Consider the following 72089-nt stretch of genomic DNA (forward strand, 5'->3'; position numbering starts at 1 on the left):
TTAACGTGATATTGACGTTATTAGTAATTTATTAAGATGAACTAAGTCGATTTTTTCTATATGACCAAAAAGATAATATAAAAAGAAAAAAAATATTAAGTATATAAATTGACATGACATTAGTATTAGAGATATTATTGAATACTAATAAATAATTAAAAGTACAATTCGTCTATTTGTAATGATTGAATTGCCACTCATACAGATTTTTCTTCTATAATTTTTTATCTGCAGTCATAAGCAGATGTCTTTCAGAAGTAAGAATTTGGTCTGAATTTGGTTTTTTAAATTAAACAAATGTATCTTAAATAAAGAAATATAAGGAGTGTATGGTATAGTTCTCCTTCCTCTTAGGGGATTAAATACAGTATATATAATTATATCTTGGTACAAAAAATGAATTAGGGGATTACATATTTCCCTTCTCATCTTGTGCACTAGCACAAAAATAAAAATTTCTATTAACTTTTACACCAGTTAATGAGAAACCAATGTAAAATATATATATATATATATATATTTTTGATACACCGGTGTCTAAAGTTAAAAATTAAAAATTCAATTTTTGCACTGTAGAATCCAGACTGTCAATTTTTTTCCAAAAAAAATTAGGTAAAGAAATCATCTCGATACTATCCAGATCATATATTATAGCTACACAGGAAATATACAATACTTACTACACGCACAAACACATGTCTATACGCACACATACACAAATGAATACAAACTGTTTTTCAGATTAAGAAGCTCGGATGAAATATCTCAATTCTCAAATGAAATTTCAAAACATATTTACAAGTCATTTCTAACATATTTCACCAATATCAAAGAAAACCTTAAAACTCATTAACTCTGTCTTAAAATTTAATAAGTCCTCAACTTTGTCCCTATTAAATATACATACTATAATAACATATTTTTCTCTTTTTAATATTCAATTGAGGGTAAAAGAAAAAATTTGTTATGAAAATTTAATAACATGACTTGTAAATAAGACAAAAAAAATCCTTCTCTCCCTATGTATTGGAGCAAAGAGAGTATGTAACAAGTAACAACTTTTAACGTTAAACTGCAACAAATTAGCATGTACCTTATCCACAAAAATCTTTTCAATTGTAGTATTCAGGTCATCTTCCCAGCACCATTTCTCTCCCTCATCTCCTTCTTCAATGTTGACTTTCTGCAAGTTTAGTGTGCTTTGGATTTTCTCACAGAAATTTTTTGACTTAGAGCAGTTGCTCACTATTAGAATATTGAAATGGTAACAGCCACTAGTATTGATGAATATTCTTGATACATAATAGTGAACCATTCACAATAGTATAAATAGAGTGCCAGAATGAGTGAATGGTGCTACAAGTGAGAAGAAAAAGATACACGTAGCCCTAGGAATATTTTAGAATAAGGAAAATTGATAAAAACAAAAACAAGCTGTACAATGAAAATAAGAAATGGGCCTAATGTGATTGGGCTTAGCATATCTTAGCCTTTTTACTCTAACAGCCCCCGTTAAGTTGAACGTAGGGGATTAACAATGGGGCTTAAGTGCATAGCAAAACGAGGAGCAGGCAAAGGCTTAGTGAAGAGATAAGCTAATGATCAGTCTTGAGAAGATAAAAAGGTGATGCTGAGAGTCTTGGCAGCAACTCTTTCTTTGACAAAATGAAAATCCAACTCAATGTGTTTGGTTCTGGTATGCATAACTGAATTGGCAGATAAATAAGTAGCGCTAATATTGTCACAACAAGGAGTGGGAGCAGTGGACAAAAAAATACCCAATTCCTTAAGGAGAGACTGAAGCCAGATTAATTCACAGTTAGCTAAAGCTAAAGAATGATATTTTGCCTCTGTAGAGGATCTAGCCATAGTTTGTTGTTTTCGAGCAAACCAAGAAATGAGGTTCTGACCAAAGAAAACACAAAAACCACCAGTAGATCTTCTATCATCAGGACAGCCAGCCCAATCAACATCAGAGAAGGCAATAAGAGAAGATGAAGGTGACTTGCGTATTGAAAGACCATAATCAACAATATATTTTAAACAACACAATATGCGTTTAACAGCAGTTCAGTGAGTATCTTTAGGTGAGTGCAAAAATTGACAGACTTTGTTAACAGCATAAGATATATCTGGCCGAGTAAAAGAAAGATATTGTAGACTACCCACAACACTTCTATAAAGAGTAATGTTAGAAAAACTATTGCCATCATGGATAGATAACTTAGTGCCAAAAACCATGGGGGTACGCATAGGCTTACAATGTAGCATATTGGTCTTTTAGAGCAAATCAAATATATATTTATGTTGAGACAGAAAAAGACCTTAAGATGTATAAGTAGCCTCTATACCAAGAAAAAAATGTAAATCACCCATATTTTTGACAGGGAAAAACTTGCCCATAAGAGAGATGAAATTTGATATGGATGAAGAATCAGACCCAGTGATCAATATATCATCAACATAAACCAAAATATAAATAGCTGAAGTAGCAGTCTTCCAAATAAACAAAGATGAATTAGACTTAGATGGAGTAAAACCAAGTTGAGTCAAGCAATCATGTAGATGAGAAAACCAAGCAATTGGAGCTTGCTTTAAGGCATAAATGGACCAATTAAGCTTGCAAACATAGTGAGGATATTATGGATGATGACAACCAGGAGGTTGTTTCATGTAAATTTCCTCCTCAAGAAAACTATGAAGAAAAGCATTTCGAATATCAATTTGTTTAATAGGCTAACCACCAGTGACAGCCAAGGATAATATTAGCCGAATTATTGTAGGTTTAATTACAAGAGAAAAAGTGTCATGAAAATCAATACCTTGTGTTTGATGAAAACCCTTAGCAACCAATCTCACCTTGTACTTATATAGCGTTCCATTGGGATGAAATTTCTAGCAAAAGACCTATTTACAGCCAATAATCGATCACCTGGATGATGGGGGAATAAGAACCCATGTCTAAGTGGAATGAAGAGCATGAAGCTCAGTGTTCATAGCATCACGCCATTCAAGAATTTTGAGAGCAGATGCGGTAAAGGTGGGTGTATTGAGATTCAAGTTGATTGTGGTAAATTATTTAGGCTTAAGGGAGTGGGTTTGAGCACGTGTGACCATACGAGGAGGAGTGAAAGGAGGAGCAGGCGACGGAGTAGACACGACAGTGATAGAGGGAGACACAAATGGTAATGAGAGAGAATAAGAAGGAGACGAGGCTGAAAAAGGGTTGGGAGAATCCAAAACAGAGTTGGATCGGGTAGGGGAAGAAATGAATCTAGTAAGTGGACCGAGAATGAGAAGAAGACTGATGAGAATTGGGCTAAGAAGTGAGATTAGGTAACATAGTATAGGAAGGATTTGGGCCAGAAAAATTTAAAGAAAATAATTGTGGAGCAAGGAAAATGGTTTCATCAAAAATAACATCTCGAGAGATATACATATGACTTGTCTTAAGGTTAAAGCAATAGTACCCACAATAATTATTGGTATAGCCTAAGAAAATACAAAGCACAGAACGAGGCTCCAACTTGTGATGGACGTAAGGCCGTAAATTAGGCCAACAAGCACAACCAAAAATCTTAAGGAAGGAGTAATTAGGAGAATGATGAAATAATAATTGATATAGAGACTTGTATTTAAGAGTTGGTGAAGGAAAATGATTGATGAGATAAACAATAGAAGAAAATACATGGACCCATAATTTTTGAGGAAGAGAAGCCTGTGTTAAAAGAGCGAGACCACATTTAGTGATATGACAATGCTTTCGTTCAACAGTACCATTTTAAGCATGAGAGTAAGGACAGGAAATGCAATGAATAATGCCATGTGATTGAAGAATAGAATGTAAGGCTTTAAATTCACCACCTCCATCTATTTGAAGAAATTTTATTTTAGTCTGGAAAAGATTTTCAACTTATGTTTTGAATAATTGAAAAACAAAGGTAACATCAGATTTTAAGCGAAGTGGATAAAACCAAGTATATTTGGTGAAGTCATCAATAAAGGAAACATAATATCGATAACCTTTAGAAGACAAAATAGGGGATGGACCCCATGTATCTGAAAAAACAAGAAACAAAGGGGTAAGGGAATGATGAGAAGAAATGGGATGAGGCAGTACATGGTTTTTAGATATATTACAAGCAGAACATGATGAAGACAATGCAGAAGTGGAGTAAGGAAGAGAATATTTTACTAAAATGTGCTGAGCAGTCCTAAAAGCTGGATGACCAAGTCTAGCATGCCATTGATCTTTAGATGCTTTAACTCCAAGACAAGCAGTAGGAGCAATTCGAGAAGGGTAGAGATAATTATTTATTAGCCCGTGAAAGAGAAGTTTCTTGGTGCGCATGTCCTTAATAAGAAAATGAGAAGGATAAAATTAAAAATAAACATTATTGTCATAATAGAAATGATAAACAGAGACAAGATTTTTGTTAGAAGAAGGAACATAAAGTAAATCAGATAAGAAAAAATTACAAGAAGTAGAGAATTTGTGTGCTCTATGATGAGCTATGGGAAGAGTGGAACCATCAGTGGTATGGACTTGGTCACGACCTTTGTATGGTTCAAACTGGAGGTTGAGGTTAGAGAGATCATTAGTTATATGATTGGTTGCTCCAATGTCAAAATACCAAGCATCATCGGGAGCAACAGTACTATAGTTGTAATGAGCGTCAACAAGAGAAGGAGGAGGTGGAGCTTGATAAGAGTGATCAAATCTGTGATAACACATGTGCACAGTATGGCCATATCATTCACACAAATGACAGTACAGGTCAGAATAAGAGGAACGTCCACCACAACCTCCGCAACCAAAGCGACCCTTACCTCCAAGATTAGTATGACCACCTCTGCCACGTCCCCTAAAGTACTAACCAGTATTTGGTGGAGGGAAGGTATTAATAGATTGAGGCCTAGTATTAAAATTAATAGATATATTGGATAAAACAATTGAAACAGAAGTGTTTTTAGATAGACGAGCTTCTTGCATAAGCAAATAGCTAAGCACATCTTCAGGGGTTAAAGTAAGAGCTCGTGTGGTTATAAAGGAAACAATAGAGTCATAATCAGAATCAAGACCATTCAACAAATATGTAATAAAATCAGTGTCATCAACAGGTTTTCCAACAGTGTTCAAAGCTTCAGAGAGGAGCATAGCACGTTTAAAGTAATCATTAATGGAATCACTGCCCTTTTTTAAGTTAGTAATCTGATTATGGAGATGAAGAAAATGAGTTTGATTCCTTTGAGTAAATAATCATTCAAGATCAAGCCACATGGAATGTGCTATCTTATGCTTAATAACTTGTCCAATCAAGGATTCAGAAAGTGAAGAAATGATTACTAAAAGAGCCAATTGATCCAAATGAAACCATTTTAAATATTCAAGATTAGGGGAGCCAAAAGTTGTCAACTCAGGAGGAGGTGAATATGAGCCATCCAAAAGAGAAAATAGCTACTGGCTGTTTAAGTGAGGCCCCATTTACACCTTCCAGACAGCATAATTTTCCTGAGTAAGTTTGATAGAAATAAAATGAGAAGGAGAAGAAGAAAATAAAGAAGGAGAAACTAATAGTGGCTGAGACGGAGCATTAGAGCTATCAGAGTCATGTGAGGCTAATGAAGCCATAATAATTTTCATGGCTCTGATACCATGTTAGAGTATTGACATGGTAACAACCACTAGTATTGATGAATATTCTTGATACATAACAGTGAACCATTCATAGCAGTATAAATATAATGCAAGAATGAGTGAACGGTGCTACATGTGAGAAGAAAAAGATACACGTAGCCCTAGGAATATTCTAGAATAAGGAAAATTGATAAAAATAGAAACAATCTGTACAATGAAAACAAGAAATGGGCCTAATGTAATTGGGCTTAGCATATCTGAGCTTTTTTACTCTAACACTCACTATCAATTTTTCAAGGGATGGAAACCCGAAGACAAGTTTATCCTTGGAATTGTAGAAACTTGTGAGGTCTCTTAGAGACTCAAATTTTAAAATTTTCAATTTGCCAAAAACAATCTTTTCTTTTGTGTCTTCTGCATTCCCTTCCACCGTGACAATTTCCTCCATTATTTCACATTCAGCAACCTTCAATACAGTCAATTTCACCAAGGATTTTGCAGTAGACAATGACATTAAATTCTTTAATTTGCCACAATTCCAAACTTTTAGATATGTCAAGTACTTGAATGACATGGGGGAAGGCAATAAGTTTCTCAAATGATCACAATAAAAAATGTATAGCCGCTTAACCCTTTGAAACATGGGGTCATTTTTGAAGCTTATATTATGTAGAAGATATGAATTTGACAATCTCAATTCTTTAGGATGGAATATAGTTCCAAATTTCTAAAGTGAAATAAGGCTTCCATTAGCCACCACCTCTTTGATAGTAGAATTCCATAATTGTAAGGATTCTAAATTAGAACTCTCTTGAGAAAACTAAAAGAGAATTTCAAAATCACTCAATTTATCAAGACAAAGATGTTTTATATTGCGCATTTGATCAAGATTACTTCCAATAAAGTCCTGCAACCACTTCCCTTCCTTTGGGCCCAACACTAGAACTTCCAAGTTGGATAACACCTAAAGGTCAAATTAGAAGAAAAGGAGAACTTTAGAAGAAGACAACTATTTAAGCCATACCAAGTGTGCTTGTAGTAACTAGTAAGGTTCAGTTAGCTTGAAGAAAATCTTCAAGTTCATTAAATTGCATATTTTTAAATCATGATATTTATAAAGGACAGCCATTTAAGCTATAATAAGTAATCAAGTTCTAGCATTTTGTGAAAAATCTTAAGTTCACACATTTGTAATTTTGTGCAATCATGATTCAAAACAAATAAAATGACACAAGTGTCTTTAAAGAAGACCTCAAGTAAAGCTGAGAGCATTGGTTTCAATTCTAAATTTCCTATTTCCTTGTCAAATGCTTCCAACTTGTTACAATGATACAGACCCAATTTACTCAACACTTGGAAATCTATACTATGTGTTCTCTGGTAGAAGCTTATGAGTTTTGGTAGACCAAACAATCCCAGCTGGGTTAGCTTAGGAAACCCAAACATGAAGTTGCTTTTATTTAATGCATCATCATTGGTTACAATTTCCTTTGTCCCTATATAATCATTTATGTGAATGCCCACCAATTTTATAAGATCAGTAGGCGACAGAAAGTGGGAAAAGATTTTCTAGGCTAGGGCAACTCGTCAAAGAAACGTCTTGCAAATTTTTTAAATTAAGAATTCCTTGAGGATCTCTGTTCCATACATGCTTCAATTCTGGTAGATCTTCCAATTGAAGATTGCACAAGTTTATTTCATTCCTCCCTCTAATTTGAGGTGCAAGTTGAAGGTTAAATATCTCTTTGACCAACTCACAATCAATAACCTCCAAGCTACTAAGATTATGAAACTTTCCTACCATGTATTGAGGGAAAATGATGACAAGTTTATCACAATCTTTGATGATCATAGATTCTAAATAGTGAAAGGAATCTAGGCCTTCAACTTCTTCATACTGGTGATTTCAATTTTCTTCAATTAAGGAAAGACATCAAACTCCTATACATAGACAAAATTAATCATAATTTAATCAAAATTATAAAAGAAAATAATTCCTCATTTTATGTCTAATCAAATCCAATGCAACCGCATACCTTGCTTGCTTCATTTTTGTTGATGTCTTCTGTAGCAAGAATATCTATTATCAAATCACACCTACTTATAAAAAGGCTTTGCAATTTCATCAAGCTCTTAGCCATTGATGATGAAACTAAATATTTCAAGCTACCATAGTCCTTCACAATCAAATTTGTCAAATTTTGAAAGTTACCCCATACCTCCTTGACATCAATCGAAGACAACTCCAAGCTCTCTAGGTTGGGAAGTGAAACCTACTAACAGAAAATTTATTGTAAATTTCATATTCACAAGAGAGTAAGATTTTAAAAGCTAAGCCAACTTCTTTGATTTCACAATAAACTAAAAATGATTTAACAAGCAATCATAGAAAGGTATAGAGAAATATAATTGTTTAGAGTTCATAGAATATACCTTTGTATTAAAGAGCGGATGACAAACAACAGTAGCTTCCATTTGAGATCTTGGAACAATCTTGTCATTAGCATAAAAACAAGCCAATACTGGTAAGGATTGCATTATCAAAGTGCACAATTGAGGAAATGCAATGCTATCATCATTTGCATTGTTGTTAGTAGTATTCTCTTCTCTTTCCACAACAACAACATCCTCCAAAAAATCACATTCAGAAACTTCAACTGTCTCAAGATTTGTGAGAAATGTAACCATGTGAGAAGAGAAGACACTTTTCAATCGAGCACAAATTTTGACCTTGATAGTTTTTAAATAGTGAAAAGCATCATTGAGTTAATACTAGACAATATTAGTACCCTCAACTCACCCATTCTGTGAAAAAGTTTGTATGGTACTTTCAAGCAAGGTTCTTTGCTATTAAGATGGAAGACTTTGAGTCTAGGGCAATTTATATATTCTAGAATATCATCAATGATATCACAATGGTGTAAAGAGATAGTGGTGTACCTTTCAAATGTATCATTATTAGGCCACTCATCCACTTTACTGTATCTTAGGCTAAAAGCATTTTTCTCCTTGGGGGCTATTAATAGAGCCGAATCATTGATCATATCATGCATGGTGACATGATCAGAAGAACTAACATTCAATAACAAACTAGAGTCTTTTAACTCACCGATCACCATATTTGTTCTATCTTGAGCTTCTTTTATTGTATTAACTCCTTGAAATATGCTTAAACCAATGCAATATTTTACCAAATCCATTATCAATGGATCCTCACCCATTTGAGCGTAAAGTAAGAAAATAGACTTGAGCTCTTCTCTTTTCAAATTATTGTAACTTAACCTTATACAAATCTCCACTGGCTTTAGCACTCTAGCCAATTCTTGCTTTTCTATTTGCTATAATGCATTCTCCCAAACATATTGTTTTATTATTCTTTAAAGCCTTTCCAATTGTTACTAATGCCACTGGCAACTTTGCATACTTATTGGCAATTTTAGCTAATAATGATTCTAACTCATCAAAATCTCCATCAACTATTCTTGCTACCTTGTTGAACAATTTTTCCGCATCCTTTTCTTCCAAGACTTTGACAGAGAAGATTGAGCTTTCCTTCACATCCATTGCCTTAACAATACCTCTTTGATTTGAGATGTTAGCAAAATCTTACACCTTTTAAAACCGCCAGGACGCTTTTCTGTTTTTAGCATACTTTGACCAGAATCATGCATATCTTTGATTATCACCTGGCTGATAGCATCATCATTAGATGGAATTCCCAACATGTTGAGGTCAAGTCCTGCCCAAAGATCATCAAGGATTACCAAAAACTCTCCCTTTCTCCTTCTTTAACCTTTATAGCAAATGGCCTAGTCTTCCAATCCCACTCTGGTCATTAAAACTCAAGCCCAACATGTCTGCAATTTCTTGTTGAATCTTTCTTACATCAGGAGTGATTGTTATACATGCCATAACCACCACATCAAACAGCTTTTGTGTTATGGCTTTCCTTCCAACTGCTTTAGCTAAAGTGGTTTTGCCAACACCACCTTGCCTTAAGATACCGATCATGTTATTTGTGGGATCTTTCAGAGCATCCATAACACCCTCCACAATGGCATCTCTTGAACTAAATGATTCATAATCACTATCAGAGAGAGCATTAAATTTTTTTTTTATACAAAATGATTTATAAAAAATATAGCATGAATTTCATTTACCATGTGATTACTGTAAGTACAACAGTAATCACCAGACCCAAAAATCCAGCTAAAGAAATCCAGCTCAATTTAATAATCCAAAAGGTACCTCTAATTAGACCCAGAAAAATTTCATTTACCATGTGATTACTGTAAGTACAACAGTAATCACCAGACCCAAAAATCTAGCTAAAGAAATCCAGCTCAATTTAATAATCCAAAAGGTACCTCTAATCAGACCCAGAAAAATTTATTAGAGGGAAAAATATTTTATACTAAAAAAAATATTAATATTTTTTAAAAATATGATTCTAAATATAGTTAAAATAATATATAAATAAATTATATGAGAAGTTCAAAAATATATATTGGTTTCACCTGTATCATAAATTTATTTTTATAATAATATAAAAATAAATATTTTTTAATATATATGTTTAATAATTTTAAAAATAATATGGGGCAACTTATTTTTTTATGACGTAATTGCAATTTTAAAAGGAGGCAAATGCAATTTTAAGTTTCAAGTAAATGAAAATATTTTTATCTCTTTCTTCAACGTAGGTACGTTACCTTTGGTCAAAAAAACGTAGGTACGCTACGTCCCTCCTCTCACTTACCATGTGCTCCTTCCTTGTTGAAACCCATCCTACATCTCACATACTCAATTAATCTTGCTTTCTTTTTATTAAAATTTTATACTCCATTTTTCCAATCTACCAAAAGTCCTTTCAAAATGTGGAAACCTCTAACCAAAATAACTTTTAGAACGGTAACGACATATGAGATTAAAATTCTAATATTTAAAAAATTCAATTAAGAATCAAGTTTTTAACTAACTTTTGGAAATATTACGGAATAAAAGTTCCATATTTGTTTTGAGTAAATACTGAATTCATTCATAAACTAAGTCAGAGAAACTAGACACTTGCAGTCCTTCCTTAACTAATTCATGTTTCCTTAAAAAAAAAAAATAGTGTGAAACGGAAGGTTATTATGAAGCATGAATGGTGGTTGTGGTTTAGTCCTCCTTGCAGCGGAGATAGATATCACCATGACTTTGAATGGTAATGACAGTTGAAATTAAAATTCCAAAATTTAAAAATTTCAATTAAGAGAATCAAGTTTTTTTAACCAATCTATTTAGGAACACCACAATTACCAATTGTTGGTTACATATAAACTGGTTCAATTTTTTTATGAAAAAAAATCGTATTGTAAATCAATACAAGTTAACTAAAAAAAATTTAAAAGTAAGATGGAATTAGAATAGAGCAAAGAGAAAATCATTCTCTTAAAATTTAGCAATCATTTTTACATTGTACATAAAATTTAAATGGATGAACACATGATCTCATACAACATCGTCTCATGTCCAGTGGGCCAAAATCTAGTTGAAATTAAAATTCGAAAATTTAAAAATTTTAATTTAGAGGATCAAGTTTTTTTAATTAATTTTTTCGAAAATAGAGTAAAATGCTCATATCTAATTTGACCTGAAACACACTAACTTTTTTTTAAAAAAATAGAAACTAAGTCGGAAGAACTAGACATTTAAGATAACAAGATATGGAACAGGAAACATTATTTATTTTATAAAAAAAAATAACCTTGCTTTGGGAGAGAATGGTGGTTTGTTCCGACTCGCTGATCTTGAGGCCTTGATCTTGAAGCTGCAGCAGAGGAGCGAAGACTTAATATAAAAGAATCTATCAATATTTATTTTAAAAAAATTGAATTGATTAGTTTTGCTAGTATTGAAAATATCTATTTACAAAACTGAATTTGTATTCCCACTTTTTGTTTTTAAAAACTATTTTATAAATCAATTGTTTAAAAATTATTTTTCAAAACAAAATAAGATAAAAAACCTGTTTGATTATGTTCTTTGAAAACAATTTTAAAATTTAAAAATCATTAGATAATAACATGAGTTGGCGACTAATAGCAGAGCATGGATAACAAATTATTTTGATTGACATATCTTGCACATAAGGATAGCTGAGTCGGGATTCTTCAAGCTATCTTTTGTTAACAATGTCTTACATTTTTTATTTTAAAAAAATATTTTTCCACCATAAATAGAACTAGTAATTTGGGCCAAATCTAATGAGTCAGTCCGAACTCGCTCGCCCGAAAAATTTAGAACCGAACCAAAAAAATAATATTTTTTAACGTTTGGGCCTATTCGGGTCCCGAATAGGTTTAAGAAAAATTCAGACCAAACTTGGTCGAGTTCAGACTTAGCCTAAATACTTGAATAAAAAATAAATTTTTTAAAAAATATATAATATAAAAAATATTAATTAATTATTTAAGTTTATGACATTTTATACTAAATACATATGTTTGAGTATATTATTATAGTTATTTTTTTAAAATATTAATTTTTTGTTATTTTTTTTTAATCAATGAGATTCTCAAAATAATATTCAAATATATTTTAATATTAATTTTTATATTTTAAGACCCAATTTTTTTTAAAAAAAAGTTTTGAGTCCTATAAATCATTTGCATACCCAAAAATATATTTTATATTTTTTATAAAATAAGATAATTAATTTTAAAGTAAAAAATTAAAATAATTTTAAAAATAAAATTCGGGTATGTACGAGTTACAGGCTCTACTACTAGATAAGATAATAAATAGACTAATATTCTTGGATAATTATTTGGTTATCATCCCAAACTAGTTAAAAATTAAGAATAAATTAAAGTAAATACCCCTTATATGTAGGGGTTAAACAATATAAAAAATTAAGAAAAAATAATTTTTTAAAAAATATTATTTTACTCATAATTAAATGATTTTATTTTATAATAATAATGATGGCTATTTTTCTCATATTCTTAAAATAAAAAGTATAGTTTATCCAAATTTATTAAAAACTTTGAACTAATCGGGACAATCACTTTACTCGACAGTATGTTGTTTAGGGCACCATCCGACTTGTTCTAATTCAAACCAAGTGTCAACTAATAGACTTGTTTATGAAGTCTTTCCGTTCTCGCCATTTTCAATTTCTGGTAGACAAACTCAAGTTACTTTCTTTTAACCATCTTGAGTTTGAGTGAGTATGTTCTCTAGAATATTCTAAGAATATTTTACTATTTACTATGCCATTATTAAAAGATATTATTTGATATGATATTGTTGTGGTCATGATTAGGTTGTCTCTTCCTCCCTATATATATTGTACTATTCATAATAGTAATAGACATAGTATTTTTCAATCTTCTTTGGTCTTTAATTTCTCTTATCTCTAATCCTATTTGTTATTAGATAGTGGTATAGAAACTGAATGGGAAAAAAGTTACTTTGGTTATTTCTTTAATCTAAAATGCTAGTACAAGGAAAACAAGATCCTATTTTTACTGCTATAAGTCTTAAACTGAAAATAGGGAAATAAATGGCAGGTTATAAAGGGTTACAAATGCATTTTATTTGTGTTAAGGGTGGTGTTACAACATATGTATGTTTCTTCCATTACTGCACTGTTGTTATTCTTTTCAGCCTCCTCGAATTAGACAGAACTCGCCCTTGAGTCAAAGTTGGCATCAGCATTGGGTTGTTTAGGAAAATGCCCTTTCCTCAAATATATCTAAACCAAATCTCCCATACTAAAGATTTGTTGCTTCCAGTGTTTGTCTCACTATGACTTGAGTTTGGAATTTGCTTATGAATTCTTTCACGAAACTTGGTCATACAACTTTTTGACTTCCTTTGCCCTTTGATCTACATCAAACTATATTGCTATATTGCTGCTTATCAAGTGAAAGGGTCAAATCTAGTAGACTAAGGGGACGAGTGCCATAAACAACTTCAAATGGGCACTTTCCAATTGCTTGGTTGACAGAATTATTATAGGCAAATTCAACTTGAGATAGAATAAGGTCCCATTGCTTCAAGTTCTTTCGCACAAAATTATGAAGAAGATTGCCAAGAACTCTGTCGATAGCTTCTTCTGTTTGATCATCCGTTTAAGGATGACTAGCTTTGCTAAATTAGAGCTTAGTCCCCATCTTCTTCCATAACATTCGCTAAAAGTGAATGAAAAACTTAACATCATGATCAAAAGTGATAGTCTTGGGAATGCCATGGAGATATACAATCTCTTTAAAGAACAGATCTACTACATAAACAACATCATTTGTCTTTTGGCATGGGATTAAGTAGGCCATCTTTGAAAATCAATCCACGACTACTATGCTACCTCTAAGTTTGTGGTAAATGAAGGACAAAATCCATGTTCACATCTTCCCGTAGTGCTTCTGGAAATACCAATGGCATGTATAGTCTTGTATTTTGACTCTTGACTTTAGCCAAATGACATATTCTACATCGTTGCATATGCCGGTTAACATCTCATTCAAGCCTCAACCAATAAAAATTCTTCTTAACTAAATCAACTATTTTGTCTCTACCAAAATGACCAGCTAGTAAGCTTCCCAAATTATGGCCTCTCTCAAAGAACCCTGTGGAATGCATAAGATTTGCCTCAGAATAAAAACTCATTATGTCTATAAAACTAACAGAAAGATTGATTTACAATTGCTTCCCACAACATACAAAAATTAAGATCATCCTAATATAGCTCTTTGACAAGTTCAAACCCAATAACTTTAGCCTACATTATTGTGAGCAACACATGTCGAGGGCTAAAAGCATTAGCTATAGAGTTTAAAGTTCTAACCTTATGCTTAATAAGGAATGGATAAGACTATAAGAGTTTACTCCAACAGGCATGCTTGCGACTAATCTTCTACTGAGAATTCAAATGCTTTAGAGCCTCATGATCAGAAAAGAGTATAAACTTTTTATTTAGGAGATAGTGACTCTAATGTTAGAGAGCTCGAACAATGACATAAAGTTCTTTGTCATAGGTAGAATACCTAAACTTAGCATCATTGAGCTTCTCACTAAAAAAGATAATGGGATGGCCCTCCTGGCTTAAGATGGCACCAATGTTGGTGTTGAAAGCATCACAACTAACTTCAAACACTTGGTCAAAATTAGGAAGGGCTAAGACAGGAGCTTTGATCAACTTCTCCTTAAGCTCCTCAAACTTTTCTGAGCTGGCTCTATCCACTAAAATTTATGTCCTTTGGTGCCATCTGTAAGTGGTGTAATAATAAAGCTAAAATTACGGATGAACCTCTTGTAGGAAGAAACTAATACGTAGAAGCTTTGAACTTTCTGAATAGATCTTGAAATTGATCAGCTATCAATGGCTATAACTTTGCTTGGTTCAACTCAAACACCCTTTGTAGTAATGATGTAACCTAAGAACACAACTTCATTGGTGAGAAAAGTGTACTTCCTAAGATTAGCATAAAGCTTCTATTCTCACAAGGCTTGTAAGGCTTGCCTTAAGTGCTCTAAGTGTTTTCCTGACTCTTACTGTAAATAAGAATGTTATCAAAGTAAACAACAACAAATTTTCCAATAAAGGGTCTCAATACCTGATTCATCAGGCACATAAATCTGCTAGGGGCATTTGTCAACCCAAAAGACATCACATTCCACTCATACAAGCCATCTCTGGTCTTGAAAGCAATCTTCTACTCATCTCCTGGCCAAATTCTAATTTGGTGGTATCCACGACCAAGGTCCATTTTGAAAAAGGTAGTGGCATCATGCAATTGGTATAATATATCATCAAGCTAGGGTATTAAAAACTAATACTTGATAGTGATCTTGTTTATAGCTTGGTGATAAATGCACATTCTCCAACTCCTAACCTTCTTAAGTACTAGAAGAATAGGTACAGTATAAGGGCTGACACTTTCTCAAACCAACCTTTTTTTCAATAGCTATTCAACTTACCATTGGACTTTGACATGTTCCTGAGGACTCATCTTGTAAGCAAGCTTATTAGGAATGACTACTCTTAAAACAAAGTCAATGGCATACTATATGTCTCTCATGGGTGGCAACCTTGGTGGTATCTCATTAGATATCACATATAGAAATTCAGACAATAAAGGCATGACTCCGGCGGATTGGTAGACTCATCGTTTACCTCAAGCACTAGAATGAGACTTATCATTTGGACTTTGAATTTTGTCACCTTGAACTCCTCTTTGATAATCAAAGTCCCTAATGGCTTAGATTCCCTCGAAGATTGGCTAATCTTACTGGGTAGTAGAGGCGCTAATGTGAACTTGACACCATCCTTCATGAAAGAATAGGTGTTGCACGGACATTATGCATAGTATGTCAATCATATTGCCATGGTCTCCCCAAAAGAAGGTGGCACGCATCTATAAGAACAACATCGCACAAAACCTCATCACAATACTTGTTCCCAATGTAATGAGGCATTGTTTATAAAATTTTACCTCATCCCCTTATTAAGTTAGTGAAGCTTGTAACGATGTGGATGGTCGTGCGTTAACAAATTCAATTTCTCCACCATTATTTAGTCATACCTTACATTTCCTTGGACTGTGCAATGAGTGTAAAAAATGTTGCATCATAGCCATGATTCTTCCTTAACTATAGTTGTATGTAGATTTTGTCTAATCATTAATGCTTCGCCCTAATATGTAGGCATAACCTCTTCATTATATAATAAATCAGTTCTATACAACTTAAGTCTCCTCCTCATCTTTTTTAGGTGCTTCATACACTTGCCCTTCCCTAATGGTGACGACTCCCCAGGTAGGACAATTCACAATAATATGGCCAAATCCTTGGCATTTAAAGCATTTAGGTGCTTTAAAGCCAGATTCCTTAGCAACATTTGGTGGTGGTTTGCATAAAGCACTAGATTGTAGCTTGTTTGAGAGGCTAGATTGCTGAAACTCTGCCTTGCAGGCATCTAAATAACCCCAGAGGAAGAAGGCTGGGAAGATAATCTCTTGGGCATTTGATTTTCTACACAGATGGCTAGACGGATGATGTCATCCAAGGTCCAATACTGCTAAAGTTGGACTAGACAGCTAATGTCAGCATTTAGGCCTACAAGGTACCGAACTGGATGACTGATGTCACAATTTTTTTTAGAAATAACTATGTGCGTGTTCGGTTTTTGTTTGCCATATTTGGCCACATTAAAAAAAAAACTCCCACCACAGTGATAAATCAATAAACTTGTATACTAACAAAATAAATTGGGAAAATTTTTTGCCAGAAGCTAAGTATTTTTTTTTTGTTATCATTTGTAGAAACAAATTAGTCAACAAGGGAAAAACACAACTTCTTTGTGGGGTCTTAATCAAACCCTTATGGGTCCCTTGATTTTGGATTTTAATCCTCTGAATTTTGCTTTCTGAAGTTTGGTGAAGTTGGAAGCATCACAACTGTTGCTTACATCATGCCACAAAATTCTGCCACTACTGCAATATTAACGGTAATGGCACTGCAATTAAATTTGTTGAGACTGAACCCATAATAATGACTTCTGGGCAATTAAATTTATTTTATTTGAAGATGTTGGGAGAACGTAGATTTCCACTAAAGATCTTTATATCATTATCTTTACAATTGGTCGATGCCTTCCCACTTCCTTTTGGATAGTTTAAATCATCATTATCCATTATTCATTCTAATATAATTATGCAAACATCAAGTACCTATAACTACTCGAAATAATGAAAATGTATTTCTCTTTTAAAAAGTATGTACTAGTTTGTTGGCAAAACGCTTAAAAGCCAAACTTCACAAGTTCATATATTTCATCATTTAATTTCATGCTTTAGCAATGAGACAAGCCATTCATATTCGACTGTGTAAATTTTGTATAGCAAAAGAAACATAATCGGTTTAAATTTCGTCAACCCAGCATTCAAATTAAGATTTGTTAACAATTTAATCAAGAAGAAGAAAATTGAACGCCTTTCATTGATGAAACAACAAACCCCAAACTACTTTGAGATGAAAACAATGAGGTCAAGATCCCTAAATCTTCAATTTATTTGGCTCCATTTGACAGTAACTCTAGAAAATTAAAGGAGTCCAATTTCATTACCGGAAAATCGGGGCTTGCAATATTTATTATAACCTAATTATAATCATTTCTCGACGTCAATCAGCTTTTTTTTTTCATGATGATAAATTTTTATCTAGAGATACATGATATTTTACATCTAATAAATTCATTTTATTTCATAATTCATCCCCTTTCTTATTCCATTTTATTTTGTAAGCTATAAATAGAACTACTAGACTCTGCTTCCCCCAAATTTCCAACAATGGATTTCCATAAAAGAAATGGAAACATCAACAGCTTCTTCGATAAATAGCTACATTGCATTCATGGGTTACTTAGTCAGGCCCAAGGATCTTTTTTTTTTTTGTGGGAAAAAAAAATAAAAAAATGACAATAAAATCTTTCTAAATTATATAAATAACAGTTTGTTCTCTTGAGATGTATAATTTCAATGAAGTCCCTAAAGGCCTCTTTGTTAATAAATTTTAAAGTAAAAAGATTATTTTACCCTTACTGAAAATAATAAGTCCCATTCACAATTTTTGTTCTGCAATTAGTAAAAGTTAAATAAGAAATCATAACTTAAGAAATAACACTTTTGTTATGTGAATTGCAAGAATTGTAGAAAAAATAATAATTTATCAAATGTAATTTTTATTATTCAAAAATAAATTCTCAAAATAACAAACCTTATTCACAATTTTTGTTTAAAGAATCACAACTTTTATTCAAATAATCACAAGAATTGAATAAGAAATCACAACTTATCAATAAAGATAACATGATCTTTTCAATTTAAAATTTATTGACAAAGAAGTTCTCAAAAACTTCAGTGAAATTATAACATTTTAAGGAATCAGATTATTATTTGTAAGAATTTTATTGTTATTTTTTGAAAGAACAACGAGTCATATTCACATGTTGCAATAAAATTGAGAAAAGCTCTGTCTCTTACTCAAAAATGGTTCACAGGTTGCAATAAAATTGAGAAAAGCTCTGTCTCTTACTCAAAAATGGTTAATATCTGAATGTGCAATTAATAATATCATTAATATTAATGGATTAATTTTTATGAATTTGATGCATTTGACATATGAATTATATATTATTAAATTGATATTTCTAACATGGGTTTTGATTTGATCATTTTATAACTTTGAATTTTAACTGAATGTTGAGCGATGCAAGGTACTATTGTTGAATGAAAATTTCAAATAATTTAGATTGGTCATATTTGAAACAAGATGGAATGGTTTTTATAATGAACCCAAAACACTATTAACAAGTTTTCAACTAACATTATTGTGTTAGTTATATCGAGTAGAAAAAACCTAGTCTTCCACAATGTAGCAAACTAGGAGAAGTATCACATAAAAAAAATGATTGTATTAGCCCTGATAAATCAACCAGTTTAATAATGCATCTACTTGTTTGGATAATCGAGACTATGTTGGATCTCTCTTTCAACTAATACCCTGTTTGCCTCTGTTCTTTGAAACTAAAAACAGAGCTAAACCCAGAAAAATATCACAAGACTCACGCTCATTGGTGTGCAAAGCAAATGATGCATGACCAGTGTAGTGATTAAGAGAAGAAGTCATCCATGAACTCTCATACAAAAATCTTAAAAAGCGCACGCATTCTCTGACAAGTGTTCATTTCCAAATCAAAGTCACTCAAACAATTTGTCCAAAATTCCTTCTGATTCAAATATATAGGTCGCCGCCTCAAATTGGAATTCAATGAAGTTTTTATTATCTGAATATTTTACAACTTACAATCGGCAAATAAGACACCACACACAAACTTAGTCTTCAATTTCTACATCATCAACCCAAGGAAAACCACATGGACGGTTCCAATCTCCCTCAACCTACATAATTTCAAAGAATAATAATACACATACTAGTTAGAAATTTTATTTTGAACTGTTATTTCATTTCTAATCAACACTACTGTAGCCAGTATCACTTACTACTTACTTTAAAGCAGCGTGTGACTGAGGAGCAAAACCAAAATAAGCTTGTCTTGTAAATGATGATTTCCTGAAATTATCATTTAAAGTAAATAGTAAGCTTCAGCATCGTTAAGCCAGCAAAGATAATTAAGTCTCAAGTTGCTCCTCCTGAGATTGTTTCGTACCCGGCAACAATTTCTACTAGTTGTTCACAATTTTTAACTTCTAGTTCTCCGAGGCTTTCAAGTTTGCCTTGGGCCATTGATGCTGGAAACAAGCTTTTAAGGCTACTGCACCCCTCAATATACACTTTCTGCAAACATTGGAAGCTGAGAATTTCCTTAGGATCCTCGTTCCAAACATGTTCCAGATTGGGCAATTGGTCCAACGCCAATCTTTCCAGTGCAAAGGAGAAACGCGTGGACATGGGACCCACATCAAATATTGCCTCGACAGCGTTGCAATCCATTACTGTTAACCAGAAGGGGACCAAATGAGAGGGAATCGCATGAATCAAAGATTGGCAACCATCCACTGTTAGATTCGTCAAGTTACAGAAGCCTCTATCTGGGACTGGCACAACACACTGCCATACTTCCAGTAGCTCCGGGTTATCTCAAAGCTCCAAATATGATATATGTTGTGCACAGTTTGCATGCTGCACAAGCAAAACAATTGAAGCAGTGGAAGTCGACTATCAGTGTAATATGTATATGATTTCTATGAGGTCAATTTTGAACATCAACAAATAGCAATATGAGTGAGAGAGATGAAATTACTTTCTAAGCACTTGAGTGACTTTGATCATTATATAATGGCTAATGCCTAATATTATATACAAGTTAATAAACTTTTTTCTTTGCTCAAATTCCTTTTCAAATACAGGCTCTTTTTTAAAAATATATATATATATATTTGAGATTTTTTTAAAAAAATATTTTTCTATTATGGAAAAAAAAAAAAGCAAAGATAAGATAAAAGAAAAGGAGGGTCTTTTTTAACCGAAAAGCAAGGACTTCATTAGAAAATCCTTTCCGTCATAATCCCATTGATAATTTGGTCACAAATTATTTTTAATTTTATTATATGTTTCATAACATATATTTATATATAATTTATTATTATGCTATAAATAAATAATTTAATAATTATAATTTATTATTTTAAATTATTTAAATATTAATAATAATTTAAATTGTATACTTGACTATTGTTGTTGTTTTGATACCATACATAATTATTGTTATATAACAAAAAATAGTTTTCAAGAAATAATTTTAAAATATAAAATATTATATATTATAAAAATTATAAAACAATATATAATAATAATAATAAAATATTTTCTCAATTTAATATTAAATTTCCTATCACAAACAATTTTTTAAAAATATAATAGAATAGAAATAATTATTATATAAAAAAGTAATTTATCATATTGATAACTAAAAACAATGTTAAATAAATAATATATTTATTGATATGCATGCGTGTGTATTTGCGCGTGTGAGGTTAAATATTATATATTTAATTTATTAATTAAAATTTAAAAATTTTATTCAGCTTTACTGGCAAAAATGTTGAACGTAAAGGCCTTACAAAAGTGTTGTTATTGTCAATAATATTCTATAAGTAATTATATATTTGGAAAATAGTATTATCTTTTAATATAGTTCAGCATTTAATTGGAGTATTAGTTTCTTTTGTTAACATTTCTAAAAATAAATTAAGATCATCAATATTAGAATTATCATTAAAATTTTAAGAATTTTTAAAGATTAATACAAAAAATGTTCAATTCATCCTCATTCAAAGCTTTAAATTTTTAGCAAAAATATATAATTAATGTTAATGCTTAATGAGAGAAATAATAATTACTTAAATAGGATATAAATAGACATTTTTTGAAGTTTAAGGCAATGCGCCTTAATCCCCTGATGGCATGAAGTTTTCTTAAGCTTCAAAGGTTTAGCTTATCTTATATGCTTTTGGCCAAAAAAAAAAAAAGAACTTATCTTATACGGTAAAAAAAAAAAAAAAAAATTGGCAGCTATACCTTAGGCCTTGAGTAAGAGGGAGAGACTAGAGAGAATATTTTGATCAAATGGTAGAAATAACAGGTGGAGAGTGATTTAGGAAAATTGCTGAAAAATCTGTTAATAGAAATTTTATTGCACTCAAGGGCTCGAAATCTTTTAAAGGACCAAGGTCCTTTAAAGTGTATATGTGAATGGGAAGGAAATGAGCAAAATCCAACGTTGTCTTCCTCTGCGAATATCTTCTTCATCGACCCACCTGGCCTCCTCTTCTAATCTGTCTTCTCATCATAAAGCGGCTTTTTCTTCTTCTCCAACATCGCCAACAAAACGTGGTGAGTTTCTCTTCTTTATTTTTTTTTTATGATCTTTTTACTGTAAATCTAAACCGTTTAAATTAAATTTATATTTTTAAAAATTATTAAATTTAAATTTTAAAATCTAATTTAACAGTTTAGATCTATATTGATTTTTTCTTTTTTCTGTTGCAAAGGAAAAAATCCAACTCCTAACACAACCCCTCCTACTATTCTCCATCACTTCTTTTTCTTCATCCATAGTTTCATCATTAGTTGGGGAAAATTTTAGAAAACATAACAAAGAGGTCCTAAAAGAGTCAATTAATTTGAGTTAGGTCTCAAATGCTAAATTTCAAGAATTTGCAACTCAATCTCTTAATTTTGCAATTCTATTATGATAAATTTGCAACTTGTACTCTCAATTTTAACAAAAAAAATAATTTTTTATTCTTCAACTATGTTAAAATTTAAAAAATAAGCTGCAAATTCATCACAATGCAATTACAAAATTGAGAAATTGAGTTGTAAATTTTTAAAGTTTGACATTTAAAATTTAGCTTTAATTAATTAATTCTTTTCGGACCTCTTTGTCATTCTCCCAAACTTTGAAGGTTTCAAATTCATTATTATGAGCCAAGGGCCTATGTAAATGCAGGCTAAAGTTTTTTTGGGAATGGTCATGAACCTTCACCTGCCAAAATAATCGATGATCATCCTAAAACAATCTTAATTAATGTGGCTATCATCTTAAAACTCTTCTATTATACATACGATTCCTTTGATGATCACTTGATTTGTTTTCTTTGTGGCAAGATTGTCATTCATTGGCAACTTTTCTATTTGTGTCAAGTGGAAAACTAATATGAACATTACAAGTCAGCAAGAATTCTTAACAGAACCTATCACCAAAGACCCCAAAAACCCCACTTAGTGTCGACATTTTTCAAAACCTCTGTAGTGGGGGGAAAAAGATAAGCAGAACCTAGATCTTATAATCAGTCATCATCAAAAATTACAAACAAAACAAATTGGAGAAACTCTCATCACAAGGAACACATAATTATTGGCCCTTTACAAATTGGAATCATACCCAATCGCCATCCCTTGTTTGCTTCCTTGTCTTTTCTATCATGACATCTTCATTGTTTACCAGCACCTTCATCCTCCTTTAACTAAAGGGCAATTTCATCATTTTCTACACTATTAATTTGTTGAATGGGGACTTTTGAGCAATTTCCCCTTTTTTGATAATAGAAAGTTAAAAACCATAATTTTTCGCTAATTATCAAATAAGTTGGGAAAATTTTTTTGTTGGAGGTTAAGTTTTTTTTTTTTTTGAAAATCATTTGTAGAGACAAATTAGTCAACACGGGAAAAACACTACTTCTTTGTGGGGTCTTGATCAGATCCTTATGGGATCCCTTTTCCCCCTCGTAGGCTTCAATTCTCCACAGAAAAAGGTGACTATGAAAGATGAAACTTCAAACAAAGATGGTGGTCTAACTTGCCTTCTCCCTCACAAGTTCATATATTTCGTCATTTTCATGCTTTAGGTCAGACACGCCATTCGTAAAATCTTTTGGTAATAATTAGATATTAATTTCATGCTAAAATTTATTTCCTAGTTGACTGTATAAAGTTTGTATAGCAAAAGAAATATAATTAAAGAAACATGAAACTTTTAACCTTTTAAATTTGTCTCAGTTATCAATTTAAAAGGTGTCATTTAAATGGAAGGTGGGTGGTACCAAGAAAAATGGTTAAAAGAAAACGTATCATTTAAATGGAAGGTGGTTAATGCTTAAATAATAACTGACGGATATTTCAAATATCAATCATTTATTTTATTATAATATATGACTAGTCTATAAACACCAGTCATGTAAAGCTCTAAATTCTGGAAAATCTTTTAATTAAAATTAACACCTATCATTTATGGGAATAATGTTATATGACGGGTGTGGAACATTTCAATTTCTAGCATTTTAAAATATTAAAAAAATTATACTTTACAAGACAGATGTTTCATTTATGGGGAAAACGTTATATGATGGGTCTAGAAACACCCGTTATATAATGTTTTAATTTTTAGCATTTTAAAGTATTAAAAAAAATATATGCTTTATATGATGAGTGTTTGAAATGCCTGTTATATAAAGTCATTCACACATGTGATGGGCATAGCAAAATAAAAGACAGGCATTCAAATGTTTGTTATTTATTTGTGTTTAAATAATTAGATTTTCTTTCATTTTTTAGATTTGTGCCTGATAGTCTTCCTCTTATCTCTTCTTCACTTGCATACAAAATCACAAGAGAACTCACAAAGTCCCTTCATTATTGCCATCCTCAACCACCATCCACTGCTCCATCATGATTCCATCGCCATCATTCACCATCGTCGTGATTTTGTCATTGCATTTCAACCTTTTTTCATCCAAGGTGATTTTTTTTTTATGTTTTCTACGTTTTTTTTTCAATGTCCTTTTTTTTCTTGGTCATGATAATGATTTATTAATTGTTTTTAAATTTTTTATTGATTGATTTTACTTGTTTAACATTTTATTCATTGTTGCTTGATTTTGGTGTTGTGTCTTGTTAAAAATTGATAATATTTAATGTGTTCTTAAATTGAAAATGCTAATAGAGCTTATGGAAAGCCTTAGAATGATTATGAGGATAAAAACGGGTAATCAAAATATATATTCATAATGACTATTTTTTTATGAATTTTGAACAAATTATTTGAATAATTTTTAATTTAAAGTATATCCCTTATTTGATTTGGGTAGTTTTATTGTTAGAAACTATATATTAAAATGTACTAGTATACTAAATTTCATGACAAATGAAGTTGATTTGAGTGACCAAAATTGACTTGCATTTTCTTTAAAAATCATAGTTATTTTGTAAAGATTTTGACATTTGATAATGAATGATATCTTCTTGACATGAGATTGCTAATGTAGGGTATGAGTAACTTTGGAATGATCAATGAGACCCAAAAAAAAAAATTATTGGAATTGATGTTTATGGTGTTTTTCTTTTTTCTTTGTTTTCTAATTAATTTTGTGAGATAATTTTATAATTTAAATTTTATGTCTTATTTGATTGGGATAATTTTATTGTTGAAAGCTATATATTAAAATGTAATAGTGAGCCAAATTATATGATAATTAGAGTTGATTTGAGTAATTATAATTTACTTTTGATTACTTTGAAAATGCTATTTTGTGAATTTTGTTGCTGTTAGGATTGTGTATAGTTAAATTTGGTTTGTTGGTGGAAGCATAACTAGTATTTAGAGTTTTACTAGTTTTTATTACTTGATATTAGTTGGTAAATTAGTTTACTTTGAAAAACTCTATACATTGATTACTTGATGGATTATAATAGGATATTTGTTTTCATTTTGTATTGATTATAGGGAAAATGACAATTAGCGACCTTGTAAGAATATTAATGATAATTACATACCTTAAATTATTGAAATCCTAATAACAAACCATGGTCCTTACTTTCAATAATTGTCTTTCATTAATTTGTTTGAGATTCACAACAGACTTCAATAAATTCCCGACTATACAAAGATTTCTAACTATCTTTTGTCAAATTTCCAAAAGATAGCAAAAAATTATAAGTAATTGGCTTGTAATTCACAACAGGCTTTTGTAAATTTTAATTGAAGTTACAAATAATCCCAAATACATTTACTAAATTTTTCAAATAATTTATCTATATATTGAAAGAAAAAAAGCATAAATAATTAGCTTGCAATTTACAACTGATCTTGTAAATTTTTAATTAATGTTACAAATAATCTTAAGTATATTTATTTACTTAATTTTTTAAGTGGTTTATCTGTATATTGACAGCAAAAAATTGATACTTTCAACTAACTTATAAATTTTCAAATGATGTTACAAATAGTTCTAAGCGTAGTTAGCATATTTCGCAATTAAGTATTCACATTTTTTTATTACAAGTAAGGACTATGCTCTTTTATAAGGATTTCAATATTCCCAACTAAGTATTCACGTATTTTTATTACAAGTAAGGACTATGCTCTTTTATAAGCATTTCAATAATTTAATGTCTGTAATTCATTGATGTTCTTACAAGGTCCCTAATTATCATTTCTCTTTGATCATAACCCAATTCAATTGGTATTCATACATAGAAATGTTCAATTTGTTGTTCAGTTATTATTTTTTATAGCTGTTATCAGAGGCTGTTATAAATAACAATCTTCTTTACAAAAAAAATGATGATTATTTACTTAACTGTTCTTTATTCTTATCAATAAATGATAGCTATTTAATTTACTCATTATTTATACTTTAGTACCAAAATTTCTAAAGAATAAATGATGGATAAATTAAATGCCTATCATTTATTGTGACTATAAATGATGGATAATTAATTTACCTGCTATTCATGGTGAGAATAAATGACTTACAAAAGGGATAAAAAAATATACTTTTAAATGACGGGTTATCTAATTATCATTTATACATAGGAATAAATGATGGGGAAAGATTGAGTAATATTTTTTAAGAATTCTTTATTTTTTTAGGAGAAAAGAAAATTGAGTCATATTCGCTTACTCAAACAGTTAATATCTAAATGTGCACTTAATATATCATTATATCATTAATATCAATGGATAAAATTTTGTGAAAATGCTTATTTAATTTGATGCACTTGACTTATGAATTATATATTATTAAATTGATATTTCTGACAAAGTATTTGGTTTTGACTTTTGACATTGTCATTTTATAACTTCAATTTTTGTTTGAAATCAAAATTAAATGAACGTTGACCGATGCAAGATACTATTGTTGATAAAAAAATTTGAGATAATTTAGATTAATCATATTTAAAACAAGATGGAAAGGTCTTTATAATAGACTCAAAACACTATCAAGTTTAGCAAACATGATTATGAATCATATATTTAGAATTAATCTATCACAATATAAGAACTAAGGTTTAAATCACCATTAAGAGAAGTATTGCGTTAAAAAAACATGGTTGTATTAGCTTTAATAAATTAGTACAAGTTTGGTTTTGTAGGATCTCTCCTTCAACTTGTCTACCTCTGTTCTTTGAAACTAAAAACAAAGCTAAACCTAGAAAAATATCGCAAGACTCTCGCTCATCGGTGTGTAAATTAAGCAAATGATGCATGATCAGTGAAGAGATCTAAGAGAGGAAATCATCCATGAACTCTCATCCAAAAATATCTTAAAAAGCGCACACATTCTCAACTGACAAGCGTTCGTTTTCTTATCAATGTCATTCAAACAATTTGTCCAGAGTTCCTTCTGATTCAAATATAAAGGTCACCACCTCAAATTGGAATTCAGTAAGTTTTCATCTCTGAATATTTTACAACTTACAATCTGGAACTGAGAATCCACACAAACCTAGTCTTCAATTTCTACATCATCAACCCAAGGAAAATGACAAGGACGATTCCAATCTCCCTCAACCTGCATAACTTCAAAGAGTAATAATATATACACTAATCAAAGATTTTATTTTGAGTTATTATTTTTCTCTAGCTAATCAACAATACATACAGTAGCTAGCATCACTTACTGTATTTACTTTAAAGCGGTGTGACTGAGAAGCAGAACCAAAATAAGCTTGTCTTGTAAAAGATGATTTCCTGAAACAATAAACACAAACAAAGTAAGCAACACAGCTCCCTAGTCTTTTCCATTTGCATCCCAAATATCTTCTACTATAGACGTTATAACTCTGTGCGTGGATATAGTCAACTATGTTGCATTATAGCCCCACATTGAACTAATAAACGATGTTAAGTTTGGCTCAAATCATGAAAACAAAGGGACATTTAATAGGTCACTTTAAGATTGAAGGCAATAGAAAGAGAGCTAGAGAGAGAGAGAGTATAAACAACTATCTGCGTAAACATGACCATTAATGATTATGCATTACTAAAGTAGAAGTAGACATTAATTATATACCTACCGATAACAGTGCAAAATTTCTCATTTGTAATAACTCATCAGGCTGCCTTCTTGAAGGCCTTCTCCAGCATAGCTCTAAGATTATTATCCAAAAGATAATCAATAGTCACATTATCCGGTGCATATATATCAGCATGAGAGAAACCTTCATCTGAGAGCAGTCGAATATTGAAACTTGTTCCAAGGAAGGGAATTTCAAATTGCAAGTCCCCGGGTAAAAGCTATCAAGTCTTGGAAGATCGCTGATAAACAATTCTTTGAGATTCTCAAATGTTATCACGTCTTGACCCGATTCATCTCCTTTAGCAACTATTTGTTGCATTGATTCACAATTCCATACGGACAACTTTTTGAGTAGAGATAACTTTTTGCAGTTGAAGATGTGAACAAATATACTAATCTATCACATTTCGTTATAGTCAGACCCCTTAGCTTTGTGACAAAGAACTCAATTTTAAGGTCTTTAGTTGTGAAAAGAACACAACAAAATAGCCATCCAGATCAGAACTTTTAGAGGTGAATAACTCTTTGAAGTTACTACGAGACAATCCAAGCTCTTCTAAATGGGGCAACGATTCCTTCTGGAAAAATCCAAATGGAAATTCATGTGAATCATCAATAAAGAATTTCAATTTGAGAGATTTCACTCTCTGAAGAAGCTTTGCCTGGAATGGAGATTGCCAAATTTGCATGATGTGTTTCTTGCTGAGTGACAATTGCTTTAGGTTGGGAAAAACCTAGAATCAACAAAGTCATTTTTAGAATATGGCGATAATAAGGGGTTAAATTTAAAATATTTAACTACCTCAAAATAGAACTCTGTAGTATATTTGTAATCTAGCTGACAAGTGAATTTAAAATTATTGTATCAAGGTGATTGATGTAGATCATGATTATTGAAGATATTTTAAAAAATGTGATAATAGCAAAATTACCTTTTCTAATGTGAGATAGTGGCTTTTGTGTCTTTTGCAAAATAATCTTGACCTAATGGTGGGAAATTCTTCAGCTGACCACATTGATAGACAAGTAATTTTTCTAACTTGGGCCATTCCAAATTGTCTATTGATGGATGGATGCACTTGAGCTTTGGCAATGTATGGAGTTTCAGCATGGTTAGGCCAGCAAAGATAATTGAGTTTGAAGTTGCTCCTCCTGAGATTGTTTCATACCCGGCAACAATTTCTACTAATTGTTCACAATTTTTCACTTTTAGTTCCCTGAGGCTTTCAAGTTTGCCCTGGGCCATTGATGCTGGAAACAAGCTTTTGAGGCCACTGCACCCATCAATACACACTTCCTGCAAACATTGGAAGCTGATAATTTCCTTAGGATCCTCGTTCCAAACATGTTCCAGATTGGGTAATTGTTCCAACGTCAATGTTTCCAGTGCAAAGGAGAAAGGCGTGGACATGGGACCCACATCAACTATTGCCTTGACAGCATTGCAATCTCGTACTGTTAACCATTTCAAGCTACAGAGGAAGGGGACCAAGTGAGAGGGAATCGCATGTGTCAAAGATTGGCAACCATGCACTGTCAGATCCGTCAAGTTACAAAAGCCTCTCTATCTGGGACTGGCACAACACACTGCCATACTTCCAGTAGCTCCGGGTTATCTCAAAGCTCCAGATATTCGTCTTGTGCACGGTTTGCAAGCTGCACAAGCAAAACAATTGAAGCAGTGGAAGTCGACTATTAGTGTAATATGTATATGATTTCTAAAAGGTTTGTTTTGGACATCAACAAATAGCAATATGAGTGAGAGATGAAATTACTTTCTAAGCACTTGAATGACTTGAATCATTATATAATGGCTAATGCCTAATATTATATACAAGTTAATAAACATTTTCTTTTGTTCAAATTCCTTTTGAAATACAGACTCTTTTCTTAAAAAAAATATAGAATTCAGATTTTTTTAAAAAAAAATATTTTTCTATTATGGAAAAAACCAAAGATAAGGTGAAAGAAAAGGAGGGTCTTTTTTAACCAAAAAGCAACGACTTCGTGAGATTTCCGTTCAGCACTCTACTTATTCAAATACCTTAAATAAAAGTATTACATATCAGTTAAAATTAACATTCAAAATACATTATGATTAAAAAAGCCAAAGATCATAAAATTTCAATGAAATTAAATTAAAATGGTAAAAAATTATAAGTATCATGACTGGGAATTTTTAAAAAACATTAAATAGTTATGGAAATCATATAATGATAATTTAATGTATTAATTGGACCTTATATTTTTAGTTTTAAACTTTAATCGATGTGTTGTCTTGACCAGAAGCCTCCGGCCACTTTTGTTGTATATTTAAATTTTGTTCACATTTTCTATATTTTATCTTTTCTTGTTATCTCATTAATTTCTTGTTTTAAAAGTAATTCACAATTTTTGTAAACAACCACATATAATATTTTAAAGAAAAGGAGTATAAATGATTCACAAGTCTTAATTTACTTAAAAATAATAAACTTAAATATATAGAGTTAAGCATCTAATTTCTTTAAAAAACGCCAGTCATAACACAAAGAAATACTTTTATGAAAAATCAACAATTTCTTTATCTCCACCTACAATAAGTTTGGCACAGCTTAGCTTTGATTGTAAGATTGCTGGATAAGAAGTACACAATTATTTTTTAACATAATTATGTAAAAAAAATTAGTAACTTTGAATATTATTTTACTTTTAAAGAAATTCGTGTATCTAAGAAATTCCTTTTTAATTTTTTTTTCTAAATATAAACATACTCTCAAATAATTATTGTTATTGCTTGCTAAAATGATTTGATAAAAAGGAAAATCCACGAACCTCCCCTCTATAATAACTTATTCATAGAAATTTTCATTCCCTTTTTAAAATCAATATAAAATTCTCTAAAATCAAAAATTGTAAAGCACAAACCTCCCCTTACTTTTATAATTCTGTTTTCATCCCGCCAATCACTAATTGACTGCTATATCACATCTTTTTGACCAAAATATCCTAATTTAAAATAAATGTTTATAAAAATCATTTAGGCTACAAAAAATAATTCTAAGGAACATACTTTTAACTTCTTTAAATTATTTTAAAATTATTTAGTTATGAAAACTTGTATTTAGTAATTTCTAAATTTTAAATGCATAAGTTAGATAAAATAATATTTCAAATATATAATAAAATTAATGAATGGATAATTTAATATAATATAAAATAATTTTTTTTGGCCTGAAAGATAAATTAGTCGATACCATTTATTTTTATTTCATTATAAATTAGAGAGAGTGGACAAGGGGCCGACCTACAACGCTTCTGAACATATATATGGTACTACAGCTAAAGTCTCTATCTCACAATTTTCTCTTTGTTCCCCCACGTCCTTTACCCATAACCAAACAAACCCCCACTTCTTATACTTCATTGCATACGAAACAAACACACACACATTAAGTTATATAATTCTTCGGGAGCATTATAAAATATATACACTTTTAATTTATTAAAATATTTTTGTTAATTATGACTAACTTCTCGTTCATAAAAAATGATCCTGTTATTTATATATACATATTTTTTGGATATATATTAGTTATTACATATTCCTCTTTTTCTTTCAATTTAATCATTTCAAAAAAAAAAACATCAATTATTATAAAAATTGAACATTTGCAATAATATAGACTTTTTTATTTGATTTGATTAAAATATTAATTCAGATTTTTCTACGTATGCCAAATATTTTTAAATTTATATCTTATGCATATTGACTTAATTTCTTCATAAAATTTCAATATTTATCATACTCCCTCCAAATCATCAATCAAATAATTAAATTTACATATTTAATGTATTTTTTAAAACAAATAAGGAAACTTGGGTTTTAAATTAAAAATCAGAAAAATATTAATGATAAGAAAGAATTATAGATTAAATTAATAATATATAAGAATAAATATTTGATTTTATTATTATTTTATTTTTAAAAGTTATAAAAAGTTAAATTAATAATATATATTGATTTCAAAAAGAAAACTTGGCCTTCCTTAAGTTCAAAGGCTGGTTCCGCCCCTTGGAGTGGACAAAATATATAATGAGGTCAAAATATATAACAAATTTATCTCCACCTATAGTTACTATTATGAAATATTATTTTATGTTAAAAGAAATTCGTGTAACTAAGAAATTCCTTCTTAAACAATTCATTTTTCGTAAATATAAATATACGCTCAAAATATTAATGCTATTGCTAACTAAAAGGATTTGATCAAGAGGAAAATACATGGACCTCCCATCTATAATAGCATAATTGTCGAAATCTTCATTCTATTTTTAAAATTAATATAAACTTCTCTAAGATTATAAGTTTTAAAGTTATTAAAAAAACTAGAAGTTTTAAAACACAAACCTCCCTTACTTTTAAAATTCTATTTCCATCCACCATGTCATTAATTGATGGCTAAATCACATCATTTGGACCAAAATACCATAATTTAAGTTTTAAATACATAAATTGGATAATTTTAAACTTGTATGTCAAAAAATTAGTGAATGGAGAATTTAATATTGTAATTGATAAATTAGTTGATACCATTTATGTTTATTTTAATTTAAATTATGGAGAGTGGAAAATTATATTATGAGGTCAAATAATAAATTTAAATCTTTAGCATAATTTTCATTAATAAAATTAAGCAATTTAAAATCTTTAACTAAATATTATTAACAATATTAAAATTTTTACTAAAGTTCAGATTTTAAATACAGAAAGAAAATGTCTGACCCAAAAAAAAAAAATAGAGAGAGGAAATGCCTGCAATTTTAGCCAAACCGAATGACTATGATAAATTAACTACACCAAGTAAAAGGAGTTTGGAAATAATAGATGTCTTATATCTATCGTGTTACTCCATAACATGATTATAAGAAATGAGAGTTGAGAGAGAACTTACCCGTAAATGAAATATCCCGACATTTAGATCCCTGCCACTATACTCTGGACGAGAATTTTGGCGCGTATCAAGAGGATTGGCTGAAAATTGTACAACCTTAGATGCATTTATATCTCCATGGGAAAAAATTCTCATTCTCGGACACTCATGAACAGTCACAAGTTCCAATGATGGGAAGTTAAGAGGAGAATTTCCAACTAGAAAGCTTCCAAGACTGTCCAAATCAGAAAGAGACAATGTTTTGAGTTTCCTGAATGTAATTTCATCTGCACCTGATTCATTTCCTCCTTCACCAACTATTTGTTGTATTGATCTACATGAACTTACTGTTAACTCTTCAAGTAAAGTAAAACTTTTTGCCGTTGAGGATGTGATCAAATATTGCAATGCCCTGCAATTACTCACATGTAGACCCCTTAAATTTGAGAAAGCCACAGTAGATGGTGCCAAGTTGATCAAACAAGGACAATCATCCACTTTCAACATTTCTAGGTGTCTAGGTAGAGGAGTGTGCTCCAGCCCGATTAAATTGAGCATCCACTGATGCATTAATTCTAAAATTTTCAATTCAGAAAGACCATATCACCATTGCCTTCCATATTTGATATTTCAGAGGTAAATATCTCTTTCAAGCTACCCCCACACACGTGAACCTTTTTTACATGGGGTAGCAATTCCTTTTGGAAAAATCCATATGGAAATTTATCATAATCATAACCAGCGAATTTCAATTCCAGAAATTTCACTCTTTGAAGAAGCTTTGCCTTAATCGGGGCTTGCCAAGTATGCCAGATGTTTTCCCCGCTAAGTGAAAGATGCTCAAGGTTGGGAAAAACCTAGAATCAAGAAAATTATGATTAGAAATGAACACTATTGACGGGGTAGATTTAATACTAGTAACATTGCTAGTATTAAGGTGATCAGTATACATCAAATTAAGTGAAAAGGAATTAAAAAAAGTTGTGATGGCAACAATATAATATTACCTTTTCCGCATCAACTGGAAAATGATCTTGACCCAATGCTGGGAAATTCTTTAGCAAAATGCACTGATATACAACCAACTTTTGTAACTTGGGCCATTCCAGAATATTTTGCCCTGAATAGATGCACTTGAGCTCTGGCAATCTGCGTAGCTCCAACGTGGTTAGATTTTCAACATTTACAAGTTTGCCTGGTGGAAATAAGCTCTTGAGCCTTATACATTCCTTAACAGACACACGTTGCAAAGATTGGAAGCTGAGAAATTCATGAGGGTCCTCATAATTCCAAACATTCTCCAGACTAGAGAGACCTTCCAAGGTCAATGTTTTCAAGAGAAAGGAGAATGGGGAAGACAGGGATCCCACCTCAAATATTGCCTTTACCAAACCACAATTTCGTACTTCTAAAACTTCCAAGTTACAAAGGAAGCCAAGCAAGCGAAAAGGGATCACATTCTTTGATAAGAAATAGACACTATCCACTGTCAAAGTCTTCAACCGATTGAACCCTCCATCAGGGACTGCCACTTTATCAAGCCATATATCTGCAAGCTCAAAATGATCTCTGAGATTCATTTGCTGCACATCACGTGCAAATTGTGCCAGCTGCTCCAACAAAACACGGTGGATACATTAGGCTCTCATATAACACTACTTTGACGTTCATTATAATTATATGTGAAAACAGTAAATAATTAAGGCTGCTTCAAGCTTGTGGGAGAATATATCAACCAATTATCTCTTCTCACTTCCCACTGTTGTCCCCCAACTTTCGCTGAGATTTAAATGAATATTAAACTTGACAGAAAATAAATATTACACAATTCCCCATTTTCGTTTTTAACATGAAAATTAATCTTTCCTCTAGAAGAAAATTTAAATACTCAGAAGTCTCAGCTCAATTAAATTCATTTTAACCTAAATCTCAATAAATTTACAAATTAATTACCTTTTGTTTTAACTTAATTTGATAAATTTAAATTGATTTCAACAATTATATGTAATGTTCATAACCAATATTAGCATTGCACTAACTCAGATAATAAGGCTGGGGATAGGGATGTAAGAAGTCAAGGCTCAAGCCCACCCAATGCATCAACAATCATATGTAACTTTTCTCCGTTACATCTTATCGAAAGAACAAGCTTCAAATTTGTAGTTCATTTAAAGCGGAAAAAAAAAAAGGGTGTTCTTTCCACCCAATCGTAGGCCGAATTGTTTAGGGATCTTAGAATTCCGATATTTTTAAATTAAAATGTCACTTAAAAAACAGAATGATAACACACAGGATAGATGAGAGAAACTACAAAAAAAATTTCCTCTCTTTAATTTTTTTACGTTTTAAATACTGTTCATCTATTTTTATATCAACTTAATCTTTTGCTTTGTTATCTAAGAATATCCAAATCTAATAAGAAGCTAGAGCTAATAGCTCTGAAAACAAAAATAAATGTGATTTTCATATTAATAATGTGGATCCTAACAAGTCAATGTTCTGATACTTGAAAATAAAGTGTGTGTGTGTGTGTGTGTGTGTGTGTGTGTGTGTGTCTCATTTTAAAGAATAATTTTTAAATTTCCATCCATCGTGTAAGCTTATCCTATACTTCGGCTTGGTTGCAAGATTGTTTGGAAGCAATTTCACATTATCTTTGGCGGCATTAATGTAAAAAAAAAAAAAAAAGTTAGTTATGATACACCCACTTATCCTATTTACAAATCATTTTTAACATGTCCTAACGGAATTAAAAAAAATCTCAAATCTCATTAACTGTCTTAAAATTTAACAAGTTTTTATCTTTACCTCTAATAAATATTTTCAAAATCTCATCACTGATACTTTTATTTAAAATATTTAATAAGAGTAAAAATATAAAAATGTTCATTGAAAATTGATAAATATTCTATAAATAGAAATAATGTTTTTCTTCTCTCTGCCCTACAACTAGCCCTAAAGGAGCACTCAAGTACCTTTTGCCAATCAAACTAAGTTATGTGTGTTCTTTTATCTATTGCCCTTAAACAAACTCTTGTGATTAGGAGTTGTAATTTACTGTAACAAAGTCAGCTAAAAACTATAAAAGTGTTTTATATAGTGCGAAATATTAAAAAAATTAATTATTGACACATTAAATTTATATCATATTTTTTCTCAAAGAATAAAATATTAAGAAAATTAATAAATACCTAAAAGGAAAAAATATTAATTTAGCAGATCCACATATACTTGGGAGCTAACTAATCACATACAATAATATGAAAACAGACTTGTTAAAAAAAATAATTTATTAATTTCCCTCAATACATGAGCTTGGCCGAACATAGACACGGTTGAATTGAAAGCTTGTTTCACAAGCAAGTTTTATCCGTGGAAGATATGTATTTGCAAAATGGAAGCGGTTTGTTACGATCAAATATTATTCAGCTCTGAAATAAAGTCTTATAATCATCAATGATGTCATTGCGTAACAAAAGTTTTTTCCTTTTCAGAATATAACCATGCATGCCCATCCAATAATTAATTAATGACAGTGGTAACTAAAAGACCTATATATTAATTTCTTTTTGGCAAAAGAAAATGCTTTTTTTAGTTCCCTTTATAAAACATCTCTAACCATCTCATTAGAACTAAAAGCGGTAGTAAAATCATTAATTTTGTTTGAAAATAAAATAAATTCTCAACCTTTTGCATATTTAAATGTAAAATTTTAACATCTGCATTACATTTTTTTCTTATAGTTAATGGATTTAAATAAGAATAATATTGAAAAAGCTTAATTAACACTTCGTCAAATGTCTTGTAAAGTATCATCAACTTTTTTCCTAATTTGTGTTTTATAATAAAAACTAGAAGGAGTTTAATAACTATGGGGGTTTTTGGTTGTGTTATGTCTATATGTTCTTAAAACAGTTCTGTAGAGAAATTTCTTAGAACAAGTTTTGAAAACAAAAAGTGAAAAAAGAATATATGATTGAATCATTATTTCAAAAAGCATACTCCTTAAAATATAAAGTATTTTTAATCAAATTTCACCCCCCAATAAAATAGTTACCTACTTTTAAACTAATTCAATCTTTTCATATTTACCCCTATCAAACATTCTATAATAAATATAAAGTCATCCATCAATAGGGGCACGTTTGGTAAAAAAAAATGATTATACCTTAAAAGATTAAAATTAACATCCAACTCCTCAAAAACTGCTTTATATTTTTAAATGGAGCAGTAACATTTAGCACTATGAAATTGTAATTTTAACAAAACTTTTGAAATTGACAGGAATTTTTTTTTTTTTGACACAATGCTTCAAATATATTACTAAACCATCCGACTGCACATACAGTAGAACAGCACGTAATAGGGAACCGAATATTTGCTCTTACAATCAATAAATATAATGTAAGTGAGAACCGATTTGGAGGGAAGCTAGAATTGGAAATTCAAATTATTATAACAAACATAGTAATTAACAAAAAACATTTAAAAAACGTTAATTATTATAAAAAAAATGAGCATTTGCAATAATATAGACTTTTTATTTGATTTGCTAAAAATATTAATTCAGATTTTTCTACGCCAAATATTTTTAAATTTATATCATATATATTGATTTAATTTCTTTATAAAATTTGAATATTTATCATATTCCCTCCAAATCATCAATATTCAGTGGTGCATAATTTTACATAGTTTATTTTTGAAAAAAAGTAGATATTAATTAAATTTATATATTTAATGTATTTTTTTAATCAAATATGAAAACTTGGATTTTAAATTAAAAAAAGAAAAAAATAGTAATGATTTTATTATTATTTTATTTTTTAAAATTTATAAAAAATAAATTAATAATATATATTGATTTCAAAAAGAAAACTTGGTCAAAATTCAAAGGCAGCTTCCGCCCCTAGAGTGAACAATTATATTGTGAGGTTAAAATATATAACAAATTTATCTCCACCCATAGTTACTACTATGAAATATTATTTTATGTTAAAAGAAATCCGTGTAACTAAGAAATTCCTTCTCAAACAATTCATTTTTCGTAAATATAAATATACGCTCAAAATATTAACGCTATTGCTAACTAAAAGGATTTGATCAAGAGGAAAATACATGGACCTCCCATCTATAATAGCATATTTGTAGAAATCTTCATTCTATTTTTAAATTAATATAAACTTCTCTAAGATTATAAGTTTTGAAGTTATTAAAAAAATAGAAGTTTTAAAACACAAACCTCCCTTACTTTTAAAATTCTATTTCCATCCACCATATCATTCATTGATGGCTAAATCACATCATTTGGACCAAAATACCCTAATTTAAGTTTTAAATACATAAATTGGATAATTTTAAACTTGTATGTCAAAAAATTAGTGAATGGAGAATTTAATATTGTAATTGATAAATTAGTTGATACCATTTATGTTTATTTTAATTTAAATTATGGAGAGTGGAAAATTATATTATGAGGTCAAAATAATAAATTTAAATCTTTAGCATAATTTTCATTAATAAAATTAAGCAATTAAAAATCTTTAACTAAATATTATTAACAATATTAAAATTTTTACTAAAGTTCAGATTTTAAATACAGAAAGAAAATGTCTGACCCAAAAAAAAAAATAGAGAGAGGAAATGCCTGCAATTTTAGCCAAACCGAATGACTATGATAAATTAACTACACCAAGATAAAAGGAGTTTGGAAATAATAGATGTCTTATATCTAACGTGTTACTCCATAACATGATTATAAGAAATGAGAGTAGAGAGAGAACTTACCTGTAAATGAGAAATCGCGGCATTTAGATCCCTGCCACTATACTCTGGACGAGAATTTTGGTGCGTGTCAAGAGGATTGGCTGAAATTGTACAAGCTGAGATGCATTTATAACTCCATGGGAAAAAATTTTCATTCTCGGACACTCATGAACAATCACAAGTTCCAATGATGGGAGTTCAGAGTAGAATTTCCCCTGAAAGCTTCCAAGACTATGCAAATCAGAAAGAGACAATGTTTTGAGTTTCCTGAATGTAATTTCATCTGCACCTGATTTTCCTCCTTCACCCACTATTTGTTGTATTGATCCACATGAACTTACTGTTAACTCTTCAAGTAAAGTAAACCTTTTGCCGTTGAGGATGTGAACAAATATTGCAATGCCATGCAATTACTCACATGTAGACCCCTTAAATTTGAGAAAGCCACAGTAGATGGTGCCAAGTTGATCAAACAAGGACAATCAATCCACTTTCAACATTTCTAGGTGTCTAGGTAGAGGCATGTGCTCCAGCCCGATTAAATAGAGCTTCGACTGCGACATTAATTCTAAAATTTTCAATTCAGAAAAGAACATATCACCATTGCCTTCCATACTTGATATTTCAGAGGTAAATATCTCTTTGAAGTTACCCCCATACACTTGAAGCTTTTTACATGGGGTAGTAATTCCTTTTGGAAAAATCCATATGGAAATTTATCATAATCAAAACCAATGAATTTCAATTCCAGAAATTTCACTCTTTGAAGAAGCTTTGCCTTAATCGGGGCTTGCCAAGTATGCAAGATGTTTTCCCCGCTAAGTGAAAGATGCTCGAGGTTGGGAAAAACCTAGAATCAAGAAAATTATGATTAGAAATGAACACTATTGACGGGGTAGATTTAATACTAGTAACATTGCTAGTATTAAGGTGATCAGTATACATCAAATTAAGTGAAAAGGAATTAAAAAAAGTTGTGATGGCAACACTATAATATTACCTTTTCCGCATCAACTGGAAAATGATCTTGACCCAATGCTGGGAAATTCTTTAGCAAACTGCACTGATATACAACCAATTCTTGTAACCTGGGCCATTCCAGATTATTTTGTCCTGAATAGATGCACTTGAGCTTTGGCAATCTGCCTAGCTTCAACATGGTTAAGCTGGGAAATAGAATTGAGTTTGAAGCTGCTCCTCTTGGAGTTGTTTCATCCTTGGCAACAATTTCTACTAATTCCACACAATCTTCCACTTCTAGTTTTTCAACACTCACAAGTTTGCCTGGTGCAGCCATTGATGCTGGAAATAAGCTCTTGAGACTTCTACATTCATTAACAGACATACGTTGCAAAGATTGGAAGCTGAGAAATTCATGAGGGTCCTCATTATTCCAAACATTCTCCAGATTAGAGAGACGTTCCAAGGTCAATGTTTTCAAGAGAAAGGAGAATGGGGAAGACAGGGATCCCACCTCAAATATTGCCTTTACAGAACCACAATTTCGTACTTCTAAACTTCCAAGTTACAAAGGAAGCCAAGCAAGTGAAAAGGGATCACATTCTTTGATAAGAAATAGCAACTATCCACTGTCAAAGTCTTCAACCGATTGAACCCTCCATCAGGGACTGCCATTTTATCAAGCCATATATCTTCAAGCTCACAATGATCTTTGAGATTCATTTGCTGCACATCACGTGCAAATTGTGCCAGCTGCTCCAACTGAACACAGTGGATACATTAGGCTCTTATAAACACTACTTTGACGTTCATTATAATTATATGTGAAAACAGTAAATAATTAAGGCTGCTTCAAGCTTGTGGGAGAATATATCAACCAATTATCTCTTCTCACTTCCCACTGTTGTCCCCCAACTTTCGCTGAGATTTAAATGAATATTAAACTTGACAAAAACTAAATATTACACAATTTCCCTGTTTTCGTTTTTAACATAAAAATTAATCTTTCCTTAGAAGAAAATTTAAATACTCACAAGTCTCAGCTTAATTAAATTGATTTTAACCTAAATCTCAATAAATTTACAAATTAATTAATATGTAATGTTCATAACCAATATTAGCATTGCACTAACTCAGATAATAAGGCTGGGGAGAGGGATGTAAGAAGTCAAGGCTCAAGCCCACCCAATGCATCAACAATCATATGTAACTTTTCTCCGTTACATCTCATCGAAAGAACAAGCTTCAAATTTGTAGTTCATTTAATGCAAAAAAAAAAAAAAAACGGTGTTCTTTCCACCCAATCGTAGGCCGAATTGTTTAGGGATCTTAGAATTCTGATATTTTTAAATTAAAATGTCACTTAAAAAACAGAATGATAACACACAGGATAGATGAGAGAAACTACAAAAAAAGTTTCCTCTCTTTAATTTTTCCTTATGTTTTAAATATTGTTCATCTATTTTTATATCAATTTATCTTTTGTTTTGTTATCTAAGAATATCCAAATCTAATAAGAAGCTAGAACTATAGCTCTGAAAACAAAAATAAATTGATTTGTGTATTAAAAAACGTGGATCCTAACTGGTTCAATGTTCTGATAGTTGAAAATAATGTGTGTGTGTGTCTTATTTTAAACAATAATTTTAAATTTCCATGCATCGTTGTAAGCTTTCCTACTTCGGCTTGTTTTAAAAGATTGTTTGGAAGCAATTTCATATTATCTTTGGCGGTATTAATGTAAAAAAAAAAATAGTTTTATGATATGCATTATTGGAAAAATGTAGGTTGCAGAACTTAGATAGTACACCCCACTTATCTTATTTATAATCACTTCCAACACGTTTACCGAAAATAAAAAAAAAACCTTAAATCTTATTAATTTTATCTAACATTTAAAAACAGTTTTCCTCTTTACCTCTGATAAATATTTTTAAATCTCGTTATTGATACTTTTATGTAAGCATTTAATAAGAGTATTGGAAATTGACAAATATTCTATAAATAGAAATAATTTTTTTCTTCTCTTTGCCCTACAACAGGACTAAAATCAATCAAATACTTTTTGCCAATCAAACTAAGTTATGTGTGCTCTTCTACCTGTTGCCCTTAAACAAACTCTTGTGATAGGAATTGTAATTTACTGTAAGAAAGTCCAACTGAAAACTATAAAAGTGTTTTATTATAGTGCGAAACATTAAAAAAATTAATTATTGACACATTAAATTTATATCATATTTTTTCTCAAAGAATAAAATATTAAGAAAATTAATAAATACCTAAAAGGAAAAATATTAATTTAGCAGATCCACATATACTTGGGAGCTAACTCATCACATACAATAATATGAAAACAGACTTGGTGAAAAAAATAATTTATTAATTTCCCTCAATACATGAGCTTGGCCGAACATAGACACGGTTGAATTGAAAGCTTGTTTCACAAGCAAGTTTTTGTCCGTGGAAAGATAGGTATTTGCAAAGTGGAAGAGGTTGTTACGATCAAAAGATTATTCAGCTCTGAAAATAAAGTCTTATAATCATACAATGATGTCATTGCGTAACAAAAGTTTTTTCCTTTCAGAATATAACCATGCATGCCCATCCAATAATTAATTAATGACAGTGGTAACTAAAAGACCTATATATTAATTCTTTTTGGCAAAAGAAAATGCTTTTTTTAGTTCCCTTTATAAAAACATCTCTAACCATCTCATTAGAACTAAAGAGCGGAGTGAAATCAATTAATTTTGTTTGAAAATAAAATAAATTCTCAACTTTTTGCATATTTAAATGTAAAATTTTAACATCTGCAATGACATTTTTTTCTTATATTTAATGGATTAAACAAGAATATATTGAAAAGTTTAATTAACACTTCATCAAGTGGCTTGTTAAGTCATCATCAAATTTTTCCTAAATTGTGTTTTATAATTAAAAACGGAAGGAGTATAATAACTATGGGGTTTTTTGGTTTTGTTTTATGTCTATATATTCTTAAAACAGTTCTGTAGAGAAATTTCTTGGAACAAGTTTTGAAAACAAAACGTGAAAAAAAAAATGATTGAATCATTATTTCAAAAAGCATACTCCTTCCGTTTAAAATATAAGGTATTTTTAACTAAATCTCACCCCCGAATAAAATAGTTATCTACTTTCCAAACTCACTCTATATGTTTATATTTATCCATATTAAATACCCTACAATACATATAAAATCATCTATCAATAGGGGCACGTTTGATAAAAGACCATAATTACACCTCAAAAAATAAAAATGACTTCACTTTTTAATCTAACTCATTAAAAACTGCTTTATATTTTTGAAAGGAGAGGGTATTTAAAGTAGTTAAATGAAATTTAATTTAAAGAATATATATAACAATTTTTATAGGTAAAAGAATAAGCAGTAACATTTAGCGCTATGAAATTGAATTTTAATAAAACTTTTGAAATTGACAGGTTTTTTTTTTTTTTGACACAATATGTTTTGTCATTTTCAAGACAAATTGCTCCAAATATATTACTAAACCATCCGACTGCACATACAGTAGAACAGCACGTAATACAGAACCGAATATTTGCTCTTAGAATCAACAAATATAATGGAAGAGGAAACGATTTGGAGGGAAGCTAGATTTGGAAATTCAAATTAGAGCATGCCACATGTCAAAGTTCAAGTATTAAGGAATGATATTTAAAAATATGGAGAAATTGATGGATATATATGTTATTGGCGGGTATAAAATTACGAATTTTATAGGAAACCTAAACACATTTTTGTTTCTAATTTTTAACATGTATGGGATAATGAATTTAGAATCAGATATTTTCTTCAAGTTTTTAATATCCTTGGAGATAAAAGATAAGAGAAAGTAAAACTTGTGAACTTCAACTTATTTACTTGACATACTTTTAAATAAGTGTATTTTAAGATGTTAATAATATTAATAAAAAATTATTTCTAGAATAAATAATTAATAAAAAGATCCTCAATTTTGATTTAATAGAAACAAGTTCCGTTAATATATAAAACTAAGTATATAAATGTTTTCTATAAAAAATAATAAAATAGGGCAGGTTGTCTAAATTTTATAATATTATTATAAACATTTTTGTGAGGAATTTCACGTATTTTTTTTATTTATTTAGTTTCTAAATTAGCTCTTAAGTTTTTCATAACTTATAATACACGGAATGCACAGGTAGTAAATTCTGTGATAAAATACATACTCTCTCCATTAAAAAATATAAACCATTTTTTGAGGAATTGAATGTTCAAAAATATAAGCATTTTTAATTTTTTGAAGTGTAATCATTACCTTTTTTCTAAAAATGTCCCAATTGATAAATAACTTTATATTTATTATAGGATGTTTAATAGGAAATATAAAAAAATGTGATTAGTTTGAAAGTAAAGTAACTACTTTATTGAGGGTGAGATTTAGTTAAAAATGCCTTGCATTTTTTAACAAAGTATATACTCAAGTTTTAACGTACACCAGGGTAACAAATTGAAAAATAGAATAAGTTGCTACAATAAATTTTAATTTATATGAATAAAATATTCAAGAATAATTAAAGTGTTATTTATATTTTCAATATGGATTAAGATATATAAGTGATCTTAAATAAAACAAGCTATTTATATTATTAATATCTGCAGTGTGAACATTTTTAAAGTAATTTGTGTTAAAATAATACAAGTTTTATTTATCTTCTTAAGATGTATGGAGAAACAAATTCTAATTAAACCAGTTTGTTTATACAATATATTAAAGAAAAACATTTAAAACAAAATATGCGTTTTCTATTTTTAATTTGCACGTGTATAACCATTTAAACAATTCAGAGAATAAAATAAATTTTTACTTTTATTTAAATGCAACAAGTTGATAAATTCTAAAATAAATTAAGCTGTTTTTACATTTTCTAAAGAAGACAGTATTTATTTGTAATTTTGTTATACCTTAAATATACAAAACTCTCCAAATTTTAAGACAGTTGCACACAGCCACCTTACCTTCAAAAGTTTAAAATTAATCTATTAGTAAAAATTAAATATATTAATTTTAAACTTGTAGAGGTGAGAGGAGTCTATCTAGCTATCTCAAAAAGGAGTTTTGTATATTTTTACATTTTGTTAATACAGTTATTTGCAGGAGAAAAAAAATTATTCTTTTGTTTCGTTGATATATTTTTTTATTTGGAATTACCCATACAATTCTATCTTACACAAGACTATTACTTTTTTGTAAACATATCACTAAAAACATTAATCACATACTGTTCTAGATAATGTAACTTTCTTTAAAAAAAATGTCAAGTAAATATTTACTAAATATTTAATTTTTATTATTTTTTGGATACATTGAAAGGTTTTGAACTTTTGACTTATATCAACGTTAAAAATGGTATGTTGACGCGCCCAAACCACTAAAAATTCAACCTAACAAAAATGAATACAAATGAATATGGAGAGTGAATACTTACCTTCTCGTCAAACAATTTCTGCACTGTTGTGTTGAGATCACTATAGCCGTGCCAAGCAACTCCGTCCCTTGGAGCTCTTATTCCTACAAAGTAGGGCGCCCTTACTGCTCCTTGAGAGAAACATTTCATCTTCGGGCATTGTTCTATGGTCGCTTCTCTCAGAGCTGAGAATTCTAAAGTGGCATTCCCCGAATAAAAACACACCAGCCTTGGTAACTGACTCATAGTTATAAATGTAAGCCGTTCAAAAATCATCTCTTCTGGAGTTGACTCACCGCTCCCATGATTCACTATTTGTGCTATTGATCTACAATCAGTTATCTCCATTCTTTCAAGTCGCCCCAAACTTCTGGCTACTGAAGATGAGAACAGAGAAACTAACCCATGGCATCCCCTTATTTCCAATCGTTTCAAATTGCAAAAGGATACCGCAGATGAAGGCACCAGAATAGTCAAACGAGGACAATCATATATGTCCAGGACTCTCAGATTCTTGTGAAGTGGGTCCACCCAGGAATTATGTAATCCAATGGAGGAGAGCATTGGCAAACAATGCATGGATAATTCTTCCACTTGCGTAAGTATATTGATGACATGATCAATATCTTCAGGTCTTTGGGAGGGGAACATCTCATCCAGTTCATTGAAACTTCTTATACCAAGAGATTCTAAATTAGGCACCTTGTGAAAGAATTTAAAAGGCAGAGTAGCTCCTGCTTCATGGGAATCACCAAAGTACAGACCCAGGTATTTCAGCTTGTGAAGCAGGTCATCAAGAAAATTTTCATGTGATAACATCATCACGTCTTTCCCATTGAGGGTTAATGCGCCCAAGTTCGGAATAACCTATTAGTGAAAATTAAACAGGCAAAAAAAGAACAAGGATAAGGATTGCTTATATAGATATTTTCTTTTCACAACGCAAGAACGAAAAGTGAAGGAATGATGGAAATGAAGATCAAATTACCTTTTCATCCAGGAAAAGAGGTTGCCTGTCAGTTGTAATATCAGCTTCATCCTCACATCCTACTTCTCCTCGATGACTCGGAAAATCTAATGCGAATGCATCCAGCTTATTGCAATCAAACACGTGTAGCCTCTCCAAGTTGGGACACTCGAGAGTATATCTTCCAGGATAAAAAAACTTGAGGCTCGGTAAACCATGCAGATTCAAAGAGGCTAAGTAACGGAATTCAAATTTTCTACTGACTCCATCCGCTTCTGCTTCTTCCTTTCCAAATATTTCTTCCAAGCCATCACATAGGCCTATTTCAAGTTTTTGGAGCCTCACAAGATTTTTTCCCACAGATGCCAGAAAAACAGTTTTTATACCCGTACAGTCAATAACAACCATTTCTTTCAGATTTGGAAAACTTATAGTGCCACAAGGATCTTTGCTCCATATACACTTCAAATTCGGCAAGCTCTTTAAAATCATTCTTCTCAAATGAAAGGGCTTTCCATTTGTTTCTGTCAACCTGTTGCCATCCATATCAAAAATAACCTCCACTGGACTCCAACTTACCTCCAACTCCTCCAAGTTCTTAAAGTAAGGAAGTAAGTTTGAAGGGAACACTTGTGACAGAAAGGAACAATTCTCCACTATCAGTGTTCTTAGATTGTTAAAGCAGTTGTCTGGTGGAAAACTTTCCCCTGCCATAGCTGCTGCTCTAGCTCAGGATAACAACAAAGTCTCAAATGTTGACAAGATGCAAAAACAACCTGCAAAATCAAATAAATTTTTTACAAAGTTGTTTTTAACTTATATTGAATACTACAAAAGCTACTAGGTGTCTTTTTTAAGTGTAGCATGGCAACTTCTGTCGGTGAGATAAATAAGAAATAACAATAGAGAAGTCTATGGTATAAAAATAAAAAAGCTAAGGATGTTAATTCTAAGTAATAAGAAAACAATTTTTTATCACTAATAAAATCATTTAAATGCCCTTAGGCTAGTCCCTATATTTTAGAAAATAAAATTACAAAAGGAGTAAAACTATTTTAAATTCTAATATTCACAATCTTTACAAAGATTAAAAGTTTAAGTAATTAGAGAAATATTAATACTTAATTTTAACATAATTTTAATCTTTATAAATTTATTTTATTAAATATAGTTATCAATATTTTAAATGGATTAAAATTATAGGTATTGAGTTGTATCAAGTCAAAATTTAGGAATTGAATTACAGCTGAATCAAAACTATAAGAATTGATTTATAACGAGTTAATTTAAGAACTATATTATAATAAAATCAAAACTACGAGGACTAAATGATTAAATAAATAGAAATAATGAATTAATTCTTTACATTTTTAATATGCACAGGCCACAGACATAAATTTTTTTTTTTAAATAAGCCCGGGTAACAAATTCTAAAACAAGTTGTATGAGAATATAACAGAAAAGTTGATGTTCTCAATATGCATGGACAAAACAACACATTCTAAAATAATTTATATAAAAGATACAGCAAATTTTTATTTCTATTATTAATAAATATGCACGGCTATAAGATTCTAAAATAAACTAAGTTATTTATACAGTCTCAAAGAAACAAATTTTCAAATAAAAAATACATTTTAAATTTAAATTTGTATTGGTATAACCATTTATAGACTACAATAAATTGTTGTCTATTTTGGATATATCTCGTGACAAAATCTAAAATATAATAAATTGTTTATTTTTATCTTCTAAGTTCTAATCACTAAAAACACCTCTGCATCAGATATGGTCAAGTCCATTAAACAACAGAAAGGTTTGTTGATGTTGCTGGTTCATAAAAAAAACTACTCCCTTCATTATTTTAAATTGATGATTCCAAAAAACAGTAAAAAAACAAAACACAGCTTTTTTAAAACAGATGAAATTTTGTTAAAGATTAAAAAATAATAATTTTTACATAGTTTAAAAATTTTATAAAAAGAGATTTATTTTGTAGAGATTTTATAAGAAAAAAATATTATTTTATGTTTGAATACAATAATAAAAAAGTAATTATTAATGAGTTATTTTTTAATTTTATGATATATTTCTTGATTTTTGTTTTATAAAAAAGATTTATCATGATATTATTTTAAAATTATATAACATATCTTGTCTCTTTAAAACACTCTCCATCATCTGTCGCATTAGATTATTTTCAAAAGCTAAACAAAGTAACTTCTTAAAATAATCAAAAATCTACTTTTTTATATTCTGATTATTTTTAAAAGTTTAAAAAATTATAATAAAAACTCACAAAATAATTGTTTTCAAAAAATAAGTGATTTTTTCATAAAATAAGCTATAATAAATGGGCCCCTAATACCTTTCATTTATATACAGTGTTCAAATAATATAACAAAATAAATTTTCTTTATTTTGATAATTTAAAATTATAGAACATTTTTCCACCGAAAAATAAAAGTATTCAGAAAATCAATGAACATTTAAAACTGAAATACACACACACACACACACACACACACATATCTCAAATATATGTATTTTTTTCAGCCAGAACAAATACATGTATTTTCTTTCCCACATAAAAACCATTTTCTCCAATGTTAGAAAACTTGCTAGTTTTAAACTACGATGTCTTGAAGAAGAAGAAGAAGGTAGTTTAACTTAAGAATGGTAATAGCGTGACAAATACAGTGGGCCCACTTGTTTCGTACCCAAATCATGCCCTTCTGACACATATATACCATTAAGACAAAAGGATCATAAAGGGTTACGATGATGCACACAAACCACTAAAAATTCCAGCTACCAAAAGTAAATCTGGAAAAGTGAATATTTAATTAGATAAGACTTATACATTTAATTTCATATACTTAACATACTTATATTTAATTAAATCATGACATATGAATAGTATTTTATTAATATAATCAATAACAAAAATTTATTATAAAACAAATAATTTATAAAAAATTCACATATCTTGATTTAATTGTATACAAATATTTTAAATATACAAAATTAAATATACAAGTTTTCTCCTATTTAAATTTCACCTATCATAGAGTGTAGTCTAAATTTTAATTGCCATTAGGCTATTCTAAATAAAGTAATAGGAAAACAATTTTTTTCCCTGAAAAAGATCTTCTCCTTCACTTGGATAATTGATCATAATATTTTTTAAAACACGGCGATAACTTTGAAAATCACTGTGTGTGTGTGTTTTGATGATGAATTGGGTATGTATTTGAGAGAGTGCGTTGATTGTATATATAAGGGGAAAAGTAACAAAATAGAAGAGTATAATATATTGTATCAAGAAAGAAAAAACAAGAAGAGTATAGTATAGAATTTTTATCTAGAAATCAAAATTAAGTTTATTAACTTTAATGTACAAGAAATTAGCACGTACCTTGTCCGAAAATTTAACAGGTTCTAATTCTTGCTTTTCCAATCGTTGTAGAGCATTTTCCCAAGCATCTTTGTCCTTGTTAATCTTTAAAGCTTTTCCAACAGCAACTATTGCCAAGGGCAAATTCGCACATTTCTGAACAATTTTAGTTGATAATAATTTCAACTCATAATCTTCATTAGTTATTCCAGCCACCTTGTTGAACAGCTCCTCTGATTCCTCTTGCTTCATGACATCCACAGTAAAAATTGAATCCTTTACTCCCATTTCACTTGACAACACGTCTCTGCTTCGAGAAGTCAACAAAATCTTGTAGCCTTTGGAATCACTTTCCATTTTGTCATCTGTCATCTGGTTGTGACCAACATTAGGCATCTCACCTGCCATTTTGTCGTCTGTCATCTGGTTGTGGCCAACATTAGGCATCTCTCTGACTCTCATTTGGCCGGGATCATCATCTTCAGACAGAATCCCCAACATACTCAAGTCAAATCTAGCCCAAAGATCATCCAAGATGACCAGGGTGTTCTCCTTCTCCTTCTTCAGTCTCTGTCGCAAACGACCTGCTCTTCCAATCTCGGTCTCATCATCCAATGTCAAGCCCAACATGGCTGCCATTTCTCCTTGAACCTTTCTTACATTGGGAGTGCTTGTTATATTGACCATGACCACAACATTGAATAGCTTTTCTGCTTTAGCTTCCCTTCCAATTGCTTTCACTAAACTGGTTTTGCCAACACCTCCCTGTCCCGAGATACCGATCATTTTAATTGCAGGATTTCTCAATGCTCGCATAACATCCTCCAGAATGGCATCTCTTGATTTAAATGGCTCATAATCCTCATCAGAGAGGGCAACATTTGATGCTTCTAGATCTGGACGATATTCATCAGGCTTTAGCTGTTGCTGCAGATTAGTGCACAGCTTCTTTGCTTTTCTGCCAAGCTTATGCCTTAACCTCAAGTTATTAGGAAAGCAACCATTGCGGAACCCCGTCTTTCGGTGGCCTTCATCTCTTTTAAACTCCTCTACTTCTCTAATTAGCTTATCCATCTCCTCCAACCGTTTAACTTCATCGGGAATGTCCTCCCCCTTTCCTTCAGCAGTCCGAACTCGATTTTCCAATGTCTGTTTCCGACCTTGGAGCGCCTCTGCACAACGATCCAGCTCCTGAACGTTGTCTCTGTAGTAGTAAAGGTAACCCAGTTGTCGAATAACTGGTTCTACCATGACATCTAACACTTTTCGAGTAACTGGTTTTACCACGAAATCTAACACTTTCACGAAAATGGCTGCTACAAACTCCATTCTTCTCTCTCTCTCTCTCTCTCTCTCTCTCTCTCTTTTTGGTTTTCTCTGTTTTTTTTTTTTTTTGTATTTTCTTCGAAGACAGGAAAACAAGGATGAACTAGAACACCAACAGAAGGAATGCCGTGGTTTTGAAATCGTGACTGAAGTGCAGTCCTACTACCAAGCAAGAACTACACAGAAGACAAATACAAAGGGATGATCACCACAGAGTGCGTGGAAAAATAAACTAAATGAATAAATGAAAGCAAGTATGTAATACTTGTTCAGAAAGTAAGGATCAAAGAGAAATATAAAAGACCTTTTTAGGAGACTGCTAGTTGTAACGTCCCTCTGGTCTTGAGGCTACAGCGGAGGAGGGAAGGCTTCAAGGCTCTCAAGCATCTAATTTTGAAGGAAGATCGTAAAATTGTCGCCGGTTTCTGGTAGTGCAATGAACAAAACAATTCCTCACATGGAAATGCGTAACTTTCTGACTTGTCACAGTGAGAGATGTGACGGAAGAACAGTGAAAAAGAGACATGCATTGAAATCTTTTTTTTTTTTTATTCATTGTGATTTTAATTGTTATAATCTAAGTTCCCATCTTTTTTTCATTTTTAAAAAAAATAAATAAAAAAATTCAGACTTCGACTAATATTTCTTTAATTTTATGTGTCACGTTTAATTATTTCATAAAAATTAAGTTGAGATGATAAAAATATTAATATTTTTTTAGAAAATAATTTTAATTTACTCTTATTAAATATATATTTTTCAAAAAAAATAAATTTTCTTTTATGTACAATATTTGCTGTTATATGTCAATCCCAATCAGGTTAAAAATTGACCCAAGTATCCAAATAAAAAAATAAATTTTCTACAATATATATACAATATAATAAAGATTAATGATTTCTTTAAATTTTATATCATTTTATACTCAAATACTATATATTTGACATCATTGTTATAATTAATTTTTTAAAAAAATTAAAAATATTTATATTTTCAAATTTTGATTATTTGTAATCAATAAAATATCTCAATAAAATTTAAAATATATTCTAATATTGATTTTTTTATTTTAAAGCTCAATTTTTAAAAAAAAAATTGGGTCTCATACATCATTTGTGTACCAAAAAATATATTTTTTGATAAAAGTATTAAGTTTAAAGCAAAAATAAAATTTATGCATCTACGAATTCTCAATTCTACTATTAAATAAACATAATAAATAGAATAATATTTTTAGGTAATTATTTAATTATCATTCACACTAAAATTAGTTAAAAATTAAATATAAATTAGAGTAAAAATTTCCTTACATTGAAAAAAAGTTAAAGGAAAAAGAAAATTTCAAAAAAATAATTTTTCCCCATAATTAAATAATTCTTCTATAATATAATAATGACTATTTTTTTATATTTTTAAAAATAAAAATATAATTTATTCAAAAGTTATTAAAAACACAATAATTTTAAATTAATAATATAATTATTGTTGAATTGAGATCAATTTAATCATAATTAAAGTAATATAATTTAATTAAAATATATAAAATATTTATATGTAATCATGATAAAAATCATATTTAAAAAACTAAAACATTAATTTATAAATAAAAAATATACATGAATAAATTATACATAATATAAAGAAATAGTAATAGAGTTATTTAAATACAAAGTTAATAAATTATTATTTTTTATTTTATTCTTTTAAAATTAATATAATATTTTATGCTTAACAAAATTATTTAAAAATTAAAATTAATTTACAAATATTTTTAAAAAATTTAGAATATTCGAATGTGAGCGAATAAGGCCAAAGGAATTGAGATAAGGCATTATATGGGCTATTTAAAAATGACATGATACTTTAAATTCAATCTAAATAAACTCAACCCGAAGTAAACCTAACCTAAATAAGTCCGTCTCACCTGAATTACCGACTCTATTATCTATGATGACCTCATCTAGGATGACCAAGGTAATTTGATCAAGAACTTTTTAAAATACCTTCTCTGTCCCTACCCCCATCAACCATTACATCATTGTTGAACTAATGGATATTTTTGAAAAAATCAAAATCTAGAATGACAAGTTTAATAAAATTTACATTTATTTTGACTCCTCTAAAACCTTGATGCTTATCCAACATTAATTCTCTAATAACCAAACTCTCATTAAAATTATCAAAAAAAATCAAAAAATTTACTATAAGAGTCTGAATAATCACATTGAATCATATTTTCAAAAAGGCAAATTAAATAAATGCGTTAATTCACTTATACATCAAGTTTTAAATGATAATTTAAATGCTAGAATTTTTGTGAAAAAACTTTTTGTCGGTATGTTCAATCGATCGTAGTTACCCATATTTCTTATCTTGACGGCATGTTCAATGTGTCATGTAAATGGTCATCCCAACAACCAAAAAAAAAAATTATTTTTTTAATAACCCTAATATTATCATAACAAGATCTGGTGGGCTTTTATTTATTCACTAAAATGTTACAAACAAGATGGATTTTAATAAGATTGCGTTATATGGTTGGTTGAGTGCTTAAATGACCAAAATCTAGGTTCCAAAATCAAAAACTGGTTGAACCTGTTTTTTCCCCAAGTTTGGATTACTTTTCACTCAAATCGTGCTCACTTTTCAAACTTAAATATATTTGCTCAAATGGTGTTTACTCAACATCAAAATCAAAATGTTGGCCAAAAAACTACATCAAATTAAAATATTTCCCCTGCAACCGTCAAGTATGCTCTCTCTCTCTCTCCCCCATCCTTGCTCTTTTTTTTTTTTTTTTATTTCATGAGAAATTTGGAGTATTAGCATTACCTGTTTAGATTAATTTGAACTCCCATTATATGAGATCACTATTATCGACAATCATCTCATAGGTATTTTGAAAATATTTGTGATATTTTCATTTAATATGATTATATATTTCAAGATTTAAATTTGAGTTTTTAAAATAAGTTAATTCAATACTTTTAACTAATTGAATCAAACGCTCTTCATTTCAACTTTGCTTTTCCTCACTTGTGCCTTCATCCTTGCTCTGTATTCCCATTCATTCCTAACATGTCACCATTTAATGGCTTTTAAAATTCCAAAGTTTAAAAGGAAAATTTCAATTGAGAGAATCAAGTTTTCTTAACCAATTTTTGAACAATATTGTGGAGTAAAATGCTCATATTTAATTTAATCACAAACACACTAACTTTCAAAAAAATTGGTAACTAAGTCAGAAAAACTAGACATTAAAGAGATGGGAGGGGAAAATATTTGGAAACAAAAAATATCCATTTTGTTACCTCTCCATTTTTTTAAGTCATTTCCACACCCCCACACACACACACACACACAGAGTATACGTGAGAAAGTAAAGATGAACGAGCAAGAGAAATAACTTGTAAGGAGAGAATGGTGGTTTGGTCCGACTTGTAGATAGGAAGATAGCAAACAAAGCATGAATGAGTTTTAAAAATAACCAAACTAAGATTTGAATTTCCAAACCTCAGTTAGGATCTTATCCAAACATACCTTTAAGCATGAATGATGGTTATGTCTTCCTTGCTACGGAGATAGATGTCATAACTTAAAATAATAATTAATGAAAATTAAACTTAAAATTCCAAAAATATAAAAATTTCAATTTAAAGAATCAGGTTTTTTTAACTAATTTTTGTAAAATATTATGGATTAAAATGTTCATATTTGATTTAATCCAAAACACACTAACTTTCCAAAAAAAAATAGAAACTAAGTCAGAAAAACTACACATTTTAGATACCAAGAATGGAAGAGGAAAATATTTGGAAACAAAAATTATCCATTTTGTAGTCTTTCATTAACTAAAATGTTGTGTTAATTTGACTAAAGATTCATATTTTAACTCTCCAATTTTTAAAGTTATTTTCAGAGAGTATTTTTCAACGCGGAGAAGACAGTGAGAAAAGCAAGAAATATAGCTGATTTAAAGAAAAGAAAAGAAAAACAAGCAATGCAGATGTTAAGAAAATTAAAGAAAGATGAGAGAGAAATAGAAAGACCTTGCTTTGCGAGGAGATTGGTGATTACTGATTACAGCTGATTTGGTCTGACTTGCAGCTAGCAGCGTCCCACTGGTTTTGGGGCTACAATGAAGGGAAGACTTGCTCGTCGTAGTACAATGAACAAAACAAATCACCTACGTAGAGAACTCCTTTTTTTTTTGTCTTTTTTCTTTTGGGATTTTCTTCTAGTAAAATAGAACAGCTTTTTTCTTAGGCAGGAAAAGTAAAGACAGAACAAAGATGAATGAGAAAGAGAACGGCAAGATCTTTTGAGTCTGTCGATGAAACAAAGGATGGAACAAAGGGATGATCGATGCAAAGGACCACACGGAATTTAGGAACGCCGTGGTCTTGAAATGGTGAGGGAGTGAAGTGACTGAGCAAGAACTACACAGAAGGAAAATACAGAGGGATGATTAACACACAAAGAAGGCAGTGATAATGAAAGCAAGTAATATAATAGAGATATGTTGAGAAAGTAAAGATAAGAGAGAAATAGAAAGACCTTGCCTCGGGAGAGAATGGTGGTTCAGTCCGATTTCCAGATGTTGACCCTACAGCAGAGGGAAGACTTCAAGCATCTAATTGTTGGGGTGGAAGCACGGTGTAGAAAATATAACTAGGAAAAGAAATTTTTAAAAACAAATACAAAAATGGTCGGAAAATATCTTAATAACTGTGATAAACTTGCCACCAAATTGTTAAACTCACGGTTTAAACTCATGATAAAAAAAATAAACCCATGTTACAAACTCATACTTTAAATTCATAAAAATTTATCTCTATTAATAAATAATTATAAAAATATAATTGTAATTTAATTTAAAGATATTAAAAATATAAATTATTAAAATTAAACCTATTTATATTTATAAATTATCATATACAAGATATGAAAATTTAAAAATAGAAAAATTTATTTTTAGTATTTTTGTTTTCTTTTTTTATTAATATTAGTTTTTCCATATTAAGTTTTTTTTTTTGTATGAACCAGGTCTTATAACTTTTATGAATTGAATCCTTCATGGTATATACTTAGCTCACTCAACTAAAAAAATAACAAGCTTAACAAGTTTAACGAAACTTATATCTAATCTGGGTTTATGAAATAGTTAACACGATTTTATAAGTTAGAAACATAAAAATGATAAATTAGAAGGTAAACTCATAAGTTTAACAGAGTTTGTATTTAATCTTAATTTATAAGTAAGTTGACACAATTTTATAAGTTAAAAATATAAAGATGTTAAACTCATAAAGTTAACTCAAGAGTTTGATACCTATACTTGTCACCATGTACTTCTCAGTGGGTAAATTTCATAATCTTACTTACATTATTGCAACTCTCAGACTTTATTTGAATAGAAAAATTGTTTAGGGAAAAAAGAAAATTAAAAATAAAATAATAAATTTATAAGTTTTTCTTTTAATTTATCTTCTTTTGTATTTTATGCTCCTTCAAACTAATAGTTCTTGAAACCCCATAAATAAAAGTCATGGGCTACACATTTTGCACACCTCAAAATAAACTAGAAATCTCCTCTATTTTCTTTATACCTTTTATTGGCTTCCATTACATTTTTTTTTATTTTAGTTTCAGTAAAAGACCTTTTTTGGCCAAAAGTAACAGTACGTGTTCTCTATTTATTATGGTTTTTTTTTTTGTCACCTCTATTTATTATGGTTATTGCATCTGTCATGGTCTTAAACGGACAAAAGAAAGGTAAGAGGTGGTGTGATCCACCTTGCACTCTCGCAGCGGGCGTCACGCCAATTCCATAATATATTCAGCCTGACTTGAATACTTAAATTAATAAATTATTTTTAAAAAAATTTAACATTTAACTTAAAATTAATTATTATAGAAAAAATGATAAAAATTTTTTGAAATATATAAATAATAATTTAATCTCTTAAACTATCATAATTCTCATAAAATTTTTAAGAACTTTTTTATCATTAATGAATTTTTATAAATTATTAAATTACTCTTATTGAAAATAAATGATTTACAACCTTTCTTCTAAAATTTGTAACAATACAATAGCAAATCACAACTTTACATGTTAAATTTATATAAATTTATTAATGATAAAAAAGTTTCTAAAAATTTTAGAAGAATTATGATATTTTGAGGGATCAAATTGTCATTTATATTTCAGAGAAAATTTTTTTATAATTTTTTGTTATTATATTATTATAAAAATATAAAATATAATTTTTATATAATATTTTAAAAAATTAAAGTGTTATTTGATTATTTGGACTGAGGCTCGGGTCTAATTTTTTCATTCAGCCCACCTCAAATAAACCTCAAACATTAAAAAACTATTATTTTACTAAAACTGACCCAACATTTTTTATTTATTTATTTTAGCTAATCCAAATTACTGACTTTTACTGCAAATATACAATAAGAGGGTTAATTATCCGAATTGCCGGCTTCCTAAATTTTTGCTAGCATTTCTAGCAATACAAAGAGCACGAAAATTGGCTTCTCTGAAGTTGAAACAAATAGATACAGTACATGCCAATTTCTAAACAAATTAAACGATGACACGTAATCGATGACACGTCTGTAAGGACGAGGGTCGTCCCTACTTCCGTAGATGAGTTTTAATTCTTTGATAACTTGTAGCTCAGCAGAGTTGGTGCTCGTACATAACTGCAGTCAATTCTGATCTAATATAAGAAATCTAATGTCCCAAACAAGCCCAATTGAACGAGACTGACCTTTAAAATTATAGGCTCAGGATACTCGAAACTTTAATCTCGTTTTTTCTGTATCGTTTTTCTTCAACATTTTTTTGTCAGAGTTTTTCTTTAACTTTTTGAATGTTACCATGTATAAAAATTAACTTTATTAATCAAAAAATGACAAAAATGACTAATAATTATCAAAGACAAAACTATATATGTAATTTTTTATTGGTTAATATGCGTTGAGTAATTATGAAAGACAAAACTGAAAAAATGATTTTTTTTATGGGAGTTAGAAAAAAAAACAGACTTTCTTGGCATGCGTAATGGATAATTATATTTTAAGTGTCTCATATTATTGTAACAATATAAATAAACATTTATATTGTTTTTTTAATACCAGCAAACATTTATATTGTTAGAGAAGTAATATTTACATGGGAAAATCATAATGAAGGACCACTAAAGACAATTAATTATGCTACAGGATCAAAGAAGTTAAACGTAATTAAAATTTTTATGACAACACAAACTACTACTCATATGTATATATACTCTTTTAACAATAATTCTCCATTTCAAAAAAAGTAAGTTTTATTTTTATTTTTATTTGGTGGTAGATAGGAATAAGTGTTATAATTTAGTAAACGAGTTTCCATTCAAAAAAAAAAGATTCCTATTTTTACTTTAACAATAATTAATTTTTTATTTTATTAACAGCTCTAAAAAATTAATTTAGTAGTAGAAAAGAATAAGTATTGTGATTTGGTAAACAAATATTTATTTAGAAAAGAAAACAAGTTTTATTTTGTTATAACAATAATCAATTTCTTGATTAATAATTACAAAATATTAATTTTTATTTTGAAGAGAATTATTATAATGTGATGAATGAGTCTTCATTAAAAAAAAAGAAATTTCATTTTATATTTCAATAACAATCATTTCTCCTATCACAATAAACATACATCAAAGATAATTTTATTTTTTTATAATAAATTTTAATTATATTTAAATCTTTTAATTTTATAAAGTAATATTAAAATTATTTGATTCTGCAATATAAAGAGGAGAGGGATGGGTCCAGACCTCAGAATAATGCAGCGTGCCTTATGGTTCACGTGAATATAATAGACAGAAAAGTATGCTTACTCATGGAGTTTGGACTCTGATATAAATGAAAATCCTAGGTCGTCGCAATGATATGTCAGTGCGCTAGTCATATCACATCAACTCTGCTTTTCTCAAGTGCACCCTGAACGAATTCACATGGGACTGGGGCGTTACTTGTTGAAGAATGATAATTCCGTCAAAATGACTGAGATTTCGTTTGGATTTTAGTGACATATAATTAATTATATTATAATATAATTTTTGTTTCAACATTATTTTTTTAAAATTAATTTAAATAAAATTAAAAATATTTAAATGATTTAGTCAGAATCAATTTTATTTAAATAAATTATTATAAAAGATATTATTTTTAAAATTAAATTACTGATAAAGTTATATATAATATTATTAAATTTATTAAATTTTATTTAAAAAGTAAAATATATTATTAACTTATATATCAGATTAATTATATAATTTAAATTATATTAATATTAACAATTTAATTTATGTAAACAAATAATTCAATATATTTAAGTTCAAATAACTTTAATAAAAAGGAAAGATATAATTCTTAAATATTATACATTAATTTTATAATAACTAATGAAGATGATGATATACAAACTGATCTCTAATAATATCATGAATATAAATTATATTTAATAAAGATGTTATGAATAATAATAAGAATGAATATTCATCAATGTGTTATTTTTTCATGCTCTATTTGATTTTTACTTTCATAATATATAAAATTAAAATCAGAATCAAGCAGGTTAACGACTTACTGATTTGAACAAAGTTTTTTGTTGAAATTTAAAATTTAAATTCAAACAATGGAAAAATAGATATAGAAGAACTATAGATAAAATAATTGGATAAAATAAAAGGTAAAAGCAAGTCGCCGGCCGGATCAGTGGCTCCCAGCGCTCCACTCTCATCCGCTCGTACACTTTCCAGCATTAGCAATAATTGAATCCCCGGAGCACCCACCCCGCAGCTTCTTTCTAAACGAGATTAAGGCATCAATAAATTTAAAGTGCTTATTTTTTAGTAAAAAAATAAAACTAAAAAACAAAACCCCCTTAAGGAGTTCTTATTCCTTAAGGGCCCCTAAAGGTCTTTAATATTTTTTAAAAAAAAAAATTGAGAGAATAACAATTAAGAACCTGTTAAGAACATTAATCTCAATTACGAACCGTAAAATTTTGAAATCGAGTTAAGGACCATGGTCCTTAATTGTGATAAAAAAAATAAAATTTGTAAGGTAGGATTCACTAACGCGACTTGAGAATTCACTAACCCAACTTGAGAAAATTACTAACGTATATTGTAAAAACATGAAACCCCACTTAAAAATGAAATGTTTAACAAAAAACGTCACTTGGGAATTCACTAACTAGACTTGAAAAAATTTCTAACGTATATTGTGAAAAAATGAAACCCCACTTGAGAATCATTAATAAAAAGTGACTTATCCAAATTGGTGTTTTTTATTAAACAATCAATTCCCAAACGAAGTTTTCATGTTTTTCACAATATACGTTAGAAATTTTTCTAAGTCTAGTTAGTGAATTTTCAAGTAGCGCTTTTTTAAACATTCCAATTCCAAATGGGGTTTCATGTTTTCACAATATACGTTACAAATTTTCTCAAGTTGGGTTAGTGAATTCCTAAATGATAATAATGAATCCCACCTCACAAATTTTATTTTTTTTATCACAATTAAGGATCATGATCCTTAATTCGAATTTTAAAATTTCACGATTCGTAATTGAAATTAATGTTCTTAGCAAGTTCTTAATTGTCATTCTCCTAAAAAAATTTGTACCAGTTTCATATCTCATGAAAACATCTCTTCTTATTGTCAGACTCATTCTTTCGACAGCTCTAAATTCAAAAACTCTCACTCTTGCTGTCGACCCCTTGATCGAATCATGTCATCATCAGTTGACGTTTAGCCCGTTGATCATGGGAGCACTTTTGAAGCGCTACCATTAACCAAAATTAAGCAGTCCCATAAACTGTATTTGTAGTACTGAAGGTAGAAATAAATTCCACTTGATTGCTGTGAATATTTCTACTGTAAGGTAGAAATATTATATGCAAATGTAACATTTGCGTGTGTAACGTGTATGTACTGATCGACGTGAGAAAATTAGCAACGTAGAGTTGTAATTATTGCATAAATCAATATACATACATACATATAAAACATGGATGTAGATGTTAGTGTTATAATTTGTTATATAAAAAATTATGTTTAATGATCATTGGCTTTAACAAGAAATATTTCCTTGTTACACTATATCGGTCAAAAAAACAAAAAAAGACTGTGTGTGGGTGTGTCGAAACTGTAGCTTCAAATTGCCTATATGTTGTCCCAATAGTTAAACCCATTTCTCCCCTTTAAAATTCTACTTTCTTCCAAACTTGTGTTTTATTTTCTTAAATTCACAATGAAGGATACATCATACGCAACTCTTCATTTTCTGTATGGATATAATAGGGAAAATTATTTTAAAGTCCCATAAAAACACTTAAAATACGATAAGGTCCCATGAATTCAAGAAATAGTTGCCAGGTCCCTAAGGACCTAAAGGTGAATAAGTTTGAAAGTAAAGTTATCCATTTGCCCTCTATTTGAAATATGAAAAAAATCAGTCTGCTTCCCAGTAATCCACGAAACTAAGAACGGCTCTCTCTTCCTCATTCTGTCATGCTCCAGAGCTAACCGCCGACCACTATTCTCGCAGTCGCATTCCATAGGAGAAGATCGTCACGCCGTCAGAGAGTGGAAAACTTGAAGGAGTAAAGAACGAGAGTAGCTCGCTCCTGCTTCAGCGACTCATATTTGCCCTAATCACTATTATCAGATTGTCTCTATTGTCCTCTCCCGCCGTCTTGTCACCACAGGTTCAACTGCCATTGATTCTGCGTTTTCTTGTCCCATTATTCCTTTCTTTGTTCTTTTGTTTTTTTGCTGGTATCTTGGTTGTGACTTAATTTTTCGCATCTCTGTTTTCACATATCACTGTAATTCTCCGTCTTTGTTTTTTGCTTGTATGTCGGTTTTCTTCTCACCTAATTTTTCGCATGTGTGAAGTAATCTCCACATTAAGTTAAAGCAAATGCCAGTCCAATCTCCATATTATAGAGACTTCTCTGTCATCTCCTTGCCAAACCCTCTCCGCCATCATAATTAGAGGGAAATTTCTGTCACAGAGTCGATAATTCCTCACTTCCTACTCCATCAAAGGATGAGCCAAATGGGAGCCTACTTTCCAAACCGTCACCATTTAAGTTCTAATTTTTCCCCACTCCAACTTTGAAATGGTATGACAAGCCATTTTCAATACGTGTTGAACTTTCTCATCCTTCAGATTATTGGCTAGCATCCTTTGAATCAAATGTGGTTGAAGGCTATTGTATTTTCATAGTTTGAAGAGGTTTGTGTTACTGTCACTCTCACTTAGGCATGACAAGCAGTTATTAAAATTAGAAGTGTTGCCTTGACTGGATATACATGCACTTCACATTAAACTTTTTGTATAAATGTCATTTAGACACACCTAAAGTTAGTAGATTACTGGATATACATGCAATCCAAAGAAGATCTACTGTTAACTTGCTAAAGGATAATGGTATAATTATTTATAAATAGAAAGAGGAAAGGAGATTATGATTAGCTGTATAATGACTAAGGTTATGTGAGTAGTTTTTGAAATTACTGTTTAAAGTTTCCATCTCTAGGGACGATAAATGATCAAGTATATTTCTGATATGTTGCAAAAGCATAGCTATGCATGAGATTTTTGTAATTACTTAAGGCACATATTTGCATGTTTCAACTTTCAACTACTCCTCTTGCATTTTATATTTTTATTCTGGTATGTTTAACTTTCAATTTTGCTTAAAAATATGTAATTTTAAATATGTACAAATTTTTCCATTGACGACAACTGCTTTCTTTGTTGACAACAACCATATGTTGTATTAACCAAAATCATTTATTCCATGAATGACAACTAATTACTTCATTGACTACAACCATAAACTCTATTGATAACAACAGTATGCTCCATTGACTAGTGAACCATCATGACTAGTAAACCGTCATGCCTCTGTGACTTGTGTTTTTTTCTTATTAATAAACAATGCTAGTGTAAAAATCTTTAAGTTGGAACTTAGTAATGACTAGTATGCATATATCTCTTTTCAACATATCTAATTGAACTTTTTTATTTGTTTTTCAGATAAAGGAAGATGGAAGATAAAGCAAAGACAACAGTGAAGAGATATACCGTACCATTTCATACGCGCTGCTCTCTTAGCCAATTTGGTGAAGCAGCAAAGTATGTTAAAAAAGATGAGAAATTATAGAAAATGGTTGAGAAGTTAGGATTCCATAGGCTTCTTGATGTGTCTTGTAAAAAAATTCAAAGAGATATTTGTAGAGAGTTGATGCATGCCTTTGACCCCGCAACTCGTGAAATATGCATAAAGGGAAAAATCAAACAAATGAAGGCCAAGGATGTGAATCACTTGATGGGCTTATGTAGTGAGGGTAAGTAGATTACTGGGGATGTCAATGTGAATGATAAAGCTTTCAAGAATTTGAGAAATACTTACTATAAAATGCCTTATAAGGAAATAGCTGAAATGATTATATCTGAAAAGGAGGTAGCTAAATTTGAGTTACTTTTTATAATGTATGTGTTGGGAATCTTGCTATTGCCGACCGCAAGTCTTAAGGTTAGTGACCGTATATTAAAGGTCGTTTATGAGACACAAAAGAAACCAAATAAGATATTAAAGCCTTCCACTCTACCAAAAAAAAAAAGCTCTCACCTTCCATTGCCTATAATCACACAAAAAAATCACTCAATCTTGATGTTATGACCTCATTTAATTACCAATATGATTATATTGACCATCATCAATATAATTATAGGTCAATATAATTATATTAATTTTCATTAAAATAATTATCATTGTCAATATGATTATGCTAATCATCATTATTATGAGTATGTCAATCATCATCAATGTCACTATCAGTATGATTTGGTTAATTAATCAGACTTAGATTTCATATGTGCATGCCTTAAACTTGTGAGAGATAAAATTGATGAACTTGAAAGCTCCGTTCGATCCACATTAAAAGAAGGGCATTGCTATCAAGTTGAGAAAGGAAAATTATATTAAAAGGAAATAACTCTTAATCCTCTTGATAGTATCTTAAAACATAAAGACCCTAATATTTTAACTGCTAAAGGAGATAATATGCCTAATCAAGATCATTACCTATATCAGTGGTGCCAGAAAGTAATATCATTGTTGATTTTGAGATTGAAGCATGTGACGACATAGAAATCAAAGAAGTCTGGTCAAATCATATTGAAGCTTTTACTCCTACTCTAAATATAAGTATTGTTGAGACTTAAGAGACAACTCGTAATCAATAAGAAGAGAAATTATGAAAGCAAATTCTACACATGGTAGATGAGACTTTTGAGACAATTAATGATGGTATTCAATTTCAACCGGCTCCTACTCTACCTAATTTGTCTACTATGCCCTCTAATGTTGATGTTATTGCAAATATGAAAGCACATACTATTTATGAACCATGCGATCCCTTCCAATATTATCTTATTTGTTGGAAAGGATTTCCATATTTATAAATTGCACTTCTATATGCTCAGATTATTTACTATTCACTTGATGCTATTTATTGGTATCTAATTTGCTGGAGAGGATTTCCAAACAAAGACACAACTCATAATCTCTCAATCCCATCATACTTCCAGAGCATATCCACAATTTTAGTCTCTGGAGGAGAGTTTTTCAAGCAGGGGAGAAATGATGAAAAGAAAAAGAAAAAGAAGTAATTAAAGATATTAAAAATTTAAGAAGATTGGAAGATCAAAGATTTTTATTAGGATTTTGTTTTAATTATCGTAATATTTGAATTATTATTATCTTTTCATTTAATTTTAAGATTTTAAAAATTTTTCACATTTAATTTTAGGGTTAAGATTGAGATCTATAAATAGCACCTTAGATCATTTATTTTCTAGACATACATTTGATTAAATAATAATTATTGTTATCTTTTCTCTCCTTTGAATTTTTATTCTCTCTATTGATCCCTTTTTTTTCTATATTCTCCCCCCTTTTCTTTTCCTGTTCTACATTGGTTTGCATTTGTATTTGACGAGAAAAAAATTTACAGTTGAAGAAAATTAATAATAAAAGGTATGTAAATGACAAGAAAAGCTTAATTACTTACAGCGGAAAGTATGTTTATTTATATAAATTCATGTGAGTTTACTTAAAGATAATTCAATCTTTTTACTTTTGAAAATAATTACACTTGAAGCTTTCAAGCTACAAAGAAATTTCAGAATTTATTATGCTTGCAGCGTGAATATGTTCCCTTGGGTGGTTCTTGTATATTATTCTCCTTTTATATATGTTTATTTTTTATTTTTTTTATTTTCTTGTGGTTACTTTCTTACATTGAGCATTGATCATTCTGAAAATGCTAATCTCTAGTCGAGAAGATTTTAAAGGAGGGATGGGCATGGAAAGAAACAAGGTCTTTTAAAATATTTGACTTTGGCAAATTTCCCCTTTTAAAATGCCCCATGCTTTTTGTGCCCTGATTTTTCTTTAACTTCCAATGTTGCTATTTGATCACTTGTTAGAATTATTATTCAAGTTTTTATTATTTATTGTTGGACTGTGAGTGTCCACTACTTTGAGATTTTTTTTTGAAGCATTTACCAATTTTGAATTATACCTTTTATATTGTTAAATGTATTTTTTATGATTAATATTAGATTATCATTGTTTACTTTTTTTTTTTTAAAAAAAGCTTACTTGTGGAAGAAATTTAGGTATGAAGAGCGTAGAAGACAAGACACCAGATGCATGACTTTGCTCCATCAATGGATGAAGAAGGACGCTGGCTAGCGAAGTGGAGCATCGAATGAAGCTATAAATCAGAAAAGACATAGCACAACACCATTAAAACACGAAGAGCCGCTGCTGAATAGACCTTTGATAAGCGCCCCTAAAGGATAACTTTTTTTCATTTTTTTAAGTAACTATTTTTTAGAGCGCTTTGTTCACGAGCTTTTCGGAAGACCTTTATTTATTTCTTTTGCATTTTGTTCATTTGATATAGTGGAGCATTCTCCTTACTTTTTGAATAAAAGCATTTGAATATGTTCCGCCTATATTTATTGGAGTACCTTCTTCATAGGCACCCCTAAAAGCATACTTTGTAGATAGCATCTGCTTCATGTGGTAAAGTTTGAATACAAAGAGTCATTTTATTAGTGAAATTATTCCTAAAATTCAAAAATAGCATAATAAATGAAATTTTCAGATTCCAGAACTATACCTTGTAGGAAAGAGCTTTCTTTTTAGGGGGCTGGAGGACGACTCAATTTCGAGCTTTTTTCTTTTCTTTTCCTTTTTTTTTCCAGCGCCTATCAAAATTGGATTTGTAGCCTACCAGGATGGACTCTTGTTGCAGACTGTAAATTTTAGTTGATTTCCAGTGTCTTGACACTAGGTGAATAGAAGGGAGAATAATACAATAAAAGTAAAACAAAAAGCAAAAAGCAAAAAGCAAAAAACATGTGATGATGTGATGAAGGAAATAAATAAGGAAGAATTACAGTTAGACCTTAAAATATTAAATTAATAACAATAAAGTCATTGATAAACTTTTATGAAAAATAAATTAAAAATTATCAATTCAGATAATTATAAATTTAAAAATTTAAATTGCAAATAATAACTATTTGAGTATCAAATGTAATTTTTAAATTGTAACAAAAAATTTTGTCTATGACCAAATTAATATTTATAATTTATTTCTAAAATTTTTTTATCAGGCACCTCTTATTAATTCAATGCCTGTTTGGATAGGAGAATTAATCGATATTGGAGGGGAAGGGAGGACTCACAGTTGGAATGAAAATTATTCAAACAGCAAAAATTTGCGTTAATCGATTATCGATGTCTTAATCACGTTTAGAAAGAAGCTCGTGGGTGGGTGCTTCAGGGATTCAGTTATTGCAAATGCTGGAAAGTGTATTAGCGGATGAGAGTGGAGTGCTAGTTGCCAATGATCCGCCGGCTACCTGCTTTTGCTTTTCATTTTATCCAATTATTTAATTTATAGTTCTTCTATCTATTTTTCCATTGTTTGAATTTAAATTTTAAAATTTCAACAAATAACTTTATTCAAATCAGAAAGCCTTTAGCCTGCCAGTATCCTTCACCTGTTTGATCATGAAAAAGATGAATATTTATTTTTATTATTATCCATAACATTTTCATTAAATATGACTTATATTTATAATATTATTAAAGATTAGTTTGTATATTATTATCTTCATTAGTTATTGTAAAATTAATGTGTAATATTTAAAAATTATATCTTTCTCTTTTATTAAATTTATTTGAACTTAGATATATTGAATTATTTGTTTACATAAATTAAATTGTTAATATTATATAATTTAAATTTATATAATAAATTTGATATATGAGTTAAATAATATATTTTATTTCTCAAATAAAGTTTAAAAAATTTAATAATATTATATACAATTTTATCAATAATTTAATTTTAAAAAAAATTATCTTTTATAATAATTTATTTAATTAAAATTAATTCTATCTAAATTATTCAAACATCTTTAATTTTACTAAAATTAATTTTAAAACAAATTACATCCTAATATAATTAATTATTTTTATAATCAATTATATGCCACAAAATCCCAACGAAATCTCAAACATTTTGAGCTAATTATCATTCTTTAAGAAGTAAGGCCCCAGTGCCATGTGAATTCGTTGAGTTAACGTGATATGACTATTGCATTGACATATCATTGCGACGACCTAGGATTTTCATTTCTACCAGAGCCCAAAAGTAAGAAGCATCTCCTTTGCTATCTGTTATATTCAACTTTTTTTGAAATATAATATAAAAAAATATAAAATATTTGAAGCCGCTTTATGTGTGACTAATAATATCTTGAGGCAACAGATACTAAAATGATAGGCCGAGATTTCTTTCCTCTATTTAAAAATTTAAAATATTTTTAAAAAAATTAAATATTTAAAAATATATAAAATTTTTAATTTTTTAAAACATAATCATTATTTTTTTAAAAAAATATTTTTATTAATAATAATTTTTATATTTATTATAAAATATTTAATAAAATAAATATAAAAAATAAAATTAATTAAAAAATAAATAATTATTTTATTAAGGGTGAGATTCGATTAAAATATTATTTTTAAATTAAAAAATAATTTTTTTTTAGCAAATAGTGTTGGCTTTGTTAATTTCTCTCTCTAGAATGTGTACTCAAATGTCAAGACGTATTCATGTGAACCGAAAGACACGCTGCATTATTCTGCAAGTGTGCCCTTTACCGCTTTATCATCTTTGTCGGCCACTCAAAATCTCTCTTTTAGCTGGCGAAGACACTCTCTTTTTTACCAGAGACTCTAGCAAGTGACATCGACCATCAATACAAGGAAACAACAAAAGAAAAGATTAAAAAAAAACAGATTAACATATATAAATAAACAAAATAAATAAGCCTCCATCCATGCCAATTCATCCACAGGTCCGCACTGAATAATGGAAAAAAGTATTAAAGTAATACTAAAAAATGATATGAATATAATTTTTAAAAATTAATTGTTTTAGAATTTACAAAATACAATTATAAAAAATAAAAAATAGATTAATATAATAATAAAATTATAAATAACTATATTTTTATCTATATAATAAATAAAAAATATAAGTTTAATTATATATGTATGTATCTAATTTGATTTCTTCAAGCAATAAAAGTTTAAAATTTAAAATTACAAAATATATTCAAAATATTAATAAAAAACTACGTGTAAATATTAAAAAAATAGAAGATTTATATATTACAAACATTAATTAATAATTAATTAAAGGGCCAACAATGAGAAGTTATCCAAAATAATGAGTGTGCATGCTCAAATAATTCTAAACAATGCCTTAAGTTGACACACATATATATAAGCAAACAAAAATAGCCCACATAGGCCCAGGTGAATTACTACACACCAAGTTACTCTTTTAATGCTTCTCCGATTGAATTCTTTCTTATAAAAATGTTAAACCATAAAAAATGAGACACAAAAATCTCAATAATTAGAATTAATATAAAATAATGTATGTAATGTAACTAACCATACAATTATTAAGTGGAGTATATCAAGCATTTTTTTCCAAACAAATATTATCCTGATAATCTGAAAATATATTGAATTATGTGATTATATCTTATATCCCTTCATCATGTGAAAGCCAAATCACCCAACCAAAAATTTAGCCCAACAACTCAAGTTCAACAAAAACTCAACCTCATAGCGATAGGGTTTAACCAAAATTCTCAAATTTAAAATTCAACCTCAAATAAATGTTTTATAACATTTATTACACTCCCAATAACCTCAACAAATATAATAAGTCATCATAATTTCAGATTATCTACTTCATAGGAAAACTCTAATCCAAAAATCATCCTCAAACTTACAGAAAAATGGATAGAATGGTAGAGAGAAAGGCAAGAAACTTATGCAACATTCTAAAAATTTAAATTCGACTAATTAGGCTTAATGAAGATAATCAAGGAAATTAATATGATCTGTAGTTAGAGAGGTCTAATTTGTGTAACTTTTAGACTTGGTTTAGAAAGAAGAAAAAATGAATATAGAGGAGAAAAAAATGGGAGAATAAATTTTTAAAATGATAAATTTAAAAATCTGTCACTTAATTTTTTTCCTTTCAATTTTATTCCAGGTCTGAACCAAAAGTTCTTTGAAACTTTATAAATAAAAGTCATGGTAATCACTTAATTTTTTTCCATCCTATTTTTTTTTTCCAGGTCCAGTTACACGTTTTGTACACTTCAAAATAAACGAGAAATCTCCTCTATTTTTCTTATACATTTTCATCTCGCTTCCATTACAATTTTTCTCTTGATTTTATTTTATTGTTGATTTTGATTTTTTTTTTTAAGTTTTGGTGATCTCCTCTATCCGTGCTCCTTATTTACATGTATGGTGATTGAATGAAAGCGATTGGACCTTGAATTCATTATTCTGCAAATGATCGAAAAATTACTAAACATTATAGAAAGACAAAAAATTATACAATTTAAAAGCACTCGTTTGAAATTATCAGTTATTCTAAAACTGTATAACTTAAAAGCGGCTAATGGATGAAGCAATAAGAGTTTCACAGATTTACTTAAACTTTTGTATGAGATATTGTCAGAGTACAATGAACTTCCACTTAATACATATGAAGCTAAAAAGGTGCTATGTGCTATTGGAATAGGTTATAAGAAGATACATGCATGTCCTGATGAGTGTGTCCTCTTTTGAAATGAGTATTCAATTTTAAAATAAGTGTCCAAAATGTGACACGTCACAGTACAAAAAAAAAGGTGTAGTTCGGCTAAAGCGTCATGATATTTTTCAATCATACCAAGATTTAGACGCTTGTACAATATTGTAGATAATTCCAAGCACTTAACATGGCATGCTGATGAGAGAATTAAGGATGGCAAGTTACGGCACTCTGCAAATTATCCTCAATGAAAAAAGTTTGGTCTTATGCATCCTAAGTTCGGGGATGAAGATAGAAACCTGCACTTTGCATTAGCCACTGACGAAATAAACTCTCATAACATGTAAAGTAGTACTCATAGTATATGATTGGAAGCGCTCATTATGAGAGTTCTCTTCTTAAGAGCACTGTCGTAAGTTGTCATACAGGAGCGCTCTTTTTCCTTTTGTAAACATAAACCTATCGGAGCACTCTTAATGAAAACGCTCCCATATACTTGACCTATATATTTGGGAGCGCTGGATATGGGAGCCCTTTCAAAGTGTTCCCTTATAGCAAAAATAAGCGCTCTTGTAAAGTATTTTTGTAATAGTGAATGGATTGATGGTGATGATTGTAGGCAATTAATGATAGTAATTAATAATATAAATTAGTCAATGTAATTATAATTTTCAATAATCAAATATAGTATATTTTAAAAACAAGAAAAATAAAATGAAAACAACTTAAAGTTGTTTCTATTTTTTGTTTTTAAAAATAAAAAATGAAAATAATTTTAAAAACAATTAAATGAAAAATAATGATCCAAACAAATTTTTAAATTTTTCTATTTTTTAAAAAATAGCTTTTAAAAACAAAAAACAAACAAGCCCTTATCAAACATTATTTCTATGAGTTCTGAAGTGGTTTTTAAAGCGTACTTTAAAAAATCGGTAATCCAATTTCTTTGATAATTTCAAATGTATCTGACACAGCACATTTATATACTTCTCTGGTTTTATTTATAAAATAAAGAGAGATAAAAAAATTTAGTTTTATTTATAAGACATTTGCTGATTCTCAATACTTCTCTTTACATTTTTGCCTTTATTAAATGCTGTGAATAAAAATATCAGTAATGAGATTTAAGAATATTTATTAATAGTAAAGGTGAAAACTTATTAAATTTTAAGATAAAGTTAATAAATTTTAAGGTTTTTCTTAATTTCGGTGAAACATGCTATAAATGACTTATAAATAGTACCAAAGGGAGTGTACATTTTGTGCTATTGTGGATCATTATAATGCATAACTTGCCACCCATACTTACATTACAGACGCAGAGAGTGTGTGTGACTGTGTAAGTGGGGGTTAAAAAAACAACACTACTATTTTCCAAGAAAAATATGAAGGGGATTAATGTCACAGAAGCCAAATTCTCTAGCTTTGAAGCAAATTATTTTTAGATGAGGACCATGAATTGTAAAAATACTAGTAAAATACCCAAGGTCCTTTAGAATATTTGACTTTACAAATTTCCCCCTTGTAAAACACCCCATGCTTTCACGCTCATGACGTTCTCATCTGAAGATGAAGTGCCCTGATTTTCCTCTAACTTCTTTTAAGGTTGCTTCTTGATCTTTTGTTAGAATTATTATTCAAGTTTTCATTATTTATTGTTGGAATTTCCACCACTACAAATGCACAAATCTGCAATGCAGAATTTTACTACTTGAAATTCCATGATTTACTACTCACATTTTCTCTATTTGTCTAGAAAAATCCGTAACTTTGAAAGTAGGTCTCACATTAACCATATATACCACCTCCAATCTCAGCTTGAAATTCAATGAAGTTTTGAAGTCTAGATATAAATTATCGATAATTAATTACAAATTGCAATATAATAATTCAAACACCGTTCACACACTTCACTATTCAATTTATACATAATCTTGCGGTAAGACATCGACTTTATTCAGCTGAGAAAATGACA

The 72089-nt window shown here is 29.6% G+C and overlaps 2 protein-coding genes and 1 non-coding gene across 9 annotated transcripts; all 3 read right to left on the bottom strand.

Moving 5' to 3' along the window:
* Nucleotides 1-5020: 5020 nt before the first annotated feature.
* LOC129289729 (small nucleolar RNA Z247) lies at nucleotides 5021-5122 on the bottom strand. Its single transcript, XR_008588217.1, has one exon. It is a non-coding gene; the product is annotated as a small nucleolar RNA Z247 (small nucleolar RNA).
* Nucleotides 5123-19493: 14371 nt separating this feature from the next.
* Nucleotides 19494-20276, bottom strand: LOC129287975 (uncharacterized). The gene is made up of 3 exons (XM_054924275.1): nucleotides 19854-20276; nucleotides 19694-19756; nucleotides 19494-19584 (listed from the first exon to the last, which is right to left on the bottom strand). Exons 1-3 carry the CDS (start codon nucleotides 20135-20137, stop codon nucleotides 19533-19535), a joined length of 399 nt encoding a protein of 132 aa, XP_054780250.1. The 5' UTR covers nucleotides 20138-20276; the 3' UTR covers nucleotides 19494-19532.
* A 6977-nt stretch (nucleotides 20277-27253) lies between these two features.
* Nucleotides 27254-55465, bottom strand: LOC129288263 (disease resistance protein At4g27190-like). 7 transcript variants are annotated; one of them, XR_008587966.1, is made up of 11 exons: nucleotides 49505-49642; nucleotides 46108-46862; nucleotides 45141-45986; nucleotides 39688-40409; nucleotides 38709-39537; nucleotides 33929-34531; nucleotides 32943-33778; nucleotides 28941-29664; nucleotides 28007-28586; nucleotides 27611-27680; nucleotides 27254-27509 (listed from the first exon to the last, which is right to left on the bottom strand). XR_008587966.1 is itself a non-coding variant. In XM_054924770.1 (5 exons), the coding sequence occupies exons 4-5, from the start codon at nucleotides 50810-50812 to the stop codon at nucleotides 46755-46757; spliced, it is 1416 nt and encodes a 471-aa protein (XP_054780745.1). In that variant the 5' UTR covers nucleotides 50813-50985; nucleotides 51114-51234; nucleotides 54859-55248; nucleotides 55367-55465; the 3' UTR covers nucleotides 46606-46754. The 7 variants fall into 7 exon arrangements, 1 of the variants encoding a protein (XP_054780745.1); XR_008587964.1 differs by having other exon boundaries at nucleotides 27254-27501; nucleotides 28007-28742; XR_008587963.1 differs by having other exon boundaries at nucleotides 28007-28742.
* Nucleotides 55466-72089: the final 16624 nt, after the last annotated feature.

The sequence above is a fragment of the Prosopis cineraria genome, unplaced genomic scaffold (genome assembly GCF_029017545.1).
Source record: "Prosopis cineraria cultivar Desert tree isolate PC_DT_omini unplaced genomic scaffold, ASM2901754v1 PC12, whole genome shotgun sequence".
Classification (NCBI taxonomy): Eukaryota; Viridiplantae; Streptophyta; class Magnoliopsida; order Fabales; family Fabaceae; genus Prosopis; species Prosopis cineraria.

Excerpts from the sequence above, each read along its gene's own strand:
- LOC129287975 (XM_054924275.1), bottom strand. The coding sequence starts at position 20,137 with ATGGATTGCAACGCTGTCGAGGCAATATTTGATGTGGGTCCCATGTCC. Across the intron at positions 19,757-19,853 it reads CTAGTAGAAATTGTTGCCGG|GAAATCATCATTTACAAGAC; the intron begins GTACGAAACAAT and ends TGATAATTTCAG. Across the intron at positions 19,585-19,693 it reads CAGTCACACGCTGCTTTAAA|GTTGAGGGAGATTGGAACCG; the intron begins GTAAGTAGTAAG and ends GAAATTATGTAG.
- LOC129288263 (XM_054924770.1), bottom strand. The coding sequence starts at position 50,812 with ATGGAGTTTGTAGCAGCCATTTTCGTGAAAGTGTTAGATTTCGTGGTA. Across the intron at positions 46,863-49,504 it reads CTGTTAAATTTTCGGACAAG|GTTGTTTTTGCATCTTGTCA; the intron begins GTACGTGCTAAT and ends TTGATTTTGCAG.